This window comes from Orbicella franksi, chromosome 10, assembly GCF_964199315.1.
Source record: "Orbicella franksi chromosome 10, jaOrbFran1.1, whole genome shotgun sequence".
NCBI classification, from domain to species: Eukaryota; Metazoa; Cnidaria; class Anthozoa; order Scleractinia; family Merulinidae; genus Orbicella; species Orbicella franksi.
Window position 1 is genome coordinate 1416846 of NC_138154.1, and position 72089 is coordinate 1488934.

The 72089-nt window shown below is 37.9% G+C and overlaps 3 protein-coding genes, 1 non-coding gene and 2 pseudogenes across 4 annotated transcripts; all 6 read right to left on the minus strand.

Annotated features, from left to right (window-relative positions):
• Positions 1 to 18043: 18043 nt before the first annotated feature.
• Positions 18044 to 18116, minus strand: Trnat-ugu (transfer RNA threonine (anticodon UGU)). Its single transcript has one exon. It is a non-coding gene; the product is annotated as a tRNA-Thr (tRNA).
• Positions 18117 to 34349: 16233 nt separating this feature from the next.
• LOC145500268 (uncharacterized) lies at positions 34350 to 35363 on the minus strand. Its single transcript, XM_081479768.1, has one exon. It carries the CDS (start codon positions 35361 to 35363, stop codon positions 34350 to 34352), a length of 1014 nt encoding a protein of 337 aa, XP_081335894.1.
• LOC145501356 (uncharacterized) lies at positions 35049 to 38312 on the minus strand (annotated as a pseudogene).
• On the minus strand, positions 38251 to 40745 carry LOC145501354 (uncharacterized; annotated as a pseudogene).
• A 578-nt stretch (positions 40746 to 41323) lies between these two features.
• Positions 41324 to 42010, minus strand: LOC145500271 (uncharacterized). The gene has a single exon (XM_081479770.1). The coding sequence runs from the start codon at positions 42008 to 42010 to the stop codon at positions 41324 to 41326; it is 687 nt and encodes a 228-aa protein (XP_081335896.1).
• An 8850-nt stretch (positions 42011 to 50860) lies between these two features.
• On the minus strand, positions 50861 to 53822 carry LOC145501337 (uncharacterized). Its single transcript, XM_081480829.1, has 2 exons — positions 53263 to 53822; positions 50861 to 52599 (listed from the first exon to the last, which is right to left on the minus strand). The coding sequence occupies exons 1-2, from the start codon at positions 53675 to 53677 to the stop codon at positions 50918 to 50920; spliced, it is 2097 nt and encodes a 698-aa protein (XP_081336955.1). The 5' UTR covers positions 53678 to 53822; the 3' UTR covers positions 50861 to 50917.
• Positions 53823 to 72089: the final 18267 nt, after the last annotated feature.

A 72089-nucleotide genomic window follows, 5' to 3' on the forward strand; every position in this document is an offset into this window, starting at 1 on the left:
TCCCAGAAAATGCTATTTATTACAGAAACCGAAGCTAGAACTACCACTGCACCCTATCGGGAAGCAGGGGTAAAAGATGTTAACACCCGGTTGGAACAACGTGCGAAGCAGTGAATGACGCATAAACCGCCGACGAAATTGCTGTCGCCAAAAGCGTGTGTGAAGATCGGGCAATGGAATGTTAGGACAATGTTTGAGACTGGTAAGTGCGCACAGGTGATCAAGGAGATGCAGAGGTATGGTATTAGTATTCTAGGAGTAAGTGAAATGAGATGGAACTCTTGTGGGAAGTTGAGGGTAGCTACAGGCGAAACTGTGCTATACTCAGGAATGGATGAAGGTGAAAATCATGAGAGAGGAGTTGGCTTTATTGACACGTAGTCAAGAGGGCACTAGAGTGGAACCCACAGGGGAAGCGAAAGAGAGGGAGACCCCAAAACAGCTGGAGACGCACGAGAATGGCAGAGTTGGCGGCGAAACATGTTACGTGGAATGAGGCAAAAGGCACTGCACAAAATAGGGTTAGGTGGCGCGCGTTAGTTGAGGACCTATGTTCCACTTAGGAACGAAGAGGATTAAGTAAGTAAGTAAGTAAGAATACTCAAGTAGTCATTTCCAAGGAATTAAAGCCAAAATACGACCAAGTAAAAATTACAAAATAAATTTGTTCAAATTTCCAGCACTACACACTAGATGTTTTACAGAGTGGTGAAGTGTTGTAGGCTTGTGGGTCTACTCAGGTGACAGCGTCTTCCATAACAGTTACTTCATGGTTAGTTTAAAACTTTAGACGAGTGGCATTAATGGTTGATAAAATGTGATTTAACTATGACACCGAAATATCAAAAAGGGTAAAAACTGTTTGGCCATTTCGTGACAATGCAACTTGAAATCTGATCTTGAAGTCATTTGGGATAATACGAGAGTTCAATTGATTGGTCCACGCTGAATAAACATATCAAGTTCTGCACCTGTTGAAGAACTCGACTGATTCTTTGAAAGCGGAAAAATCTCATCGTGTCTTCTTTTTGTGCTGTGTTTGTGTCGGGAAAACATCAACTCATTCTTTGCTGGAGGAAGAAAATCTTCTTCCGTGTCTGTGATTTGGAATGGAATGTGTAATGGCGGTGTGTTTGTGCCGAAAGGGTTTCGATGTTCTTGAAGAGATAATTTTAAAATGAAGGGATTTCGTGTAATACGCAGCTAGTGTAATTTTACTACCACAAGAAATGGAAGTAGTTAAGGCTTGATCATTGAGGTGAGCTTGTAACTTTAGCTAGATGATTGTCAAAATTAAGTAGATCAACACACCGAAAGTTTGATTAATATACGAATTGTTGCATGTATGAATGACCTTATTATTCAATTTTTATCGCTCCTGTCAGCCTGATTATCGTCAGGTTCTGTCTCGCTCATTAGCGAGACATTTTTAGGGCCAGAATCTCGACCGTGTCTTGCTCAGAAGTTTTGTACGGGATCACTATTAGAAGCAAACGACCGATTATCAAAACCACCGAAGCTGAATAAAAACGCTCCGAATGGTTTAATGTACTGAGGTTTTATGAAAATTATAACTAAGATGGCTTTTATTAGCATACAAACCCTTAGGCAAACGATTTCAAACTCTTTGCAAACCCTTCGCAAAGCCCATGCACACGCTTTGCAAACCCTTTGCAAACTCTTTTCAAACCCTTTGCAAACTCTTTTCAAACGCTTTACAAACTCCTTTCAAAAGGTTTAGAAACTCCTTTCAAACGCTTTACAAACTCCCTTAAAGCGCTTTCAAACGCTTTACAAACTCCTTCCAAACTCTTTCAAACGCTTTACAAACCCTTTTAAAAGCGTTTCAAACTTTTTCCAAACCCTTTGCAAATGCTTTGCAAACCCTTTGCAAACGCCTTGCAAATGCTTTGCAAACCCTTTGCAAACGCCTTGCAAACGCCATTTGAGGGCGTTTGAAACACCGTTTGGCCCAAATTGAAATGTTTGATAAGACATGTTTTCCTATGGAAGGTCACACTTGTTTAAGACAATATGTTGCCTAAAGATCTTAACAAAAGCACACATTCTAAGCTCCTCTTTCTAACAGCTCACAACATCACCTTGTAGCATATGATGGAGACAACTGCCTCGTGTACGGAAATATAGTGCAATACTGTTTACTAACCTCTTCCACAACAGTTGTCTTCTGCTCCATCCTGAAAAGATATCTTTGTTTTAGTTCTTCAGTGCACTTAGTTAATTATTTAGTTACTCATCCCCTAATTGTAGATAACTGTTCTTGCCCGTTGCTGGTTGTAATATTGTGCTACACTTAGTACTTCTACAAAACAGTAATCCCTTGCCTTTACTCGAATTGCTATTAGAAGATCTTGCACACTATAGGGAATGTTTTTTATTTTAGTGAAACAGTATCGACAAAATGTTTCTCAATAAATTGAAATTAATAAAAGCACTTTTTATTTTCTGTTCTATTTTGCCATGTACAGAATCGCATATTTTTGGCCTTTTCTTAGGGTTAGTTTGGGCAGGTTCATCATTGTTAACCGGAATTACCACTTACTCCCTCTTCTCCTCCTCTTCTAATGTCAAACCCTCCATTCTGAAAAGAAATGTTTGTTTTAGTTCTTCATTGCACTTAGTTATTAATTTAGTTACTCATTGCCTAGAGTCAATTTTGGAGTCAATTTTGTAAATGGCTACTGGGACATTACTTTAAGAGCACACTATCGGGTTTAGTATTTCTTTGCTTGTAGCATAGGTAGAATTATCCCACAGAGCAAAGAGTTTTGTCTGAAGATCTTTTTTCTCTCTCTGCTGTATACACCAAAACTTCTCATGAACAAGATTCTTTCTTTGTAGGGCCAGCGCAAAAATTCCAACATTGCACATATTGAGGGGTTGTTCAGATAGTTATGTACAACACCTAAACTCAATTGACAATTTTGTAACATTAGCTTTTAAGTTAACAAACAACAATGACAAATAGAGTTACCGGTCACCAGGTTACTTCAAAGTTATCAGTTACGATTAATCGGGTTACCGAAAAAAAGTGATTGGTTGCTATAGTCTGCATTTCGTTGAACTTAAACCGGGATAAAAGGTTACCATGGCACAAACAAGTGTATAATCTTTTACTGGACATTGTGAATTGTACCTACAGTTCGATACAGTTGTATTACCAGAGCGTATTTCTACTTTTTCGTAACATGCTTCTGCTATACCACATCAGTGGAGTTTGCAAGGAAGTAATTGACGCCTCAACCATGGCCTTAACAGGAAGCGCCCGTTCAGCTTAGAAGGAAAAATTTTTATCAACCTCCGCAAAGCACAGAAGCATATGTCAAAGGGAAGTGGCAATTGATTAAAGTGACAAGAAATGCAGATCAATGAATGAATCTGTGAACACTGTTAATTACATTTTTCAAACCTAACAGCTGTACACCAAGAGTTTTTCCCAATCCCTTTATGCCATAATCCACGTTTCTCTTTCTATAAAGATGCCCTGAAGACCTTTTTTTGTGGTCATAAATCAAATAATAGGCAAACTTCTCAGTATTCCATCATATCACTCACAACACTGCGTGAATTCACTATTTCTTCACATTCTGCCAATGATTAAATAGAGCCCATATTTTCGGGAAGAAAAATAAGGGGGTCCAGATTGAGGGGTCCACATTTTTTACCAACCTCATCTGCATAGTCTGAAAGAAACAATACTAGGTTGGTGGAGCATCCACCAGGCACATGGGAAGTTTGTTGGTTTAGTTCCATCAATTGCTTTCACGTGTAGTGAAAAACACGGCCAAGTGTTGATTAGAGTCAAACTGTTGCGATGCTTGGGCTCGCTCTTGGCTTATCGGAGCACACTCGTGGAGTGGAACACACTCAACTGCTGTACAATCTACTGAATCTCCTTTATCGCTTGAATCAATGTATTTATATACATGATGGTAGATAACTAATATGTGATAGAAAATACAGAAGATACAAGGAGTTTCCTTTGGGATAAACAACTTAATTACGACATAACCACAATTTCACAGATATGAGTGATTACTTACGTAAATCCTGTGGAACTAAGCGTTTAAGCGAGCAGAATCCTACGCTGAAACTTGTTGCTAGAAGGAACTAGCCTTCCTACGTGTTTAAAGACGGAAAACACGAACTATATTCTGCGACACGTACTCAAATAGTTTCAAGCTTACTTAAACAAAGGATCATACAAAGATCATATTATCGGTTATTATTGTGTAATCAATGTTGTTCTAAAATTATATGTCACGCTTTGTCACGCTTTCGTAGACTTTACTACACACATTTTGAATAACAGCATTAACAATACAGCTCTCATACACCTTAACACTTACTGTCCGCATACTTGAAAGTTGTATTTTTCTAGGGGTCACGAAGGTCACGTGACCTGAATTTTCCCACCAATTCCTACACTTATGCAAGGAAATGATAAATGGCATAGAAAGACAGAACAAAGGTTGAGAAATTTATACTTTTGAGTTTTGTTTATTGCATTCCATCCCTTACCCCATACTTTCTTGGAAATTGCATGTTTCTGAAGATCCATAATTTCCTGGTGTAGCACATTCATGATGTCATATCACAATTTGCTTCTTTGATTCCAGAAAGTTAAGTGCTTTATTTCAGGCATGCAATACTGATTTTGCCTGACAAAGCCTACAAATTCTGTTACAAAATGCTCATAAGACCTGCTTGTAATGACAACATGTTTCCCATGAAGAAATCCCTGTTCAGTGCAGCTTTGATTTATTCAATTATCATCCTCAAACAATTTTGGCGTATCATCTCAACAAATCGAGCGCTCCTTCGCGTTATGTTTTGTCATTGCACAGTTTAGTGTATCGGAAGTGTTACCCTTTTTAAACTCGTAGATACGCAAAGCGAAGAAACGTTTTTCTTGCGGGGACTCCGATATGCAAATGTGTCACTCACCCACTTAGGTGTAGACACTGTTTGTAATTAGTTGGCCCAAACGAGAGCACCTGAGGCGGACACCATGTTGGAATAGTATCAGAGCCCAACGCCATATTGGAATAGTAACCGTGCAGTCAGCGTGAGCCTCGCTATCGTGTTTGCGCGGTTACTGCTCAAAGGATGCATTGTGCCAGCCGGAATTGATGATTTTGTAACTTTTACACGACCATTAATGTTAGGTGTTTTGCTAAGTTGAAGTGGAGTTGACTTTGAATGTTCGAATTAGTACTATGGCCAACTTGAGCGCTGAATTTCATGAGCATTTGACTTGTCCAGGCGTTCAAAATAACCAGGAGATGAGCATTTGTTTGCTGGAAAGTGACCTACTAATGTGGTAAGCTTTGATGAGAATGTGTCTTATTCGAGGACCTTAATAAACATATATGAGCAAAACGAACACTTCTCAGTCAACGAAACCAGGACAAACATTGGCACCATCATATAATATTGTAATTTCATTTTATAATTAGTAACATCTAAACCTGAGGCCAGCTGAAATATTGTTTTGAATATTCCTTGTGTCAGCCTTGCACTAGTCTTTGACTTATTATCGTTTTACTTTTCAAGTTTGGCTGATTAGATCTCCTGTGAGATCCAAATTTCAATCAATTGAGTAGTCCACGTTCAACCGACATCGAGTTAAGTTTAGATTAAAGTTGTGTTCTCTATACTTGTCTTGTTTATTGTAGTATATTGATCTGAACTCTGAGTGGGATGTGAAATGCACATAAACTTGGAAAAAAATTCCCAAATACTTGATTTTGATAAGCTTAAATGATTTTTACCTTGTCTTGTGTTTACACTTTTGCTTCCTGATTGAAAAGATAACAAAGGGAAAGAAAACCCTCTGTGAACTCGTAGGAGCACATATTTATGGGTGGACAGATTTTTTGGATCAACACTAAAAATGCTTGCAAATGAGGCTACTTATTTTGATGTACTTTACATGCAATATATATAGAGACAAGCGGTTCTACATTGGAGAAGAAGTGCTGTCTCATAAGAAACCTTACCTATACCCTTGAGTGAAATGCAATGAAAAAGGTCTGTAAGCTCATACAACTTGAATACTTTTAAATTTCCCCAGCAGGTAGACAAACATCAACATCAAGATCTGGGTGTGTGTGTGTAGAGGGGGGGAGGGGAGAGTACTCTATGATTTCTTTGGGACAAGTGTCCTCTGTGACCCAAGAACCCTTAGCCTTTACCACTCTCTGTTCAGCTGCAATTTTGCCTCCCTAGCTATTCTGTAATATGTGTGCAACAAAAGCCAATGAAAAAAGCCTACGCTCTGTGAGATAAGTGCGACCTTGCATGGTACGAACGCGGCTTGTTTTAACAGCCTTTAAAAATACACCAGTAATTGCAAGTTCACCAACATGTTTCATCTCTAGATTACTTAATCCACAAGTTTGACAATAGGTCTCCTTTGATTGTAAGTCCGCTCTACTTGTTTGATTTCATTGAAATCTAATTGAAACCGACTAAGAGCGGTTTACCGGTGAGCTCCTCGCAGTGTGATTATCGATCGACTTTCATCTCGATCTGAAATAATTGCTGACACTTTCCACACTACTTATACTAGCACATAACAATCAATTCAGCTATTTTCCTTCTTGCAATGACAATTTGTTCAGCCTATCAAAAACTACACAATATTTTATAAGGTGCAGATTAACTAGCCACTCACCTTTTGACAACAACATCCATGTTTAACACTCTGCACAGAGCTCAGCTATTTTACAATTATATTTTTGGATGTTGTTATTGACAGGGATCAATTTCATATCAGATTTTTTGGTTGATGCCTCATTAGAACTTGTCTCCAAAGTCAACTGCCTGCAGATATCTCTAGCCAGAGAAATGTTGTTCATTCTTTTAAAATTAAGTTGACAGTTAATGGAACGTTATAAAAGCTAGCTTGCGCAGGAATTGATCTTAAAAATAAGTTGAAAACAAGCCCACTAATTCAATTTGAGAAAGTATTAAAAAGCTTTTAGTTTTGGCAACAACCCCTTGAAGTTTAGATGTACTATTCGTTATGCAAATTATCCAAACAAGAAAATAACCTAAAGTCCCTATTTAATAGCAGCTGTTTAAAAGGATTAAGCCATAATTATCTGCACATAATGACCAAATGATACTGTGGCGAGCAGGTGTTCCTTTTGGTGATGATGGTTAGATTACGTAAAGAAACACAGAAGTACATAGTTTAAAGGCCCACCGCCGGAGTTTCCCCGCCTTTCAGTTAGTGTATTTTAACTTACACAGAAGGGGACAAACTTTAACAAAGAATCGTTAGAAATCCATATCTCAACTGTTTGGCCAAAGTTTCATTACAATTTGTTTTTAAGCCCTGTGAAATCTGTTTAACAATAACTCAGCTAATCAGTGAGGGCTATAACTCTTTGCACAGTTGATATTTCAAGTGTTCTCCGGATTGAATCCATTTTCAGTGGCAGCTTCTATGGTATAATAAAACCCTTTCAAAGACTCTGCAACTTAAGTTGAGGTTTAAAAGTAGATGAGTAACCAGGATAAGACATTTGGAAAAATAGAAAAACGATCTCTGGTTAAGAACTGGTAGGAATGTTCTTTGGATGGGCTGATTCTTCTGACTTACACTTTGGCTTCACAGTTTTACCTTACACCAAAGGCCTAACTAAACCTCTCCCAAGACTTCTAAGAAACAATGGAATACAAACTACAAGCAGACCCCTTAAGACATTACAACAAGAGTTTGTTTCTCCGAAATCAAGACCACCTGCGGAACTACAAACAAATGTCGTTTACAAGATCCCATGTGCCGATTGTCCGTGGAGTTATATCGGCAAGACTGGTAGATGTTTACAAACAAGGAAGAAAGAACATATTAGAAACACAAAAACCTTTAAAAAAGGTTCCAACATTGCTTCACATGCCTGGGTGAACGACCATTCCATTGACTTTCACAATGCACGTGTGATTGACAAGGAAAATTTCCATGTTAGAAAAACTTTGGAATCCTGGCACACAGTAATTACGAACCATGCTGACAATAATGCGAAACAATTACCAAGACAATATTCAATTTTATTTTGAACTTCACATTAGCATTTTTACTCGCATACAAGCATTTTTATTGTTTTTATTATAATTTTGTTTTTTCACACTTTTCTTAGTATATATTTTAACATTCGCACTTTCTATTACTCGTTAAAGACTACAGACTGGTAGTCGAAAGCTTGTTTTAAACAAATTTTTAACCAGAGATAGTTTTTCTATTTTTCCAAATTAAGTTGAGGTGTTGACCTTATCACTTGCGCTGCTCTCTGCAATTGAAAGGCCGTGTGCAAGAACGTCCCCTAGATTTTTTTGGCCATTTTGAAAGTGTTCAAAAATAGCTGAATTTTGGCATGTAGGCTTCGTTGTACCTGAGAAACATTGCTCTGAATTTTTTTTGGCTGGGGCGTTCTTCATTCTCGAGAAATAACGTATGCATAAAGCTCAGTTTTCCAAGCGGCATCTTTTGGAGATCTTTTGTTGAACAAAAAACAAAAGAAACCTTATTATTTTGTTGAACAGCAAACAGGCAGACTGTTTATAGTGTATTCCACTGAATCTTAGCTGTCTTAAAGTCAAAGGAAAATAGTATATAGAGCGGAAATCTGGGAACAGATTGTTTACATCGGTTATTGTGACGTAAACACAACACGTGAATCGATCGAGCGGCAAACGAAATACCATCGAACGAAAAAGAGATGTGCCGCATTAGAGCTCTGTCAACTAATATCTTAAGCATAGTGTTAAAGTACTTTGTGTGCCTGCCTGGTGGTTGAGAGGCATCATAAAGCCTCAATAAACCTGTAAGTCATCAGCACGTTTTAAAGAATCAAAATGTGTTCTGAAACTTCGAAGGTAGCTGATATACCGTAATCGTGTTATCGGCGTTCGAAGTCAGATCGAGCCAGGCAGCAAAGTCCAAGAGCAGTTCTTGCCCAGGAAAAATACCCTCTCGTGAGTTGTGGCCCATTTGCCAAGCGTTGCTAGTGTCAAAGTTTGGAAAGCGAGAACTGGTTTTTGACTTATAAAATTTGTCTTGTATCGACTGCCATGTTTTCCCACGCACGAGGTGTAAAGACCCTTCCCGGCATGCATTGCGATCACGTTCTGCTCGCGTTTCTCGAACTGGTAACTAGATTGTTTCGGCTTTTTTCATTTAAAGGTAATAATGGCCAACAAGTACCGATCGATTGTAACATAGATCTGTGATCCAGGTTGCGTTGATTTTATTTCATATCGGCATGATTTGTAGTGTTTTGAACTTCTGGGATCAGCGGACATGCAGATGTATGGAGACCCGTACGTTGCGCAGAAGGGTTAATTTGTTAATCTGTTAGGCGGTGCGTGACATAAAGCTACGATCGTGTTTGTCGAAAAATATGTATTTATCTTGTGATTTTTAGCCATTTAAGGTGTTGCTGTATTTGGAAAAGTGCTTATTTGATGTTTATTCGTTCAGTGCAGATAATCATTGTCCCAGATAACCAAAGTAAGTTCTAGATGTTAACACTATTTTCCGGCCGCCATATTTTACCTATTTAAACCTGAAATCAACATTTTTGAGCTTATACGTTGCGTGAAATCAACATTTTACTGTTTTCTAAGTGAAATCAACATCCCTTCCATCACGCGTTACGTGAAATCAACATTTTTACGTATTTAGACCTGAAATTAACAATTTTTAGCTTATAAGTTGCGTGAAGTTAACATTTTGCTGTTTTCTAAGTGAAATCAACATCCTTGCCATCACGCATTAACGTGAAATCAGCATTTTTACCTATTTAGACCTGAAATCAACATTTTTGAGCTTATATGCTGCGTGAAATTAACATTTTGCTGTTTTCTAAGTGAAATCAACATCCTTGCCGTCACGCGTTAATGTGAAATCAGCAGTTTTACCTATTTAGACCTGAAATCAACAAATTTGAGCTTATACGCTGCGTGAAATTAACATTTTGCTGTTTTCTAAGTGAAATCAACATCCTTGCCGTCACGCGTTAACATAAAATCAGCATTTTTACCTATTTAGACCTGAAATTAACATTTTTGAGCTTATACGTCGCGTGAAATTAACATTTTGCTGTTTTCTAAGAGAAATCAACATCCTTGCCGTCACGCGTTAACGTGAAATCAGCATTTTTACCTATTTAGACCTGAAATAAACATTTTTGAGTTTATACGCTGCGTAAAATTAACATTTTGCTGTTTTCTAAGTGAAATCAACATCCCTACTGTCACGGGTTAACGTGAAATCAACATTTAAACCTTTTGACCTAAAATCGGCATTTTTGAGCTTTTACGTTGCGTAAAATTGACATTTTGCTGCTTTCTAAGAGAAATCAACATCCTTGCCATTGCGCATTAACATGAGTCAACATTTTAAGCACTTTTGACCTGAAATCAACAAATTTGAGCTTATATAAGCTGCGTGCAATTGACATTTTGTTGGTTTCTAAGTGAAATCAAAGTTCTTGTGGTCGTGGCGGGCCGATCCTTTGTTAGAAGAAACCGAGGCGAGACTTCCACTTATAACAAAGGCGTGGCTTGGCTATTATAACAAAGGATCGGCTCTGTTTATCATAACAAAGGCCTGGCTTCGTTTATTTGAAGGACTCGGCAGGAAAAGGGCGTCAGGTATTTTAATCAAAGGTGAACTTTGTCGAAAACGCTCCAAATTTTGCATGCAGTTTCGTTCAGGTATGTTAAGCAATGTCCCGTAGTTTTCGCGCTAAAGTTTGCTTCGTTCTCGAGATATTATGTATGCAATAAACCACTTGCTTTTTCCAACCTGTGTGCCTTTTTTGCATACATTATTTCTCGAGAATGAAAAGCAACCCAGCAAAAAAACTTCAGAGCAATGTTTCTCAGGTGAAACGAAGCCCACATGCCAAAATTCAGCTAGTTTTAAGCACTTTAAAAAATGGCCGAAAAATCTAGGGGACGTTCTTGCACGCGGCCTTTCAATTATCTTAAATTTCAGTCGGAATTTGTTAAGTTCACACAGACAGTGCACTTGTCTTATCACCATCACGCTAATTAGAATACTCTGTAAGAAGTGTCTTAACTGCAATCTTTATCTACTATGCCGCTGTTTGCATTCCGTTGTAATCTGTGAACCTGTATTGCTATGGTCACAATTCAGTTGATGTTATTACACAGCCAGTCCTACTCGGTGTTGTCTCTTCACTGTAGAGGGTGTGGTTCAATGTCTCTATTATCTACACTTGGCTGTCTTTATGTGGAACATTGGGTTCGAAGGTTGTCCTAAAGGCAAAACTACACATTTACAAGCTTACCATGTCAATTGTGATGGTTGGAAATTTCATTCTACAAGTGCATGTTTGGCTGGTCTTAATGTTATGGTTTGTTCTATTTACATTTGCTGATAAATCGAATGTCATGGTATCTTTTGGTCCGCCTCAATTCAGAATTGTCTGAATTCCTTTTACCGCAGATTTCTCGTACCAGTACGCATATTGTCCACAAACACTACCGGTTAGAAGAGAAACTGAAGAGACTGACTTATAAAGGTAAGCTCCATGAAATAGGGTTTTCGGTCTTATTAGGAGATTGAGAATAGATGTTGTATCTTAAGCTGTTGTTCCTTACGTGTTTTTTTTTCACTTGCATCCACACAGATTGAAGTGTGCATAAGCTATGCTATCCAACATTGTTGAGGTGATTTGCCCTTTGCACTATTCTGGCTTGCTTCGATCTTTTATCCCCTTTTTAAAAATCTAATTGCGCAAAACAATTCATCAATTCGATAGTCGAGAGGCACTTCAAGCTCGATGCCATGTCCCAGAAAGCTTTGGTTTGATTTAAGGAATGTAAACAAGATCTTCAGTGCCGCCACCATTTTCTGCTTGCTAGACAACTTTGATGAAAACATCGTTTTTGCACCTTTTTACATTAACATAAATCTTGGCTGATTTCAAGGACATAACCAAAATGTTAACTTACGGTTTGTTTAGTTAGAAGATCCATTTTCTTGCGCCAAGCTAATTATTTCATTCAAAGTAATAGATTTTAGATCATCCACGTGCACTGAGACCTTAGAGTCTATACGTAACACTATGGGCAAAAGAAAACAATCATACACACTTGATAGGCATCTCCACTCGATTTTCTGGTAACGATGTTATAGTACGACTCTATAGTACAATGTGTAATATGGGAAATTAAAAGGCAATTAGGGAATGTTTACATAGAAATATCCGTGCTTACCTTGCTCTAGCCAGCTTCAAATGCGAGATTTTACAAGGATTATGGTCTTGGTAACTCAATTTTCCCATACGAAATATACTAAAAAAAGAATTTGCCTTGTCAGTCATAGTTTGTTTCAAAAAAATTTGCCCCTTCCAAAATTTTGGTTTCCAAAATGATCATCCTGTCCCATCCTGTTCCATCTCATTCTACGGGGTACAATAGAATTTAACTTCTGTTGTACATTGCAATTTGTAATTACTGGGATTACATAGTGGAAACATCCTTTTTTTATAAAAAGAAAATGGTTATGTTAAAAGTATTTACTAAAAAGTTTTTTTTTATATTTACCATTTGCCACAAGGGTTCCATAGATTCAAATATGTTACTTATATTGTTAACATGATTTTTGGCCCTGGTGTGGTCTGTCGCTGTGATGTTATCTAAAAAATAAATGTTGAGACCATTTAGCTGTTAGTGTCAGCAAACTATTATAGATTGTTGCATCTCCTTAGCATATGGTAAATGGTATATATTGAGAACTTTGCAGTTTTGGAAAATACATAGAAGCTAAAATATTTCATTAATGAAGTAAGTTAATTTTGCAGACCTCATTTTCACATCTAGTTCTTTTGATATTTTATAAGTATTGAAGTTGTGTTTGTGTGGTTGAGCTGAGAATAATTAATTTGTCTACTTATGCCAAGTGCACAGTAATGGATTCTGTCTATCACTGTTCTGACTGTTTAAAATGCGTGAAATGTAGCCAATAATTACTTTTGTCAAATATGACAGTTCAGATGTAGTGCTTAAGAGTGCCTGCCTGTTAAAATCAGACAAATTCTTAATTTTGCGGCAAGAGTCGAAAATTTGATATCACTCACATTCTTATGGTAGATAGGCTAGAGCATGACAAAAACCACTGGATAGTTTTTTTGGTAAAATATCCTTTTATTTCAAAGAAATATACAAATTACCAACTTCCCTTAAAATCGTCATTTGATGCACCATTTTATTAAGCAAGTTTGAGAGCCTCGCATGCAAAACCACATTCTTCCATCTTTGAAACACTCAAATATTTTTGTGCAATGTTTAAATGTGTACTGGGTTGGTTTTAGGGAATAATGCGTTGTCTTTTTGGATGCAAAATAATTAAATTTCGAAGACATGTATTTCATTCACTAAAAAGTACTTCGTGAGTATAATTGATTTTCACCATGTGCGAAACCCTCAAATGGATTAAGCTTCTGGTGGTTGAATCACAGAAGGATGATCTACAGATTCCTGTAAAAATTTCTTTGGGCAAATGATTGTGAGTGACGCAAGAGCTTTTCAAAGCATGTCAAAAATGCAAATATTTGACCATCCGTCGTCAAATTTCAATTTACGGGTTAGACGTATATTTTAGCATGCGCCACATGACTTGACCTATAATAAGTTGAAATAGACACAGCTGATAATTTCGAAATGTTCTAACCTTATTTGTTGCAAAAGGCAGGTCCAAAGCCGATTTGACGTGTTTCTAGTCAATCTCTCACCATTCGTCGCACATAAAGCAGAAGTTTGCTTTTGCTTACACAAGGTTAACGTCCGGTGTACATCGCTAACTGTCAACCTATTATTGGTCGAATACCAGGAATCTGTGACCATCTTACTGTGCATTTGAACGTAACTGCATCTAAGTCAAAAACAGCTGAGTCATTTGTAGATAGTTGCTTGCTTTGCAATGTGCCAGCACAATTTAAATGTACATGGAAGATTTTTACGAGAAGAACAAATTAAGGCGCAAAGTTGAAGCCAGATTTCTCTTTTACTTTCTAAACAATTGAAGCCAAAAAAACTTAAGAATATGAAAACAAATAAAACTAAGATTACAGGAATTAATTTGGTTGGAGAATAGTTTTAGTGGTTACATGTAACATGCGCTCAAATATAAAGCACAAAACAATTTCAAGAAATCTTATCTTTTCTCAATCAGGCAACAACCAGCTGATCTAATTATTCCTGTATAAGTTGTAAAAGTAACTTGAAAACAAAGCAAATAAATAATTGGGACTATCCGATGTAATTGGGTCTAAAAAGTTCATAGGGCGAAAATAACTTTGCAATTATAATTACAAGTGTTTATTCGTAATAGGGCAATCAAATTTTTATATCAAGAAAGCAGTTTAAAATAAAATAAAATGGAATACTTACGATCATCCAATGGTGCGAAAACTAAAAAAGATGTGAAAAGAAATAAAAGTAAGATTAAGGGAACTTGACATGCACCAAAATAAATGCAAAATGATATCTGGTTCTTATGTAACCTTGGTGCGAGAAAACTGATGTTATAAACTCCGTACAAATTTTTTCGAAATGCAACTTGAAAGCATGAAAAAAAAGCAAGTTTGTAAGAATATAAATAATATGTACTTACAAGTGCTTTCTTCCGCAATGGGAACTTCATGTGGCACTGAAAAGTTTCATAGAGATAAAGGTTTTAACTTTAAGATGATTGTTGAGCAATCAAATCTTCACATAAGTAAAGCAAAGAAGTTTTAAATAGAAAAATAAAGATAAAATACGTACACTCATCTGAATTAATCTTCATCTTGATTTGCTGTTGATCTAGAAGACAAATGTACATTTTAACACGTTTAGAAATTATCTTGGCTAACAGAGCAACATTGGTATTCTGACGATGATTGTCATATTTGGAGACAGTAATACAGTTTATGTCATTAAAGTGCCTTAATGCAAAGAAACTTTAAATTTGTGATGTATTCATTTTGTGAAATTTAAATTTCTCGACAAAGACAGCCTTAAACTTACCCATCTTAATGAAACGTTGAAGAACAACTAACTGAACCTGCAGCCCAATGTTACATTGCCACAAAACAAGCAGGGTGTTGGCGTTTTATACAGGAATCACTAAACGATGTCATTGTGTTGCATAGAAAGACCTAATTGGCTCTGAGATGTTTGAGTGACAAGAATGTAGATTGGCTATTGCGTTTGCTCTTTGGCTTGGTGCGGGGCTGGAAAAGCACCCTGGGACCGAGATTGGAGATAGGCCCTATGCAGAACACATGACTTTGTCAATCATGAAAATCAACCAATTGCGTTATTCACTATGGATCTACCGTACAACGATTTTCAAATTTTAGCTTGAGTTTCAATTCAAACACAAAGAAAAGTCACCTGTCTTATAATATATCAAAGTTACAAGAAAGAGGAAAACTTTACCTATAGAACCATTTAAGGAACAGGCAAGTAACACCAATAGAAACAGATGGTTGCTTAGGATTTCCATTTTGTATTATCGATGTAAACCAATTTCACTGGATGACTGAAAATTAAGAACTATAAAGGCATCTTTATATCCAATTTGGCAACAGTGAACAGCAACCTTATTGGCTTATGGTTTGATAAATATTGCAAAAATTTTCATTTATAGCAAAGTGAGTGCTGATTACCCTCCACTTATTTTTTTTACCTTTGTGTAGCTCTTTATCTTTTTGAGATCATTTCTCTATGTTTACAATGCATTCTTCTCTTCACTGCATTTGAATCTAAATTTATATTATCAGTTCCTAGAGTGGTTACTGATGTTTTTTAAAATTATTTTAACTTTGTTTTTGGCACTGCTTTCCAAGCATATATATATTATCTCTGATTGCATTAGTTAGGCTCTGTTGGAAAATTTTCACTATTTTCTTTTTCTGTCTACTTTTTCTTGATAACAACTACATGACCGGCAACATGTTTTGTCAAGGCAACAATTTTCGTATTGTTATCCCTATCTTTCTTGATCTTGTTGTTTACAACATCAGTATAGGTTTGTCGTGCGTTGCTCTATCAGCTGTGTATTATTTTTGTGTGCTAACACCTTCTTGGTTGTCTAGTGATCTCTTTTGTTTATCAGTAAAGGTATTAGCAGGTTTTTTTTTGTTTTTTCTAACTAGATTTGCACCCTATGATTGTCGTTATCAGGATGTGATAACAAATATGCCTTTTTTCCTTCTTTTTTATACTTTCTCTTAACCACATTTCTTACTTCTTAAGAATAACAATTTTAAGGAAATTTATCCTTTAGTCTAGCAGATCAAAATGATGCAAGTATTCCTTGTATCTTTTCAATTGTATGTACCATTGTCTGGTTTTGTATGTACATCAAATTTCCTTTTAAGGAGTTGTTTGTTGTCGTAGGAAAGCTTAAGAAATACTCTTATTGCTGAAATGAGTTCCCTCGGGTAGGTTTCCTTTTCTTCATCACTTCCGCCAGATTCTGACAAAGAATCTTGTACACAGCCTGCACTGACATTGACTTTGATTTTTAAGCTACTTGCTCCAAGGATATTCGAATGCTCTGGATCTTTAGCAGATGCCAAGATTGTTGAAGGTGTTTGGCCAAACCAAGAGCTTTTGTCGCTTTCGGCAAGGTTTTTTCCTTCCTTGACAGTATGGAGCTTTTTCTTCTTTGGGCTGGTTTTTTTTTGTTTTCTTTACCCAAGGACTTTTTTCTGCTTTTGATTTTGCCATAGTAGTTAGTGTAAAGAGCTTCCACGGGGAAATTTTTGTCAAGTGCATGATGTAAATAAAAATATGCAAATGACATGAAATACGAGCAATGATCGTTTGCCGTGAAAATTTCCCCAGGGTTCTCGCCCGTTGACAAGATTGTGACACCTTCCCTAGTTTACTAACTTTATTTGAAAATACGCTTTTTCTAAATAACTCAGCCGCTTTTTGACAATTTTAATGTTTTTCTTTTTGAAACACTAAATAAAATGACGAACTTAAATTTTGTCAAATAAAAGAAAAAACGATTTTTTTTGGCCTCTGAAGGTGGGAAGTAACCTTAAGTTTGTTTTGTTATAAGAAAATATGAGATGAAATATGGCTGATTTTATTGACTTGATTTTAATTTCACTTACCACTTAAATATTCAATTATGAGCACATTGCCTTCAATGAGACTGCATAGTGTCAGCAGGAAAAAACAATATTAACAAGGGCTCTGAGCTTCAAATAAGTGATTAGCCAGCCCTCATCTCCTCAAAAAAAATGATGAAGTGCACAAGAGGAGTATTGGGATTACGAATTATGGGATTAAAATTTACTAAGTAGTAACAAGAGTAAACGTTTTAGAATTTTAGACAAACTTTTAATGAACAGTTAGACTTTCTGTTTTAATATATCTTCATGGATACCATGTATTGTGAAAAATAAGTTTACTACATGTTGAAAAGGGTGACATTTTGATAAGCGCCTAGTTTTAAATAACGCAATGGAGGAGGTACTAACTGTGATCATGGAGGCAGTGTTTTTAAAATGAGGGCCTTTGATTTGCACTTTGATAAGGTTGACCATTGCAAATTTTGTTGTTGCCAACTTTCCCCATCGATTCCAAGTAGAAAGTATATTTCAATGTGTGTATGGAGACTATTGCAACTTTCATTTCTGTTTTTCTTGACTGGTATTTTTTTTGCCATCAACTCACTACTTGGATTACAGACGGTAGTATTCTGTATCTAACAGAACATATTGGTGTTAAGTTGCGATTCAAACTGCTTTTGTTTGCCTTTCTCTCTTCGCAAGAGTTTTTCAACCATATTGATTTCTTAATGAAAAAAGTGCTGACTAATCGCGCCAATCACAGTTCGGAAGCTGACATTTGCATAGTCTGTTTCTTAGGCCTAAATGAGATAGTAATAGATGTCCAACAGTAGCAATTAAATGAAAGAATGAAAGACGCAAATGCAGCCATGACACTACTGGAAAAATGACCTGAGAAAATTTCAGGCTCTGAACAGGATTCGAACCCACGACCTTTGCGTTACAGGTGCAATGCTCTACCAACTGAGCTATCAAAGCCACATGAGAGCAGTCGTGTGTGAGATACTTTACTGCATGAGATACTTTACTGAAAATCGATCTTACTGCAAAGGCCTGGGAGAAAGCCGTACAGGAACTTTAAATGTACAGGGAAGATTTTTACGAGAAGAACAAATTAAGGCGCAAAGTTGAAGCCAGATTTCTTTGTCACTTTCTAAACAATTAAAGCCAAAAACACTTAAGAATATGAGAACAAGTAAAACTAAGATTACGGTGATTAATTTGAGTGGAGAATAGTTTAAGTGGTTACATGTACCATGTGCTCAAATATAAACCACAAAACAATTTCAAGAAATCTTTTTTTTTCTCAATCAGTTGACAACCAGCTGATCTAATTATTCCTGTATTCCTGTATAAGTTGTAAAAGTAACTTGAAAACAAATGTAGCAAAGCAAATAAATAATTGGGACTATCCAATGCAATTGGGTCTAAAAAGTTCATAGGGCGAAAATAACTTTGCAATTATAATTACAATTGTTTATTTGTAATAGGGCAATCAAATTTTTATATCAAGAAAGCAGTTTAAAATAAAATAAAACGGAGTACTTACAATCATCCAGTAGCACAAAATCTAAAAAAAATGTGAAAAGAAATAAAAGTAAGATTAAGTGAACTTGACATGCACCAAATAAACGCAAAATGATATCTGGTTATGTAATCGTGGTGCGAGAAAACTGATGTTATAAACTCCGTACAAATTTTTTCGAAATGCAACTTGAAAGCATGAAAAAAAAGCAAGTTTGTAAGAATATAAATAATATGTACTTACAAGTGCTTTCTTCCGCAATGGGAACTTCATGTGGCACTGAAAAGTTTCATAGAGATAAAGGTTTTAACTTTAAGATGATTGTTGAGCAATCAAATCTTCACATAAGTAAAGCAACGAGGTTTAAAATAGAAAAATAAAGATAAAATACATACACTCATCTGAATTAATCTTCATCTTGATTTGCTGTTGATCTAGAAGACAAATATACATTTTGACACCTATAGATTATCTTGGCTAACGGAGCAGCATCGGTATTCTTGCGACGATTGTCATATTTGGAGACAAAATAATACAGTTTATGTCATTAAAGTGCCTTAATGTGAAGAAACTTTAAATTTGCACTGTATTCATTTTGTGAGGTTTAAATTTCTTGACAAAGACAGCTTTAAACTTACCCATCTTAATGAAACATCAAAGAACAGCTACCTGAACCTGCAGCGCAATGTTACATTGGCACAAAACAAGCAGGGTGTTGGCGTTTTATACAGGAATCGCTAAACGATGTCATTGTGTTGCATAGAAAGACCTTATTGGCTTGGAGATGTTTGAGTGACAAGAATGTATATTGGCTATTGCGTTTGCTCTTTGGCTTGGTGCGGGGCTGGAAAAGCACCCTGGGACCGAGATTGGAGGTAGGCCCTATGCAGAACACATGACTTTGTCAATCGTAAAAATCAAGTAATTGAATTATCCACTGCGGATCTACTGTACAACGATTTTCAAATTTTAGCTTGAGTTTCAATTCAAATGCAAAGAAAAGTCACCTGTCTTATAATATATCAAAGTTACAAAAAAGAGGAAACTTTACCTTAAGAACCATTTAAGGAAAAGGCATGTAACACCAATAGAAACAGATGGTTGCTTAGGGTTTCCATTTTGTGTTATTGATGTAAACCAATTTTACTTGATGACTGAAAATTAAGAACTATAAAGGCATCTTTATATCCAATTTGGCAACAGTGAACAGCAACCTTATTGGCTTATGGTTTGATAAATATTGCAAAAATTTTCATTGATAGCAAAGTGAGTGCTGATTATCCTCCACTTATTTTGCTTACCTTTTTGTAGCTCTTTATCTTTTTGAGATCATTTCTCTATGTTTACAATGCATTCTTCTCTTCACTGCATTTGAATCTAAATTTATATTATCAGTTCCTAGAGTGGTTACTGATGTTTTTTAAAATTATTTTAACTTTGTTTTTGGCGCTGTTTTCCAAGTATATATATTAGCCCTGATTGCATTAATTAGGCTCCATTGGAAAATTTTCACTATTTTCTTTTTCCGTCTACTTTTTCTTGATACAGTATTGTGCAAAAGTAATGAGCGCGTAATTCAACAAAATTCACGAATTTCTGGGCTTTTTGATGAAAAATGGTGAAGTTTTGTTCACCTCGCAAGTTCGAAGAAAATTCTTAGAATTTTCCACACTGCCCATTGTTTTAAGCGGACGTGAATTTTCGAGCCGTAATTCGTGTCTACCGATAATTTGGCAAGATTTTTTGAGCGAAAATTTGCTCTCAAATTTTCCTTCGAACTTTCTAGCAAAAATTCGCTCTGATCACTTAGTGTTTCCCATTGATTCCCAGTAGTAAGATGAATAAGGCCAGAACAAAACAAGAACGTACACGATAAAAACCTTAATATCATCATGAGTAATACAGATGTAGTGATATCTCAAAGCCTTTTCTCACAAAGTTACCTTGCTTATGTCAAGAGAAAGCTGATATCACTTTGTTTGTTGTAGTCTTAAACTTGCAAGCTCATAATGGTCTGTTTGCGAACCTGTTTTCATTGAACAAGAAATGCTACTTGCAGTAGTACTCGCGGTGCAGCCACGATGAACCCAGGCTCTGCACGGCCTTGTGATATTACCATCGAAGGTTCAAAGCTATTATCAAACTATTCAGGCCAGACTCTGACAGCTGAAGTACAGTATAAGCTTAAATAAGAGCATCTCATTTTGGCTCAATTCACATAAGAATCCTTTGGCTCGTGGCAGCCACGTCTCTCCCTTTTGCACTTGCCATCAGAAAGTCTCTGCACTTTTCCTTCCTTAATCCCATTTCTTTGCACTTCCAAGATGCTCAAGTGCGGTCGCATGACTCCATCTCTTATTTACAAGTGTGAAATAAAGAGGGATTGTCGCAAATAATATACTATCTGTAGTGACTAGAACTTTCTTTGCTTTTGGGTGTCACGTTTTTCCCTGACCCCTGGGAATTATGCAACCCACTCTGTAATGCTTAAGCGTTCTTCATTATGCATAGTTTTGTGTTTTTCATTTTTGGCCAGTGCTTGTTAGCACTGAAAGTTCGATCTGCTGGTTTCTACCACGTTTTTTTCCTTAGCTGCTTCACTGTTGTGTGAACCCTGAAGTACGGCTTGTGTCGTTATATTTTGTACTTAAATATTTTGTCTTGTTTATCTTTCAGTTGAATCACACACATACACATCACACACCTACAATCACTTTTGTTTTTCTCGTGTTTACGCCCAGTATGATTAAACTTGTGCATTCAAACTGTGACGTCTGTAGTGCTTACTTGAGCTACACTATCCATCATGGCAGGCAGACGAGAACGTGGTGAACGTGATAACAGCTGAGGGGACTGGGCTCGTGGAGACCTGGCACTAGAGAAACAACATGTCTGCTTGTCCATCGATCACTGAATTTGATGTCACTTTGGATGAATTTTGAGGTGAAGTAGGCCTTCAAAAAGACCATGTTAAGAATTTTACTTTCGTCCAAGTTTACCCGCACTAGTGGTCCAACTTTTGTACCTGCCTTCCTGGCACAGTGATGTGGCGAAGCTTAAGTTAGCGAGTTCGTGTCATTGGAAACGATCAAAGGATTCAAATTCTCTACGTTCTTCACCATGAAAGACAGATTAACACATTAACAATGGTGAATTTAATAGAGGAGTATAGCGTCAACATGACCACAATTGTTCTCGAGAGAATGATACATTGATGGCTCGATACTTGTCAGCGCACTGCACTGCGATATTTCGCATACTGCGAGTGGAATTATCCCTCTGGTAAGGAATTTTTGTTCTGGTCTTGAGAATGCCACTAATTTTTGATCCTTTGTTTTAAAAAATAACGCTCAAGATATTGCGAAAAGACGCTCAAATTTTTGGGCGAATTTTCTTTGAAAGTTTGCAGAGGCAAAGAACGAAATTCGCGCATGTCGCTCTCATTACTCTTGCACAATACTGTAACATAACTACATGACCGGCGACACGTTTTGTCAAGGCAACAATTTTTGTATCGTTATCCCTATCTTTCTTGATCTTGTTGTTTACAACATCAGTATAGTTTGTCGTGCATTGCTCTATCTGCTGTGTATTATTTTTGTGTGCTAACACCTCTTCTCGGTTGTCTAGCGATCTCTTTTGTTTTCCAGTAAAGGTATTAGCACGTTTTTTTTTGTTTTTTCTAACTAGATTTGCACCTTATGATTGTCGTTATCAGGATGTGATAAAAAATATGCCTTTTTTCCTTCTTTTTTATACTTTCTCTTAACCACATTTCTTACTTCTTAAGAATAACAATTTTAAGGAAATTTATCCTTTAGTCTAGCAGATCGAAATGATGCAAGTATTCCTTGTATCTTTTCAATTGTATGCGCCATTGTCTGGTTTTGTATGTACATCAAATTTCCTTTTAAGGAGTTGTTTATGCCCTTGTTCAAACATGCAGCCTATATGTTGTTTCTCCATTGCCTCTTCGCATGTCTCCATTTCTATCTGTAAAAATTTTGCTATGTTCTTATGTGCAATCAAGGACTTACAACAGAACTATTTTTTTATACTCAAGCTTTATTTCATTATTCCGAGGCAGATGTACTTCGCTACGAAATAACGGGATTTACAAAACCTCCCCTGTTGATACCGTCTCATTTCAAATGGGAGAGGTTGCTATCAGGCGAACTGACTACTTTGACGTAGCTATAATCATTCATTTTTGAAATAAGTGGACTTTTCAGCAACTCTGAAAGTCCAATTATGTGTAGAAAAGTCTGTTTTTCTGTGGGGAATATAACCAAGGCTGTCCGCATGTTTCTATGATGTTGATTTGTGAGTCATTTTTATTTCTTTGTTCTCTGGGAAAATGACTTTATGCACACTCTTTTAAAGAACGCATTTGGAAAAAACTATTTTGTGACATACCTCTTTCAGTTATCGTTGCAATTGTTCAAATAATTATTTCTTATCTCTATGTCACTGAACTGTGGCTAGAATTGCTTATCCATCAATATCCCCAATTGATCACACAGGAACTTTTTGTTCTTACTGGGATCCCTTTATTTTCTACAGTATAATAGGGACGTTTGCAGAAAAACAAATCAGTTGAGAGCAAGGAAGATAACATAAAAGTTAAATAAAGCATTACATATCTTATTTGTCGGGCAGGCTTCATTTATTGAATGGCAAAGATTCTCGGTTATCTTTGGATTTCATTTCCGGCATGTAGCAACTCGAGACTATGTTACGTGAACTGTGCAGGATGTTAATCTTACTTTGAGTGTAGTTGTCTATAACTAGTCATTTTGCTTCGCTTCTTTTACTTCCCACTTAAGCCATTTGTTTAGTGTTAAATGTCAAACCATACTACTAAAGCTTTATTTCATTGGTTTGAAGCATATGTACTTTGCTACCTTACTGGCTTATGGTTTGATAAATATCGCAAAAATTTTCATTTATAGCTGCCACTTGAGTGCTGATTGTCCTCCACTTATTTTGTTAGCCTTCTTGTAGTTCTTTTTCTTTTTGAGATCATTTCTTTATGTTTACAATGCATTCCTCTCTTCACTGCATTTCAATCTAAATTTATATTATCAATTCCTATAGTGGTTACTGAATGAGGTTAGCCTTGTTTTTGGCACTTTTTTCCAAGTAGACATATTATCTTCGATTGCATTAGTCAGACTCCTTTGGAAAATGCTTATTATTTTCTTTTTCCGTCTACTCTCTCTTGATAACATAACAGCATGAGAGGCTACACAATTTATGAAGGCAACAGGCTTCAAATTATTATCCCTATCGTTTTTGATCTTGCTACAGTACAGCCCAAAAGTAATGCACACACAAGAACTTCTTTTTGCGTCCGCAAGCCGGCAACTTCTTGCGGCTTCTTGCAGGTCACTTGCGCTTGGATCCTGCAAGACGCAAGAACTTCTTTGCGGTTAGAAGTTAAACAGCAAGAACTTCTTTGCGGTAGGATTTTAACCCGCAAGAACTTCTTTGCGCTAACATCTTAGCAGACGAAAATCTGTATCAAGACAGTACTGTCTTGGCGACGAGTTGTAAAAAACACAACTAACAAACATAACTAAAAAACAGAACTAGTGCCGGCACTTACCGTAAGAAGTATTAAAGAGACAAATTCTTAACTCTTGACAGTTTAAACTCCAAAGTTCAGTTCAGACAATGAACTTTTCATGAGCCTAACTTAGTTCGAATTTGGACTGATCCCCGCTGAACGGCCAAAGAAAAAGTAATGAACAGATGCGCGTTTGATAAAACTTTGAATTCGTTGATCAGCGTGAGCTGCTGTTTACATGTTCTACAAAGCTGTCACTCAATCCATCAAAACGGAAACAAATATCACAGAAGTTGATTCTCAGCTGTACCGCCTAACAAACAAGTCATCAACCTTACTACATATATGGCTACCGTTACACAAGAGATCTTGGGAAGTTTCTTAATGACGTGACTAACACTATAAGTTCTAACATGTGAGCCATATAAAGTCTACACGCTGTTGAAGTCTTCCTTGGAGAGAGTTTTCGTTTGCGAATAAATCAGTCGGTAGATTTTATCACTGACAGTGGGAAGATTTTGGTTACGTGCTAGGCAACCTGTGAATCGAGAGTGTCTCAAAATAACATTAGAGATTGTCATAGATAAGGCCTTTGGCTTTTTGTTGGATTATAATTATTTTCACCAGTTTAGTAACAGTACATTTTTTATCGGTTGGTTCTGAATTAGATACTGGGGTCACTTTATTTTGTTCTTCAGCGACAGGGAGGAAATTTGACTGTTTACAATAATTATTACAATGTGTTCTGGAGTCCCCAACCCGTGGTGTGCTACCGGTGCGAAATGAGCTTATTTGAAATGGCTTTTTTTGTCCGGAACAAAGGTAAAAAAAACACTTATTTACTGGGAAGTAGCTTCCAAGTGTAACCCAAATTTTGAAACAAGCATGCTTCTCAGCTGGCAAAAACAAGCACAGGACTACATGTATGCATGATAAAAGCGTGACTTTTCACGCATCAGCAATGTTTGAAGACTTAATGCAAATTCAAGGCTTAACAACATGATTGTTATCAGTGCATACTGTCTTAAAAGATTTCCTTCAGTGGTATTCTCTTCAAAATAAGAGGAATGCATAAGGCAAACTCATGTGATTTTGCTGTTCAGAAGATCATTTAGGTGCTTATCACAACCATAGTTATACCGGTAATGTTTTACCACATTGCAAACAGGGTAGAATTTATGAAGTTCGCTTCCATAGGCAACTTTCAAGTTTCCTTGTGTAATATTATGAAGGACACAAACGGAGTAAAATGAGATACACTTTACTCGAACTCCAAATGATTACAACTGAACTTCAAGCTATAACAGAATACTAAATAGACTAAAGCACCGCGGGAACAGGTCCCTAGCACGTGCTAATGCACATTATAACACCCTCCCTTTTATGGATAAGGAAAAGAAAACAAGCTGATAAATACACAATACGAATAAGCATGAATTGATAAAGAAAGTAACTGAGCTCTGTGATAATGCGCTAAAGGTCTTAGTGTTCATGGTTTCATGGTTTCATGTCAAAACAAAGTCATTTAAGTGTTTTGGTGGACAACGCTGACGCACTGATCATCTAAGCACCGGCTTGGGTGGTGACGTCACTGCAGCTGAAGGAACTTCCGAGCCACTCAGAGACGAACTTTCTTGACTCGACATGGGTAGACTAACTTCTCCAGACGAACTTGTCAGCGACTCATACGACTGTGCAAAAGAGGGAGCGGGCACCTCTGCTACCTCAGCAGATATCTCATTAGGTATCTCGTCTGTCAGTGGCGGTGATGGCTCATTTGTCAAACGTAGGTGAACACGGTTGCGACGCACAACATTGTAAGGCATCTCGACCTCGTACGATCTCTCCTCCAGTCGCTTTCGTACAATTCCTTTCTGCCATTCGCGCTTGCCCAACTGGAATGGTTTCAGTCTCACAGTAACTCCTCTCTTTAATGGATCCAGATCACTAGTACCTCTGTTGTAATACTGAGCTTGTTGCTGTTTGCAGTGTTCAAGCTTGGCTTGACACCGCTCACTGTCTGGAACTGCCTGTGGTGCAAGCAGGTTAGCTGTCATCGGTAGTAGACTTCTAGCCCTTCTGTTGAAGAGGCGCGGTGCTGGATTAATTTGGATACCGGCAGATCGGGTGTTATGGTGATCGAGTAAGGGTAGAAAAGCATCCGATCCACTGGACTTGCACTTTCTGAGGATTTTCTTAGCTTCTTCACTGCACTCTCTGCTTTACCATTTCCTTGGCTGTGGTGTGGACTGCTGGTCAGATGTTCAAAGTCCCAGTCTTTTGTGAATTTCAGGAAATCGCGTGACGTAAATTGTGAACCGTTATCTGTCACCAGCTGCTCGGGAATACCGTGGCGTGCAAAGTGGGCCTTTAACTTCCTGATGACATACCGACGAAGGAGATCTTAAATGGTCCAGTTCAAAGAAATCGCTGTAATAATCTGAGGTGACTAAGTAGGTTTTTCCTTCAAGCTCAAACAAATCTGCAGCCACTCGTTGCCAGGGTCGATTTGGTGTCTCAGGGACATCATTGTTTCCTTGACTTGACCCCACTCAAACTCTTGACATGTCTCACATGTTGACACAGCTCTTAATGTCAGCTGTCATCCCGGGCCAATAGAGACACTCACGGGCTCTGTTTAGATAGCCATTAACCCCAAGAGGGGGGTTTGAACAGCTCGCTCCTCGATGCTCGTGGAACCACAAGGCATTCTCCCTTAAAGATGAGACCATCCTGGATCAACATCTCATCACGCATGTTGAAGTAAGGAGAAATGACACTAGGCACGTTGCTCTTATGCTCTGGCCAGCCCTTCTGAATCACGGCTTTCAGCACTTGAAGAGAGTCATCTGCTTCGGTATCTTGCTGAATCTGCGGAAGCCTTTCTTCCAATACGGGCAGATACTTCATCATGTTGATTGTCTCGAACTCATTCTCGTCTTGCAGGAAACGACTGAGGTAATTTACTGTACCATTCAAACGTGACACATCCTCTGGCTTTTCTGGTCGCGGCATTTCTGTAATTGCCTTGACTTTCTGTGGATCAGAACATGTCCATGGAAAGGGACTTCCTTACACTTGTATTCCAATTTTGCACGGTTGAGCTTTATGCCCTTCTGCTGACACCTCTTCATGAAACCCTCCAGGGAACTATCGTGGTCAGCATCATCTCTTCCATAGATTAGTACGTCATCGGCAATACACTTCACACCGGGCAGGCCTAACAACTCTTGATTCAAATGCTTTTGAAATATCTCGCTCGAGACACACAGACTTTGTGCCAAAAATAAAAAAGTGGCTTTTACAGCAGAACATACAAAGTTCTTTTGACACTTGGCATGGTAAGAAATTAACTACCTGATAATTCAATTCATATTGCAACATTAAGAACATGATTGTACTTATTATTACTGGCACTAGTAACATATTTTGAGTGGATTTGAAAACAAGACAATACATGGTGTTTCATGGCATTTCAATTTCTTTAGAATGAAAATCATAAGCCTTGTCTTCCAGTGAATCAGTAATCTTACTTCATTTCACCTAATTTCTTGTTGCTCTTTAGGAACGAAGGGAGTGGCAAAGGCCATGAAAGAAATAAGTAGTGGTGCACAGAAATGAAAGGGTGAAAATTGGTATTCAGAGCTATCAGACAAGTGTACGTACTGCAATCTTTATTTTCCTAGTTAACAAAATAGTATATTTAGGTACAACCCCACAGGGGTAGTCAGGTATATTGAGATGCATCACTGTTATTGAATTTGCCAATATTTTTAGAGGCCAGTGTTAAACGGCACTTCTACTACTCCAGGAAGAATTGCACAAGTCCAGATGATCTGAGGACACTGATCACAGTAGTTGATCACTATCAGGTAAGGCACTCTGTACTACATGATCAGGTATGAAAAGGTCAAGAAAACTGATTGACATCAATTATTGACATGTAAGCAAGGATTTCTTAGAGTAACAACTAATCCTAGTGGTTAATTGAATTTTTAAAAAATCTGAATTGTAACCACTCATTATTGTAGGGCAACCATGGCAGATGTGATGCCGAGTCAAAGTGCAAGAAACCTGGATACCAGTGCAGCAAGACTAAAATTACAAACGCAAGAGCAGTGGCTGCTCTGCACAAATCTATTTTAGTATCAAAGGTGTACAAGCTTGCTGAGGACTACTATCTGGTATATTCGCAGCCATTGGTATTCCTACTTTGTTTGGGAGTAAGCCTTTAGTTCATTATGCCAAAGAACATGAACAATGAGCAAATAATTTCCAAGAAAGGTTTTGACAAATCACCACAAAGCTACTTTAACACTGAACCATTTCTATAATTGCAGTGCTGTGACACTTACTGGGTGGAGTCTTTCAACAATTGCATTCTCATCTACTGCCCAAAGAGAATTCACTTTGCGGACGGCACTTTCAACATGCACATTTCTCTGGCAGTAATGGATTGGGTAAGTCACAGACAGGTGGATTGGGAAGGTGCTTGCCTTTAATAATCTACATATGTACCAGGGTGATCCACCCACCTGCCCCCTCCCCACCAGTATACTCTATATACTCAATTTGCAGATTGGCTTACTGATTTTGTATACTAATTGTAAATATCCAATGTTTCAGTTCATCAAATTTAACAGGTATGGCTGATATTATGTACACTGTTACTGCTGTTGTATCATTGCAGAATGAAAATGTTAACCGAGAAGCAACCTCAGTCAGTTTGTTGCAGGATGTGCGCCGACCGAATCACAGAACAGATCACAAAAATCTTCGCCCCAAAACATTTCTATTCAGGGAGGCTGTCTGGAGTAGATTTTTTCAGTCTAACTACTGAGTATTGTGGAGCAAGATGGATGACTAACATGCAAGACCTGTTCCAAAAAGGCTCTTTTTCGAAAGAGCCACATACCTGCATTGCACTCTACAGGGAAAAGTCCTGTAGGGTCATACTTGCCTGGTATGACATGGCACCCTCCAGTTGACAATACCAATATGCAAGGTACCTGCATTGCACTCCGTAGGGAAAATCCTTTAGGGTTGTGTTTACTTGGCACAACATTGTACTCTATGGATCAAAAGCCAAAGGCTCCTCTAGGAGCCACCAAGTTAAATAACAGTCATGATCAACAGACTGCCATAAAGAGTTACTCTGCTTGTTTATTACATTTTCAAACTTTGTCATATGAGCCATATGACTGGCTCTATCCCTATAGAGAATCTCTATTTCAAGGATACAGCAAATGAACTTTGCTTTACATTACTGTATAACAATTTTCATCTAACCTGGATTGCATTTATCTGTTTCCCAAAACAATGTCATTAAGTCACATTTTAAAGTTAATTAGCAGATAGACCCAGCACCACACAGCTTGAATATATCCTTCTGTACAATTCTGTTTAGTGCAGGTCTATAAACCATTCAAAGCTCCACAAAGTGTCACTAGACATATAACAATAATACAAGGCAGGGCAGCAGAGCATTTTGAAACATGCGGGGGAAGGGCCCTCATAGTTAAGCTAAGCGCATACCACTAACTCATATTTTAAAAACATGTCCTTTGCACTGTTCCTCCGCACAAACAAAGTTCTTTGCAATGTCTGTGGTGTCCCATGTGTCCCTAATAGACTTACGACGATGCAGGAGGCATTTGTTTAGCCAATCCTGCTTCATGGTGCTTGTCAGTTGGCTTTTTGGTCTTCATAGGGCAGAAAATGTGCACTTGGAAGTCGGTGATGCCACAGATAATGTCAAATGCAATCTTAAACTGTGGATCTCTTCTAGTAGAGTTTTGTTGAGAGCTTTGCAAATGGTTATAGTTGATGAAAATATTTTTGAAAAGATCACAAAACGAAATATTTTTTGAAACCATTTTTATGCTGCACTATCAATATTTTCGGTACCTTAATGTGGGGAGAGTGGTGTCTACAACACCCTCCTCCCCCTGGCTCCAGCCCTTTTCCAGGGATCAATGTAACATCACAAATCATGCTGATTTTCCATGATAAAACACAGTTACTTGGAAAAGGTTTCCCTCCCTCCCCATCCCTCTCTATTCCACTTGTACTTTTAGTTTGTCCCTCGCTTCACGCTCTTTTATGGCCTATGTATGGCACACCGGATAGGTTGGGATAGCGATTCCTTGTGTCATCAAGGACACATTGAGGCATAAGTTCCTGAAGTTCAACTTCGCTCAGGCCAGCTGAGGTCTTTCTATGAAGATAAAGTTCATGCTGCCACAAACCCCTGTCCTTTAGACTTTTCCAGAACTTACGATAATTTTGGTGGCATTCTGAATGGTTAGTAATATCTGGAGCACATGATCCCTGTATCCTGGTCGCCTCACTGAGAGTGATACAGGGACCCATCAGACAGTGTTGACAAGGTGGATGGTCTTCCAAACCACCTAGTACACTGTCAGCCCATGTATCGGCAACATTTCTATTAGGTTGCTCCTGATGTGGTGCAGCTCTGACCACAGCAGGATCTGCTGGTGTTGGGTGTGCTTGTGCACCCGTGTTAACTGGTTGTCTTGGTTCAGTTCCTAAAAACAAGGCAATTAATTTCAATGACAATCATGCTCAAAAAGAATGAAGTCATACATAATTCACAAAAGAAACGACTGGTTTCTACAATTTGCAACATCCGTCTAATAAAACATTAGGGAAACTGCTCAAAATACTATGTCAAAAAAAGTGCCTAACCATAGATTCAACGCTAAATGGTAATAGTTTAGCTTGACAAATTTTGGGAGGCACCAAATATAATTACGCTGCAACAAAGTTTAGAATGTTGCTCTATGAAATACAGCTGGATTATTGTTAAAATTCTATGACATCACATGCCATCTAACAATGCAAAGTTGCCTGGTAAATGTTGAATGAATCGGTGGGAACTCAGTCTATTGTTCAATGGAAGTGAAATGTAACTTGCTGTGTACGTATAGTACAAGTAACTTTGTTTAGCCAATAATTCGGAAACAAAGAACAAAATATCAGGACATTTGCATTATAATAATACTAAGGGCGTACTGCACAGCAAATAAGAGTTGCTATAAATTTACATTTATGAGAATCATTTTATGAAATAAAACTCACCTGAATGTGAAGGCCGGGAAACACGTCTATGGCTCACATATCGCCATTCCTGGGGCAACCGCGTGGACATCACAGGTTCAACCCTCGCCACTTTGCTCTCGGGCACAATTAAAGCCTGGCATTGCCACCATTTAACTTTATACAGCAGCCAACAGGTTTATAAAATGAAACGCAGAAAATATACTTACTTGGACACGAATCATTTTCAGTCAAAGAAGATATTCAAACAAGGTTTAACATTGCAGTTTTAGGTACAGTTCATTAATCAAACAATTGAAGCTAACTGCACAATGTCCACATCCACTCTTTCGTGATTGTTACTCATTACTTTCATCAAGGACCAATAGGAACAGTTTTTCTATCTATTCTTTATTTTGGCCAATAATAAAGTACAATATATCATGCTATGTCAATCTGTTCTCGCGCCGCATGGGATAATTCAAAATCCACTCCGTCATGTTTCTCGGTTAATTGTCAAGTAATAAAAATCTTCTTTAGGAAGGATTCCTTATATAGTGACCCCCTGCATTTAAAACACAACTTATTGAGAGCAGCTCAATCGGATAAAATCATTCATGAGATATCTTTTCTTGAAGGCTGAAAACATAATTTATGAGAAAAATGACTTAAAAGTTCTAATTAAAGTAAAACATTGATTTTCACATCAGCTATGCCTTAATTGTGGCCCTTTCGTTCACATTTTGCCATAGTAAGTTCCCACAATCATTTTAGGAGCCTCCTGCTTTTAAGTCACTCCTTCAGCTTCTCTGAGAGCTTCTTGACGAGTACGCAGAAGCTGTTCTCCCTGACAGCGTTTCTTTTCTTTCGCAGTTGCTTGGAAATCCGACTTTCTCTTCCTTGGCTCCAGCCTCCACTATGCTACCATCGGCAAAATCTATTTGTCTACGTGTCTCATATCACGAGGTCTTCTGGGAGGAATTGAGTAGGCTTATATGACATGATCATTCGATACGGCAGCCATTGCTGTGTACATGTAACATTTCAAATATTTTGCGACAGCCTACTGTCGCGAGTTAAGGTTAGTTATTTTCCATTTCTAAATTGCTTTGCTTCGTTTTTAAACTCGTGGATACCTGAAGGGTAGAAACGTGTTTCTTGCGGGGACTCCGATATGCAAATGTGTGACTCTCTCACTCCCTCACTCCTCAGGTGTCGACACTGTTCATAATTAGTTGGCCCGAACGATAGCACCCAAGGCCAACGCCATATTGGAATAGTAACCGTGCAGTCAGCGCAAGCCTCGCTATCGTGTTTGCGCGGTTACTACTCAAGGGATGCATCGTGCCAGCCTGAATTAATGATTTTGTAGCTTTTACACGACCATTAATGTTGGGTGTTTCGCTAAATTGAAGTGGAGTTGACCTTGAATGTTCAAATTAGTACTATGGCCAACTTGAGCACTGAATTTCATGAGCATTTGACTCGTCCAGGCATTCAAAATAACCAGGAGATGAGCATTTGTTTGCTGGATAGTGACCTACTAATGTGGTAAGCTTTGATGAGGATGTCTTATTCGAGGACCTTAATGAACATATATGAGCAAAATGAACACTTCACAGTGAACGAAACAAGGACAAACGTTGGCACCATCATATAATATTGTAATTTCATTTTATAATTAGTAACATCTAAACTTGAGGCCAGCTGAAATATTGTTTTGAATATACCTTGTGTCAGCCTTGCAGTAGTCTTTGACTTATTATCGTTTTTACTTTTCAAGTTTGGCTGATTAGATCTGCTGTGAGATCCAAAGTTCAATCAATTGAGTAGTCCACGTTCAACCGACATTGAGCTAAGTTTAGATTTAAGTTGTGACCCAAGAACCCTTAGCCTTTACCACTCTCTGTTCAGCTGCAATTTTGCCACCCTAGCTATTCTGTAATATGTGTGCAAAAAAAGCCAACGAAAAAAGCCTATGCTTTGTGAGATAAGTGCGACCTTGCGTGGTATGAATGCGGCTTGTTTTAACAGCCTTTAAAAATACACCAGTAATTGCAAGTTTACCAACATGTTTCACCTCTAGATTACTTAATCCATGAATTTGATGATAGGTCTCCTTTGATTGTTATATATTCTTCCCGCACTGCCGTCGAGAACTGTGTTCTCTTTGATGTGAAGTTTATATGAAATAATTCATATATGAACTGCGGTTGTAGATGAAAGTGAAGAATGATCATCGCAGTTAATTTTCCAATTTAAGCAATTGGAAAGAAGAAGCCTGAAAAAATCAGGGATTCAACGGTATTCGAACCTGTGACCTCCACGATACCGGTGCGATGCTCTACCAATTGAGCTATGAAGCCACACATTGGGAGCAAGGTCAATTAGTAGGAATTAGCAAGGAGTGACAGGCCTGCACAACTTCTAACAATGGAAACTTTTGTACCATGTAATATATGACCCGTTTATAGTTTCGCTCTTATGAGTATGTCTTTTAGGGATTGACCTCTTTTATACGATATTAGTGGTGGCTCTTTGAAAATTTGCCGTAGAGAAGGCTGATTTTGTATCAAGTGCCATTTTTCCATTAAAACATTTTTGAGGTTGGGCACTGATGGTTGATATTGTGTTACAAAAGGCAAGAGTTCTTTCCGGCTTTCATGTTTTTGTCTTAGCGCCGATTCCCTTTCTGTGAATTTAATATCTGAAAGGAGTGTTTCGATCAGATTTTTTGGATAACCTCTAGCAAGGAGACGTGATTTGAATTTGTAAATGTTCTCTTCAAATGTTGCTCTTGAAGAGTTAGTTTGTAAGAGTCTTAGAGCTTCGCCCTTCATGAATCCCTTTTTGACACCCGGTGGGTGGCTAGAGGAGAAATGAGTGTATTGAAAGGTTTCAGTTGGCTTAAAGTGTGTTTTTATATCCAGGATGGATTGATCTCTAAATCGTTTGCCTTTGTATACAACTGTATCCAGAAATGTAGTTTCAGTATTTGAAATTTCAGCTGTAAATTTGATTGTAGGGTGATGTGAGTTTGCTTGTTTGATGAACTTGTCTATATCAGGTTGGCTGACACCCACAAAGAAAAAATATCGTCAATATATCGTTTCCAGATTGTGGGTTTTGCGACACTATTGCTAAGAATCTCTGTTTCGATATTGGCCATAAAAATATTTGCAAAAGCAACGGCCATTTTAGTACCCATGGCGGTACCGTGGATTTGTAGATAATTCTTACCGTTGAATTGGAAAGAATTTTCTTTCAGTATCAGGCTTAGCATTTCTTTGAGATATTGTGTGGGGATAGGAGGGTTATTTCTGTGAAAGTTTTCGTATGCTCTGCATACTGTAGTTATACCCTCTTCTTGTGGTATATTAGTATATAGACTTGTTACGTCCATTGATACAAGGAATGTTTGTTTATTCACTTTCGTCTTTTCAATGAAATTAATAAAATCTGTAGTGTCTTTTAGATAAGACGCTTGTGATATGGAAATAGGCTGAAGTAATGTGTCAACAAATGCTGATATTCGTTCTGTAGGCCCACTGCAGCCTGAGATAATTGGTCTTCCTACTAGAGTAGGTTTGTGGATCTTTGTAAGGGTATAGAATTCCGGAATCCGCGGTGGATTTGGTGTTTGAGATAACCACTTTCTAGTCATGTCATCAATGTAGTTGCCACGGTGTAGTTCTGAGATCAAGCGTGACACCTTCGTATGTGTTTCCTTAACTATAGGCTTGTCAAGAAGCTTGTAATTATCTAGGTCATTGATTTGGACTTGGCCCTCTTGTATTTTATCATTTTTATCCATGACTACAAGTGTGCTTCCCTTGTCCGCTTTTTTGAAATTAAGATCTTTGCTTTGCTGTAAAACATTTAGCGCTTTACGTTCTTTGCGTGACAAGTTTGGTTTTTGTCTGGTTATTTTTATCTCCGCGATTTGTTGTTTAACCTCTTCCAGGTAGGTTTCTAATGTGACTGATGGTTGGACTGGCGGTTCCCAGTTTGATTTGACATAGAAGGGATGTATTGATTTGTTTTGCCCGTGAAAAATGTATTTTAAGCGCATTCGTCTTGCGAAATCCTTGTAATCTCGCAAGAGTTGGCGCCATATTTTAGTTTTCGTTACTGTGGCGGTTGGTATAAATTTTAATCCCTTTGATAGCAATTTAATTTGGTTGTCAGTCAAATTCGCTTTCGATAGATTTTTAATAAATCTATCGTTATTTTTTGTAAGAGAAGAGGTTGATAGTTTTCTGTGTTCATTACGCTTTTTGGTTTTTATTTGTGTTTTTGTGATTTTTGATTTTCCCTTCCTTTTATTTTTTCTGTCTGTGTTAGCAGTGTTAGAACATTCAGTGAACAGACGTGTACTTTTCAACATCTTTATTGTTTACAACTTCCTTTAATGTTGACAGTAGTGTAGGCACATTTTCAGCATCGATTCCTAGTATAGCTGCTAGGTTTTTTACACTGATGTCCGCCGATAGCGGTTTAGGTTTGGATTTGTTATTTAGGCCTCTCTCTGGAGTTCCTTTACGGAGAGTTTTACCTTTTTCTTTGCGAAACTTAATTTTTTGTTTCTCGAGGCGGCGGTAATTAAACCTAGTGAGTGCTGATAGAAAGCCATGCTCTGCTTTTTGTTTGACCGCCTGAATGTCTTTTTTGAACTGTTCGTCCGGCGGGATATTTGCCCGCACTCTGTATCGTAACGACTTTGGACAGGTCTTATTGTCCAAGTGTGTCTGTAGCTTCTTTATGGACTCCTCAGTTCGTTTGATTTTATCCTCCAGCGAGTAAAGGTTTTCTGGTTCCGCTTTTCTTTTTCTGTTTTCTCCGTTTCTTTGGTTTTTTGCTGTTGTCTCTGATGGTGTTTTGATGGGTTGATAACTCGTTATTTCATCCTCGGGCTCTGAGGCACTATCAACTACCGCCAGTCCAGTCTTACAATAAATGCCAATAATCAGTGAACATCTTCACTGAATATTTAAGAATATCTCTTTCAGGGAAGAAACATTAAGAGACTCAAAAAGATCCAAAACAAACTCCTTACAAAAGATATAGCGACTTTAATACAGAGATCTCAATTTTACAAGATGGGTGCTGGCACATTCAGACACTAAATTCATTGCTGTAAAGAAAAAGAAAAGACAAAAAAATCCATGCATTATTCTCATAATACTCAGCTTATTGCAAGTTCCATTCAGAAACAAGTATAAAGAAAAATAAATTGAAAGGTAGAAAATACAGCTATGCAAACATAAATGCTACAAGCCATAAGAGTTCATGTTGACTTGTCAAATTAGTTTCACTCCATATATTACTTCAGTCTGTCCTCAGTCTTCTTGGGAGAACACACACTTAAAAAAAAATGAAGGCTTCGTTTGATGGCTAACAGAATAAACTCTGAAGTAAAATATCTAACCTTCGCTTTTGTATTTTTGTTCTTGTTCAGTTACGAGAGGATTCGCTGATACTAGCAGTTCCTCGTCTTTTCAGGAACGGACGATGTGTTTCCCAAATACTTATTGCGCACAGCTTAAACTAGACTAAATAAGATTATCATGGGGCATGCTGGTTCGCTTTCTTCTTTTTTTCCCCTTAGGCTGAAAATAAAGTGTTTCTAAAATAATTTTCACCCCAAGGGGGGTCAATACTAGTACTGTTCCAGCTTAGACAGCTGCGCATGCATGCAACACAGTTTAACAGTAACATTGGTCTCTTGATACCAAAGAATAACTTTCACGTCACTGTGCCTTTCAATAATCTTTAGACTCTGTCTGCCTAAGGTTACGTTTTATGCTGTAGTCAATCATCTTGAAGCGACTGAAACACCAACTGGTTCAAATGATCACTGTGATTGGATTTTGTACTATTAATTATATTGATGACAGCAAAAAAATGCATTTAAAAATGGATATTGAATTTCATGGAAAAAGAAAAAATGCAATTTGCCGTAAGTCATTAGTAAAAGGCAAAAAGAATAAAATTGTTAGTGGCATACCAATTCCTTAGGATCATGACTGTGACTGGCGATTGTTTAGCCGTCTTTCATATTTTAGTCGATTAACAAGTTGCTCGATGGTAAATTTGCGAAGAAGCTCCTTACCCTTGTTTTCTTTTTGAAGAAGTTTCTTGATGTGTGGCTTTGATATGATTCCTCCCCTTACCATTACACCACACACTCGGAGAAGGAATTTCCTTTCTTCATCGCTGAAAATGCTTCTGCTTAAGTAGCCGGTGTTTGAAGGCAGAACAACATCCAATGAGCTGCTGGTACTTTCGTCAGCTGATCTTTCAAAAAAGCAACTCATTTTATCACTAAGGTTTTCTATCTGTTCAGGGGGTTTACAAGAAGGATCGCTGCTCTTGTCTTCCTCCTCGTTGTGCTTGGGATCTTTGAACCGCCATTTGCTCCGAACCTTGTCACACACTCTCTTTGTATCTAAATGCCGCGGAGTGGGATGCTCACTTATTTTATCCCTGACAGCCACCAGTGTAATTGACTTCTTTTTCATCTCATCAGCAAAGAGCTCCTTGAGAGCAGCCACCTCCTCTTTCCACAACAGACGTTCCTTTCTCAAGCTTTCAGGATGCGAGTCCTTGTCGTTGGCTATTGCTGATATTTTATGTTCTGGTACAGGCACTTTCTCCGGTATTCTCATTATGGAGGTCACGTTATTTGCTGCTTCAACACACGCCTCTTCCTTTTGACGTAGATGATAGAACCTTTCTGCAGTGGTTCTCGTGACCCATAAGTTCAGCTAGATCATATTTCATTGCTTTGTGCTCTTTATGTACCTTTGTTACAGTTGACTTCCGAAATATTGTTGAAGAAACATGTTCTTCTAACCCTGCCTTTTTCCAAGCAGCATTGATGGCAGTAGAGATTTGTCCAGATTCAAGTTTTGCTCTGCCCCAGGACAAAAACGCAGGCATTGACTTGTCATCGTTGCTCTTGCTCTCTGAATTTAAAACTTGATGCCGCACTTCACTGATGTAAACTTTACTCTGATATCAGAATATCAGAATAAAGTTGGAGATAACACAACACTGGCAGGACCATGGGTGTCTGCAGTTTTGTGCTTGCTGACCTTTATTACCATGCTTTCTTGCTCGGTCTTCTTGGCTTTTTCGAACTCTCCAATTGTCATATTGGCCAAAACTCCAGATCGGTGGGCATTTGCAATTGTAATTTCTGTTAAAATAAAATCTCTTATAAGTGTGTAAATTGACTGACTCTTTTCTAGGGAGTGTGCTCCACTAAGCTGGCCAATGTAAGTAACTGCTTTCTGAGTTGATTCACTATTTTGAAACATGGACACCATTGATGGCATAACTAACTTCTCAAGATCTTCATTCTGCTTTTCTAAGTGACGGCGGTTACTGTCCTTTCGGTAGGACGATGACCACAGACGTGCTTTCTCATCAAGTTTCTGCGCAATGACTAGATCAACTTGAATGCATTGTGGGTTCTCTGTGAGAACAAAAGAGCAAAAGTTCCTCAGACTTAGCAAGTGAGCTTTTACTGTGTCTGGCTTGTACTTTTTCTCTGCATGATCTCTCAGAAATTTGTCACGAATCAGAGATTTGTTGAACAAAGATGACAAACATCCCTCTGGATCAATTATGGAAAGGATCTTGCGTAACTGCGAGCAGTGCTGTTTTGCCATTATTTTTATTCCTCTTTCCACCATCCACTATTTGCAGCCACTGGCAAAATGACTTTAAAATCTCTACTTCTTCCTTGCCTTCTTGCAATTCTTCAGTTTCTTCATTTTCAACTTCATGCTCTTCATCATCTTCGTCTTCGTATGGGCCTCGATGTTGTAGATCTTGAACAGAACCATCCTCCGTACTCTCCTCCTCTGTTAAGTTGCTGAATGAGCTTTCACCTTTAACACTGGGGTTGTCTTGTGCAGTGGGCGATGATTGCCATGTCTTGAGGGAGCGGGCTTCTCTTAATAGCTGTTTGTAAACAGGAGAGCTTTTTTTTCTCTTTGTGAACTTGCTGTATATGATTTGACAGGCACTTAACAACTGAATTGCATCCATATACAGGACACCTCCGATGTCAGCGATAATCTTTTCTTTTTTCTCCTGTGAAGTTTTTCCAGGCAATTGCTGTACTTTCTGTTGACTGACTTTGGGAAGGAAGCTTTTCCTTAGTCGGAATCTGGAGGTTGCCTTCTTTGCCTGTTCCTTGGTCCATTTGTGTACATCTCTTAAATGGCATGGGAGGTCAATCACTTGTGATTTGCAGCCTTTTAATGGACAGCTGTGCAAAGCTCTTTGAACTCACTTTGACTCCTTTATCTTTGCACCATGTACACCATCCTTATCTTCACTGTTGCTTTCCCAGCCAGTGCTAGAGGGACATTTGTCACTGTCCACTGAACTACTTTTTTCTACGCTAGCTGAATCGGATTCCATTGAATGGAGGCCATATTTTTATACAATTTGGCTATCAGTACGAACCACTTAGATGTATGAGCCACTTGGCTTTAAGGTGGATTACTACAGTTTTTTCTGAGACTCAGTAACGCACGCTACGATTGCTTGCCAGACATCACTATTAGTTGCGTGTTCAAAAATAACACAAGTAAACCTAAGAAGAAACGAAAATCACTTCAGCACTTGAAAGGCGTTAAATCACTTCCGTATACGTAGCAATAGTTTCAAACTCCGTTCAAACGTGTTTAAGCCTGGGGCCAAAAAAATATGACAAAAAAGCTCTATAAATAATCAGTAGAAGAGCTCTAATTACTCTTGCTTTCACGCACGCGATACATGGCTTCACATGAGCATGCGCTTAAATAACGGGCATGCGCAATTCAATTCTCGTCCAAGGTTGTAAAAGCTAGTCTTTGATCGAGGATTGCATGAGAACCTACCGTACAACCCATGATGAGATTTTCACAGTTGATTTGTAGCGGTGAATCACGTTTAGAGCCAAAATTTTAAAAAAATCTGATTTTGACAGATTTTGAGATATTTTTCGTCTCACATTTTAGTTTGCAAAAAATCTGTCTTACAGATTTTTATTTTGCTTTGCAGGAATGTTAAATCAGAGCCAATTTTTTATTCCTGAAATTTTGAGGTGGGGTCATATGGGTAGATTTTGAGGAAAATGTGATTAAACCTACCAGTGCCCAGTCTCTCCTTAGGTAATCTGTCGTTCATTTTGGCCATTTTTTGACGTTTAATTGTTCAAGTTTCACATAGAATGGCAAAAGACTTAAGCAAACAGTAAATAGAGAAAGGAAAAACATCTTGGAACATTTTTGAAAGGAGTTGGAAGTTGGGCTGTTATAATCCGTCAAAACTGTAGTAAGCCACCTTAATATCGGAAAGTTTTTCAAGAGGCAAGTATTGTACCTCCGGGTGGCCTGTTCCAGGCTCTTGATTAGTTGGGAGCGAACAAGGCAGGGAGGTGAGGCCCCTTCCCCCCCCCCCCTCGCCTGCCTCTTAGTTCACCCCAGACTCTTCGAGAGTCTGGAACGTGCTAACCTCCCAGAGAAAACAGGGTAGTCAGGGTAAAAGTCCAAACCCCTCAGATCTCAATTTCATTTTAATTACACAATGCTGGATCAAAAAGCTTCTTTGTGGAAGCAATTGTAATACTTCCCAGCATGTTACACCTGACAGTTAGTATGTTACATGTAACCGTTCCAGAATTATATGCCTTCATGCCAACAACAAATTGTTTATTTTTCTGCTGGGTAACCTCTATTCTTAAGGCGTACGGCAAAATTTTTAATGTTTTCCTCAAAGTAAGTTGTGAGGAATTTGTTCTTAGAAGCCTTAACGCTTCTCCTTAAATAAAGCCTTTCGTGACGCTTGGTGGGTGACACAAATAAAAACTCGTGTATTGAAAGGTCTCTAGGTTTGAAATGTGTTCGCACATCAAGTATAGATTCCTTGAGGAATCTGTCACCTTTACACTACAGCGTCCAAGAAAGTCGTCTCTATTTCTGATATTTCAGCTTTGAATTTGATAGTAGGGTGAAAGCTGTTTGCCTTCAAGAGTTATTCTTCTATTTTGTCTCTGTTTGTGTCCCACATTGATATGATGTCATCAATAAATCTCTTCCAAAAGATGGGTGTTGTGTTACTTTGTGTCAGTATTTCGCGTTCTATGTTGGCCATGAAGATATTAGCAAATGCTACAGCCATTTTTGTGCCCATCACCATTCCATGAGATTGGAGAAAATCTTTTCTGTTAAATTGGAGTGAGTTTTCTTGTAGGATCAGACGGAGCATTTCTCCTAGATATCTGGTGGGTATGGGGGGATTCCCCTGATGAAATTCTTCATATGCTTCGCATACAATGTTAACACCCTCCTCTTGTGGTATGTTAGTATAGAGATTAGTGACGTCCATTGAGACTAGGATGGTATTGAGAGGCAATTTTGTCTTCTCTACAAAATTGATGAAGTCTGTTGCATCTTTCAGATACGAAGGTTGTATTTGTGTTATAGGCTGAAGAAGGTGATTGACAAAAGCTGAGATACGTTCTGTAGGGCCATCACACCCTGATATACTAGGTCTACCGACAGGGTTCGGTTTGTGAATCTTGGTGAGTGTGTAAAACACTGGTATTCTTGGAGGGTTTGTCGTAAGGGAGAGCCATTTCGCCGTCATGTCATCAGTGTGTTCTTCTTGAAGCAGTGACTTAATCACTCGCTGTACTTTTTTGGCTGTGGTATCAACCATAGGTTTTTCTAGGGGTCAATAGTTGTTTATGTCATTGAGTAGGGCTTGACCCTCATGTATTTTGTCTTCTCTATTCATTACAACGGTTGCAGTTCCCTTATCAGCTTTCCTGAGTATAATGTTTTTGTCACGCAAAAGTTCTTTGAACGCACATCGCTCTCCATGTGCTAGATTGTCTTGGTTTCTCAATGTTGATTGTAGCAAGTTCAAATTTGACTTCTAAGAATGTTTCTAATGCTACAGAAAGTTGAACTGGTGAATTCCAGTCTGACTTAACATGGAAAGGGTGAGGCTCTCTCTCCTCCCTGTGGAAGAGATATTGGAGGCGCATCCGCCTAGCAAATTGATTAAAATCTGCAAGTAACTGGCCCCTGATGAGATTTTCTCCTGTGATAGGCACTGGAATGAATTTTAAACCACGTGATAGTAAAGTGATTTGTTCGTCTGTCAGTTGTGTGTTTGACAGGTTTTTGATATGTTTTTTGTGTGACTCAATGGCATTGTGAAAACGCTTTTTACTCTGGTCTTTTCTCCTTTCTTTTCTTTTGTGGTTTTTCGCCGCTTTGTTGTTGTGTTGTTTTTTATCCCCTCTTCCCTTATTATTAAAGAGACAGATAGGACAACAGGATGAGCTTCACTCTGTTTATTCATTGTTTCAGACCTGATCTTTTCCAGCAGTGTGTGGCTAATCTTGGCTAAAATGACTGTGGCTAGTTCATCAACATTCTCGTTTTTATACAATTTTCTCACTAGCGGGCGGTTGTTTTCTGTTTGAAGACTGCTTGTTTACAAAGTTGCTCCTTCGAGACTTTGCTTGCTCAAGCTTTCTTAACTTAATTGTGAGTCTTTCAATGCACCTATGATGAAATTTCACCAGTGCTCCTATGAGAGCCTGTTCTGCTTTTTTCCTGATCGAACCTATTTCTTTTTTGAAATCCTCATCGAGCGTAATGTTTGCCCGCACGTTATATCTTAAGGTCTTAGGACAAGTCCCTTTCTCCAAGTGGTTTTTAAGAAAACCGATGGAGTTGTTTGAGCTAGTAATCCTCTCTTGTATTGAACTCAGCTCTTCTTCTTGGCGGGATCTCTTCACACCAGTGCTGTCGTTAGTTTTGGTGGACTTGTCTTCCTGATGGTGTTTCCTGCCCAAACCGTTGTATTGGTGGCTCGAGTTGCTGTGTCTTTCTTTAGGCTGTTTAAATCTGTGCTCATTACTGATTTTAGGTCTCTGCCTCTGTACTTGAGTGCTGGGGATTTCGTCTTCAGATCTGTTCGTTTCTTCAGACAGAAGGCTGTTTTCGTCTTCCATTAAATCGCTAAATTCGGTCTGCATTTCTTCAGTTAGTTCTTGCTCTGTGGTTTCGGTGAAAAAACCATTTTTGGTGAGTGTTTCTGCCATATTACTGCTAAGGTAAGACTGCAATTCCGATTCTAAATGAATCTCGTCAGTTGCCAGTTGCTACTTGCAAACTGACACTACTGGGATTTTGTGAGTTAAAAAATGTTAATGTAAATGACTGCTCTCCACCGTACTTTTGCGTAAAAAGCGTCCTCAGTCTTACAGACTCTGCCAAATATAGATCGCGACAAAGCCAAATGCTCTAATAAATGATTGGAATGGAGAAAGATGAACGAGGTCTTAGACGAACTCACTAGTTGCATAAATCACGTGTGCTAATTATTGCGTTAAAAGTAGATATGGAAATGTTTTTAATTATTTACCATAAACAAGCTATATTAGAAATTCCTGCTGAAAGTTGTAGCCTAACAGACTTGCCGGAAAGTGGCGTGCTGAACCAGAAGCTCTTAAATTAAAATAATGTAAACACATAAAGGTGTCCTCTACCGCTGAAAGAGAATATTATTACCTAGAGTTACCTTGACCAAAAATGGGCTGTGAGCGAAACTGTTCACAAAATCGTTTGCCATTTTAGTCAGCTCAAAATCAATTCAAGTCAGCTCTTTAACAAGTCATCTCAACAACAAGTTTCTGTTATCTTAAGAATTTGAATATCACCAGTGTTGATAACATGTGATTATCCAAATATGGGTGGCATCTTTCATATCACGTGATGAAAAACACATGAGCTCAATTCGCGCAATATGGCGAAATGTTGAAGATGATGGGCGAAAAGCTTTTCACTCTTTGCCGGTGTGAAGTGCGGCACGGAAGCTGGTTAGTATTTCAGTCTCCTTAAGATGCAAAACAAATGTCCACTTTTTTCTATCAAAGTGAAATGGCTTGAGTCCCAGTGAAGTGGGTTGATAAGCCAGGAGTGGCTTTGTGGAATCTCGCAATGAGGAAGGTATTTAATAGCCTATTTATTACTATGTTAGTTGCATTTTTTAATTCACATCTGACTTTTTACATGGTCATGCTATCGTCACACGAATACAAATTGAATGTAAAACAAGCAAAGTTGTTAGGTGTACGCTTGGAGTTTCTATACGTGTTTCTTACTAATGACAGATTTAAAGATTAGGTGTAACACTTCAGTGGAAATTATTGAGAAGCATTTTTTTAGAATGAATCACAAGCAGGATTTGTGTCCTCATTAGTTATGCATAGGGCATATTCAAGAGGGTCTCCAAGGAATCTGAGTCCTAGAGGACCTCGATTTCTGTGTTGTGTTGTAATAAAATTGTCAAATTATAGACTAAATCTTTGTTTTAATTTTATAAACAGCGATTTTTAGTCATAGTGATATTGAAATTTTGGGGTGAAAAGTCAAATTTTTGTGGCTACTGTTGCTAGGCAACACTAGCCACTATGTTATCATGTGCGTAAGTAAGTAGCGTGTCCAATTTTCGGACTGTGGTTGGAACTGTTCGGTTTTCGGTAACTGGAAATTGAACCAAAGTCAGTCGGATGTTCATAGTCACAATATAGTGGAATGTACAACATCCACTTTCTCTCAATTTTTCATGAACGCTTTAATTGAACGTGTGCTGGTTTCATTTTGGACTTGTAGAATACCGAATGACCAGTGAAGCTAAATTGTGCTTTCTCCAATTATCAAGTTTTTATTGATTACTCGTGCACAACGTATTGAAAATGTTCTGGTTGTGAGCACGAGTTTTCAGGTAAGAGTACTCTGTATTTAAGCTTATGTGTTTATCCTATTTTGAACCAGTAATCAGACACAGCATTTAAGCAATGTGCACAGTGTTCTTTTTGTAAAAAGATTTTAGGCTTCTGAAGACGTGGATAGAATTTTCTTCAGGAAAACTTTCCCAGAATCGCTGATATGTGTAAGACGGCCATGATAGCCGATTGATTTGTCCAGCATGTGCAGTTACCCAATAAACTTGCTCCTGTCTAGATTAGGTAACAAACTCAATAAATTTTTTAAATTCGATGTCATTTCTAAATCCTTGGAGAAGAGCTTCATCTGTATTTTTGTGTAGTACATTTTGATCTCAACACACTAACTGACATCCTGTGGTAACACACCACTTCTATAGTTACTATATTTACCTCTCTACTGTGTAAAAGAACTTCTGTATACAGCCAAATCACCTGTTGCATATCGAGTACAAATGTCTCTCCAAAAAAAACTTGAGATCTATTCTGAGAAACTTTTCCTTTTTCACCAGGTGATTGAGGTAAAAAACCAGGCATTCTTTAAATTGGCCCTGAGGGTTATCACAGCAGATAGCTAGCGGATCAAATTTGCCATGTTTTGTTCCAATTTTGTCAAGTAGATTGTTCAACAGAGATATTACCTCATTCAATCCTGCTTTAAAAACAATCCTTTAAAAATATTGAGGTACATTGGGCAATTTAAACATGATCAAGGACTATAATTCCTGGCTTAGGAGGCAGGATATAGCCAGGAGTGAGGATCTAGATAAGGAGAAATTTGAAGCCTAGGTTAGGGTGGCTAAATTTTGGTTATGGAGAAGTCATGGGAGTGAACTTCAAACTCATATCATCCTGAGAAAGTATATATACGGTTTAATATTGACGTTAATGAGAAGCCAATAACGGTTCTGTTTTACAAAAAAAAGCAAATGCCAGAATTGAATTCTGAAGTACTCCTACCTGCAAGAAATGAACAGAGACCTGTAGCTAATCAAGTTAAAAAATACTGTTTAAAGTTAGCATGAAAATATATATCTGAATATTCACAAGCATGTTATTCTTCATCAGCTTGTGAAGAAGACTCTGTTGATCAAGAGGGTTAATAACTTTAATTACACTTTTTCTGGTGGGGATGTTCATTTTATCTACAAACCTGAACAAATACACAGTTCCTGTTTTACCAACAAGCCATTTATTTGTACCATATAGTACCACTACAACTGAAGTTACTAGGGAAGGGTCTGGCTATGGGAATACAACCCCCACTCTTTATCATTGTAATCCCATAGTAACTTTGCCGACTCTGTTATGTTGTGGAGGGAGACAAGAAAAACCCTTGGATTTCTTGGTTTTTTGGGAGAGTTATAAAGAGCCTTACATTTGCATTTTTCCTCAAATGATTTAATGTTCCACCCCAAGGTAATCCGCCTTTGATATTTCCTCTATATGGATCAATCCTAAATATAAATACAAAAAAGTGTTACACAGTGTTTCATACTACTCTTTTTGTCCATGAGGAACATAAAAATATTTCATAGTTTGAGGCAGGTGTCCACAACTTAGCACTGAAGCACATGTACATACGTCTATCCGTACATAACAAGCCTCCAAACATATATGCATATAATTCAGGCAGCCCTTTTTAGTGTGTAGTATTGCTGTATAAATTTATTTTACGAGACTTTAGCTCTATTGAGGAACCCTTAACACGAAGGGGAAGGAAAAAAGCAAATGACAGGTTAAAACGTACTATGATACTACGTACTTTGATACATTTCCTCTATATGGATCAATGTCTTGTAAAAGATTTATCTAATGTTTTCTTTCCTTAAATGAGGACTTTGACAGCATTTTATGTGCACAGTCAACGGCTACAAAAATCCGTTTCATTGTTCTGCACAACTGCTTCTATTGAGTAGAGTTGGACAACACTAAGAACAGTTAAACAGGAGAGCCTGATTCAGTAAGCAAAAACAGGAACAACAACTCCTTATTAGCTTGCATCTCAAGTTTACATTTGTACTTCACTGTGTGTCATGTAATTGCTGCATGTAAATTTAGAAATTGCCATTATATCTTAAGCTTTTTCGCCAAGAGGTGAAGGCACATTTTTCCCCCTTTCTTACTGCGTCACTCAGCACCTCGTGAAGCTTGACAAATAAACAAACTTCAGCATTCCCAACAGGTTACAATTCCAGAGATAACAGGAGATATAATTTGCATAGCTGCTTACCTCAATTGGTGGCGCAGGTTTGGCGTTGAGGGACATGTAATGTTGAATTCTTTCAGCCATTATATGCCCCCCCCCCAAATTCAACAGCTGGCTCTCTCCTTGGCTACTGCAGGGCTATCCCTGTATACCCTTGAATGTTCCCAACTTGGGTCGTTGATGCCATTGGCCATGGCCTCTGCTTGCCATAAACAAGAACTGCTTTGTTAAATTGTTGATAAACATGAGGTAAAAAAGATACAATGTTAAATTGCTGATAATGGGTTTGCTTAATTTACATACAATTTTTCTTGATCACTTTCATTCTAAACAACTTAAGAAATTGATTTTGAACCGAGCCTATGATTATTATACGCAGTGGACATATGTGTTAAGTCGTTGAACTACTTGTACAAAGTATGAAGCAGGTAATCTGTAATGATCAGCTACAACGTTCGTAAATTTGGGAGGCGTCTTTGAAGTGCTCCCATAGGTGCTTGTGAGCCACCTTTCAAAGAGTTTCATTTATAGGTGCTGAGATTTACCCGTCGTAGGAGACAACTGGTGCTGGCTGATCAGTCAATTATAAATGCAAATCAGTGAAGAAACATTGCTAAATCAGCTCCTAAACAATGAATTTTCACTAGTGTTACTAGTGAGGTCTAGTAATCATGCAAGGAATGCACAAAGTTGCACAGATGCCATTGGTCTATTTAAAGAGTGTTTTTTTAGCCCAGAAAACAACAATTAGTTTTTACAAAACTAGACAACAGATCAAATTGCTAGAAAGCTGCCCGAGGAAAACGAATTAAGAAGGAATCACACTTGAGGGTTTACCTGTGATTGCACAATTTATTTGAACTTTGAAATTTATTTTCTCAAGTTCCCACAGGAAATTGCTTTTGGTGTCATTTCAGGAAACTATTTTTGTCTCGAGCTTTAAGAAAATGTTAAAATGACTATAAAATACCTAAAATTATTCTGGTACCAGATTTTTGTCCAGTAAAAGCTAATATTCCTCTATCTCCTAGCAGATTTCATCTTAATGCTTTGAGGATAGTTGAAGGTTTTTATGTGGGTGACAGGGGTGGGTTTGGGGATGGGGGTGCAACCTGGGCCACAGTCTCAAAGTGGACTAAGCAATCAAAATGTACTTATTGATTGTTTGAGGCATTTATTTAGGATAGTGGCAACTTTATGGATGTATGAAACACTGGAAAAATTTACCTGCCAGCTTCCTTTTTTCCTGTTTGGTTGTACCATACAAAGTAACATTTCAACTTGTGCGAAAAGAATTCAAAGGCAATGTGTCAGCAGACATATCTGGCAAAGACCATGAGAATGCTCTCTGCTATTGTTACCTTCTAACAGCAACTCAATCAGGTAATTTATAATTTCAAATTTCTTAATGCTATTGTTCAGCTTTGATCGAATCACGAACGTTTTCAAGTCGTTTTTTGTTTACTTTGTAATCTTGGCATGAGAGCTGAGAAATCCAAGTACAGATAAAATAAATGTGTAACAGTGGGAATTGCAGCTGTTTTTGCACAGAAAGTCTCTTTCAACATAAAGAGGTGAGCATTTATTGAAATTTTAGTTACAATATTCTAAACTGATTTCTGTAAACTTTCCTTAGATGCTTCACAGAAGAACAATTAAGACAAGAAGTGGAAGTACATTTTATAACAAGGTGTAAATGCTACCGCATTGAGTTGAACAGCGGTATTGCGCACTAGGCGCAAGTTTTCTCTCGATGTAGAGTCACATGACAAAAAAGGCGCATGAGTTTTGCTGTTCCGAACAAGGTCGAACCTTGAACCTTTGTAAATGTACTATTTTCGCCTTGGTTCTTTCGTCAAAGATTATGATAATTCTGAACTACATGCCGGAAGTCTCAAGGCAAGGAAGGTACGGAAGACTTGTGTATCAGATGTAGTGAAATTAAAGATATGGCAGTTCATTTACAAGCCGTGAGTATGATCTTTTGGAACTTACCGACAGTCACACAAGGTATATGTTGTCTTCGCTTTGTGTTTCATTGATGGCCCGTCAGGATTTTTCAACTAAATTAATATTCTCAGACTTTATCATAATTCGGGCTTTCTCAGCAGATAAACATAATTGTTTACATTCAAACACAGACGACCAGAGTTTGGGAATAAATTCGGAGCTTTATTGTTACACTGAGATCAAGAGACGAAATAAAACTCCGACACCTTAAGGGTGGGAGGGAATTAGGGTGAACCAAAAAACGGTTCGAACAGATCGACAAGAGATTACAACTGACATACGATTCTAAATAACTTGCTTAACAACGCGCTGTTACATCAATCAACAATTAACTATCATCACTTAGGTAATGATTAACACAATTGTTTACATTCAAACACAGACGACCAGAGTTTGGGAATAAATTCGGAGCTTTATTGTTACACTGAGATCAAGAGACGAAATAAAACTCCGACACCCAAACCCAAACTAGATTGTCTGTGTCTATGAAATTGAAGGAAGTTAAAGAATAAAAGAAAAAATATATATATAGAAAAAACTAGCTAGAGACCAAAGCCCTGTAAGTTCTGGGCCATTGCATCTACGGCGGCTCGTTTCTGGTTATCGGTCATTTTGAGATAAACTAAATAAGCGTCGCTATGCCAGTCCCCTTGTAATTTAATAAATTCTGCGGGGAGTCCGCAATCGAAGGCAAAAGTAGCACCCCCACGCCGAAAACTATGAGGAGAAAATGCACTAGGATCTGCCCCGATTGCCTGGATAGACCTAGCAAGAAAACGCGAAAACTGTGAATAAGTGATAGGCTGACAGGACGCCGAAGAACTGTCGCGCACTGAAAAAAGTGGAGCACTAGCGGGCACCTGGTTCAACTCGAGATGCGTTTCTAAAGCAGTGACTGGACAAAGCTTTGAACCAGGAATAACTGGCAAGGGAATGCTTAGAGAACGCTGAGCGAACTGAATTGTTTTTGTTTCAAAAATGCGCAAATATGCCGTGTGCTCTTTAACAATAAGTTGACCGTGACGGACAACCTTAGGGGACGAAATACTGCGTAGGCTGTCAACGACTAGATTAGATTTACGTAAAAACGAAAAGAAAGCAACAAGAAAAAGCACCCACATGGCGGCATGTAATGGGATACGTAAATCAAAGAAAAGCGCCATGCGATGCAACATAAACGGAATAATGGCGTGTTTCCTGTTTAGTTGCATACCGAGAAAACGCTTAGCCCCCCTGATGATAAGCTTAAAAACATAATTCTGTTCCCAGCCCAGAGCGAAACCGTACAATTGATGAAAATGTTTCAGACTAGAAATATGGTGCTGGATAGTGCCGAACTGGCGACCAACATAAGCAAGATAAGCTACATAACGAGACACGATATTAGCGTCCAAAGGAAATGAACGAAAATGAAAATTATCGCAAAAACGAAGATAAGAAGCAAGATGCGATTTCATATTCTTCTGAGTGGTTTCGGCATAGGCCTGAGATTTAAGCTCATCTCTTAGCTGGTCGATTACCAGGATCCTGGGATAATGGCCTATAATAGATAGAAAGAAAGTGAAAATAAGTACTTATGAAGCTACTAAAAGGTAGAAGAAAACTACGATACTTGAAAGCGGAAAAGGTGTTCTGGCACCTCAATAAAAGAATACTGAATTCCTAGCTTACTACAATAAAAATAAAAGTCACGCTGAGACTTGGAGTTAAGTTGCCATCTGCTTAGAGCGTCCGCCAAGGTGTTGTGGTCGCCTGGAATAAAGGATGCACGAATCTCGAAATCGTGTAAAGAAGCTGTAAACCAAAGCTGACGCAAACAATGTTGCATAAAACAGTCGCGTGTGACGCCAGAGTTAATGACGGTGACCGCGGCTTCATTATCACAGGAGATGAGAAAACGCCGGCGAGCGAGAGTAGACGCCCACACTCGAACGGCGAGCACCAAAACAAATAACTCTAAGGCAGTGATATGCTCCGCTTCCTGAACGATGTTCGTAGGAAGAGTGACGAAGAAACATTGGTCGAGACATGTAGCCCCACCGCCATGAAGACAAGAGTCCGTGGAGAAATGTAAATCCTCAAAAGACCAAGAATCTGACTTGATGAAGGAAACACCATTGTACAGAGGAAGAAACGTAAGCCACCAGGCAATGTCCAATTTCATGTCATTTGAAACTACCGCCGTGCGTCGTGAAGATGGAAATGTACGTAAATTGTTTAACAACCGTGACATGAAAATACGACCTGAATTGACACATGCTGTCACAAAAGACAATTTTCCGAGAAGAGATTGCAAGTCTTTGCGACAATAAGAGTCTCGAGTTTGCCAATGTGTCAGTTCGAGTGACAAATCATCAAGACACTCGCGCGGCACGCGAAGACAAAAAGTGGTCGTGTCGACTTCAATGCCCAGGCAGATCATGTTCGTAGCTGGAGGGCAGTCTTTCTCAGGCGAAGCTTGCAAGCCTAGGCTATCGAATAATGACTGAAGCTCGTGAAAGGCGTTGAATGCTCTATCGGGATGTTCCGCGCCGTAAAAATCATCTAAATAAACGTCTGCTGTGTAACCGCGTTGAGTAAAGATATAAATAACAGCCGATGTGGTTCTCTGACATATCATAGCACTAGTCCGTAAGCCGAACGGACAACGAGTATCGAAATACAGTCTGCCATTAAACTGAAAGCCCAGTAGATTGTAATCTTTTGGATCGATCGGGAGTTGCCTGTAAGCTCGCTGCAAATATTTTTTGTAGAGAAGACAACCGCGGCCGTGTTGAAGAATAAACTGGCATAAACGATCAATGCCGGGCAGTCTCAGTTTGTATGGCTCGTTAAGGTAACTTGAAGCTGAAATGCCGCTATTTACAGAGGAATTTGGCGGATAACTCAAATCCATTACAACGCGCCATTTGTTAGAGCCCCGCTTAGGAACAGTTTGTAAAGGTGAGCAAACCAAAGGCTGATGTAAGGGGTTGGTTTGAAAGGGACCAGCGATAGCATGATAACCAAGTTCAGTGTGAATATAATGTTCCACATGGTCGGCAAATTCAACCGCGGAGGGATGATTACGTGAAGAAGAAGAAGGGAGAATCTCAGCTGTATAACTCACCGGCCAGCCAAAGCGCAGAAAGTCAACAACGTGAGTATCGTGGTAGTCCCGTAAATAAAACTCCCAGGCGGGAATGTTGAGCTGAGATGTAACGGGTAGACGAGCTCCAAAGGCATTGGGAAACTCTGATTTAGAAGCCAGAATATGCTGAATTACTGCGGTCGCAGCAAAGTCATCTGAAAAGGAATTAAATCTAGTGTTAGGGATGTCCGTGGGCGATAAGTCCAAAGGAAAAGCTGGAGTCGGTTGGGGCGGAAAAGGGTCCGTACTCGGGTTTGAGCTCGCGAGTCACGCCGGCTCTGAAGAATTGAAGTTCACTTCAGGAATAGGAGCACGTCGCTTTGGGCAGTGAAGCATAGGATGATCTTTAGCGCAGACTCGACATTTGTGATGCCCTGCGTACGACGCGCTAGTTGAATCACAGGGGCAAGAACCGAGATAATTCCATTGACGACAAGCCTTGGCCTGTGAAGAATCTGGCTTTGACGATTTATTGTTGATGATATCGCTACCAGAAGAAGATCCGCCCCCAGCCGAATTATTCGAGCGTGGCTGGGGAGTGGAAGACCGTAAATCTGAATGCTTGAAGAAAATGGTTGCTGAATCGCGGATTTGAGACTCATCATCAAATTCCAGGCGACACAACTCCACTTGCTTGGCAATATGAGCATAAAATCCCCTAACACTCCTCCAAGTATAGCTAGAGGCTTTGCGCATTAACAACTCGAGGAGCTGGAGCATAACCTCTTTGCGCTTGGCCTCATATGGCTTAACCATGGCGAGAAAACCAGCAACAAAGTCGGCCATCTCCAACTTCTTGAATTCTAAAGTGGGCGCACCTGAGCAGAACTCGTGAGGCCAGTCGATAGTTCTCTTCTTTCTTGTTGTGCTTGGCTTCGACTCCACTCCCTCAACCTTGGTTTCTGCCGCTGCGGCGCGAAGCTTTAAAACTTCCAGCTCGAGAGCCAACTTGTCTCGCTGCAGTTGAGCCAGTTCGATCTCCGCTGTTAGTGCAGATGTGGATGGAACAGCGACTGGAGGATCAGAGAGCTGCCTCGAAGAAGGAGAATCATGAGAACCGTGAGCATGAGATGTTATTAACGGAGCACGAGGCGATAGCCCCGATGCGACTAATTCGCGATCGAGTTGATCAATACGCATTTGCACGTATTCATAGTCGGGATCCCTGTTCGGCTTGACTTTTCTGCCTGAGCGTCGGGGAAGAACGGGAGAGGTAGAATCCTGATGAGTCATGATGGTCGGAGATGGAACCAAAAAACGGTTCGAACAGATCGACAAGAGATTACAACTGACATACGATTCTAAATAACTTGCTTAACAACGCGCTGTTACATCAATCAACAATTAACTATCATCACTTAGGTAATGATTAACACGTATACACACTAAGCTGAGTAAGTGTATAACAGTGAAGGTACTTGTACAACAGCAAAGTACAGGCATAGAGATAATTTTGTCCGCGTGAATATTCCACAAGGTTGAAGATATCACAACCCAACAAAGGTACCGACTTAGTAATGTTAGTCAAATGAGGGTCCTTGTCAGTTTCTCAACTTCAGAAAGATTGTATCTATATTTAAAACATTTTGGAGTTTGAGTTTGAAGTTGAATGCATCAGCCACTCATCCAAGTCCATTTCAATGCAATTTTTATCTATGAAATGGTCTGTTGTAACAGCTAACCCTGTTGAACTTTTGCAGCAAGAATAGTTAAATACACGAGGAAGTGACTCTAGCCTCTCTTTCTTGTAAGTTAGACTGGTGTTCATTTCTCAGTTAACAAATTTCATCTTCGGACCTTTGCCATCCAGTTTGCTTCATTTGTTCATTCAATTTATTGGAATTATTGTCCCACATTTCACATGTCTCGCTTTTCTAAAACTAAGCATTTCCTTCAATTTGCTGTTAAAAATGTTTCTAAATGACCTAAAACCTAAAAGTGGACCCTTGTTGTTTTGTCTTTAATTGGTTGTCTTTAAGTCTGGGTTTTCCTCAAGGAACTTAGACCACATTTGACACGTGGACACTTTTGAGTCAAAATACTTCTTTGGATAAGTGCATGATTTCTGGTAATGTGATTTGCTTGCCTCATATGAGCAAATGAAATTTATCTCCCTGTTTTTCACAAAGCGCAAAAATTTTCTGGACATTTTCTGGCTCCTTCGGGTTGTACAAAATGCTGGTGTTTTTATCCTGTTTTTATCCTGACGGGGCCGAATGAATTTACCAGTATCCTCCAGGTTGTTTACACACCACATCTGAGTACATCTTCGCTGACTGTCAAAAAGTGCAAAATAGACCAGTTTGGAATCAGCCATCAGATAGCACGCCCATGTATTTAACTCACGCAAACCCATTCCTTATTTTCATCCCAAATATTCTAGAAAATATTACTTCTTTAACAAAACGAAATCATGTTCTTTGCAAGACAAGCTTTGGCCACCCATATTCCTGCAAGGTGGGTGTGCCAGTGTATTTTCGTGGAAAAGTGTCAGGGTGGTTGTTTTGAAATCAGCACGGTTTTCATATGTGTATGTTTCTATTCATCTGAGGAGATCTATTAAAGACAAGATCAATTGTTTGTCTTCTTACCCATTGCACAAGCCTGTAAATGGGAAGAGGGGCACTGTATGGAGCAACACAGTTCCAACTCTTATGTTTTGAGAATGTATCTGGATCAAAATCATCTTCTGAATCTGCATCAAATTCTGAATTTCTATATTCTTATACAAAGACGGATCATCCATCTATACGGATTATCACAAGAGTATGTGGTTCAAGATGAACTATCACGATAATTTCTCTTGATGGATGATCTGTCTGTTTGCCCGTATTTATACACAGACGAATTTTTGGACAAACTATTGTTCTTTGCCCAAGTTCATCCCAGGCAGATGATCCGTCTCTAGTATAAATCCGGCTGTTTATGACAAATGTCCATAAAAATCAATGAAAAGCTACTCTACTCTACTCTACACCACGCTACTTTAATATACTCTACTTTACTTTGTTACTACTTCTCTACCGCTATACGGCTCTACTCAGCAAAAGCTATGTAAAATAAAATTCAAGAAAACAATTTGAATTAAAAAAAAAAACTTAAGGGAAAACAATGGCCCAGTATCTAGCGAGAGAGAGAGAGAAGCATTTTTTGGTTTAAAGCATGTAATGTTTTTGTACTTGCTTCAATATTTCATAATAATTATTTTAACATACCTTTGATTTGCTATTACAGGACAGACGAACCACATCCTGTTGGTCTAGTGCAAGTTAGTTTCAAGCACTCTAGTGGACATTGAATGGAGGCTGTACAAGCATTTCAAAACGCTGCTGACAGCTACATGTCAATTCCACAATTACATACACTTTAAAAGGAGGTGTTTTCCCGATCAGAATGTTAGAGGCAACTTGCCCTGGGATCATCTATCTGATAAACTCAAAAACATCAGTTTAATGCCACATGATGTTGGTGGCAGTGGTGATTGGTTTTTCAAATCAGTTTCCCATCAGCTTTATGGAACTGCTGATTTACTCTTTCGTTTGTCAGGAATAGGCCATTTAAATAATCACCCAGAGTTGTATGTTAAAAGTATTGTTGATGACACTTGGGGAAAATTATGTAAAACAAATGTCAAAATCAGGCACGTGGTGTGACAATGTAATTATTCAGGCAGTAGCAAACTCACACAACTGTCATTCATATTACTGAGTCTGATTTTAATAAACCTGATGGTACAATTATATATCCTGCATCAATTACATATCATGACAAAAAACAAACAGTGATATTCATTGGACACTTCTATATCACAAAAGGTTTCTCTGCTACCTTTTAAACTAAACCTGACTTGTCAACAAGTCAATTTCCACCATACAAAATGAACATAATACATATGGTTTTGTTGAAGTTGTTGAGTTTAAACTATACAAATACTTTTGGAATTCACCCTCTGTGATAACTACTCTACTGTTCGTTATTTTGTTCAAGTTGTTCAGTTCAAGTTCAAATTCAGAATTAAAAATACTCGTTAACTGCACTTTTAGACTGTGATAATTGTCTTAACTGCTCTTCTACAATTACCTTTAATAACCAATTCTGTCCTTATAACAGTCTTTCGGTATCTACAACAATTTACCATATACCCTGACAAACTTACCACAAAACAAACTACACGTGCTACCTTACGAATGACGAACCAGAGCTAAACCAATCTAACAGTACCCTTTTCTAAAGTAAACATATGCAAATGTGCTACACAACGTATTTGTTCCTATGGCCTACCCAAATTCATTAGCTTTGCATGTACCTGTACACCTTTCCAATGGACCAGAATGTCAGCCTTGCCTAAACACCTTTACATGAACGCACTCATAATCTATGATTACTTCTAGTACTTTAACTTTTAACTTACTTCCTAAACTACAGTTAAAATTAAATTTAGTTTTTTTTAAATTTTATTAATGCAATAACTTACATTTCATTACATACAAAAATTACCTACTACTTACAATGTTAACGTAACTTACAATTTAACGATACTAACAAAACTTACAATATTAACATTATTTACAATTTACAGTTGTTTCTAACATTATTTACAATACTAACATTATTTACAATTCGCAGTTTACAATTTACAATTTATCTTCAGTGCGGTAGCTCATGCCTGCACATTGGACAAGTGGCATGCTACAAAGAAAAGAAAGCATCTTTAATCTTAAATACAACTCTCCCCCTTATAGATATTGAATTTGCAGCCATCAGAAATTTTACCCTGTCTAGTCCTTCAACTTTTTTTCTGCTACATTCCACGAAAAAAAGGCCTCTATCAGGAGTTTTGACAAAAGATGCTCCCGCTATACCAGTGAGACAACACTTACTGTATCGACCACAAAAGTCCAAAAAGTTTAATCAACTTTTATTTGCCACAAAGTTCAGACTCGCTGCTTTAGTGTGCCTTATCAACACTACTTTCTTCTCATGATGTTATTTTAGTAATGAATTTGTATAAACCTCGCACAGTGCCAAAGAACCTCAAACTACATTCAAATAGTCTGTTGATTATCTCGAAAGGGTTGTATTTTGCCTCACTTGTTTACACGAGAATGCACAAAATTGACTGTAGCTTTATTGCAAGAAAAAAAATTTAAGGCTACAAATAAAACTAGCTTAGTGGCTCTTGGTCAGTCAGTCAGTCAGGAAATGTTACAATTAAAAACTTGACTGTAACAAGTCTTCCGAGTAATAATTATCTTTATTTTTTAAATTCTTTGCAATTGAAGAGATGCCGTGTTGAAATAAATTGGCTGTCTGTTTGTCTGTTTGTCAATGTGCCTGTCTGTCTGTTAATTATGCAAATATTATTGCATTTACCATTTTTAGCCATGTTGTAATGCATTTGGGGGTGAAATCCATGGCTGCATGGCAGTTGGGTTGATTGCTCACCCTCTTCAAAGTCGTTCAGGCACACCGCACAGCATAACTTAAAAGCTGTAGGTAATTTAAACAGAAAATTTCAGTGAAAACATGAAATAAAAACATCCTTCTACAACCTTACTTTTAAAGTACACAAATTTACCATCAAACAACACAGTAAAAGGTTGCGAGTTTCACAAACCGTTAGAAGTGACCACCAAAATATTGTTAACGCAAACATACGGATCAATCAAGATGGATGGAAAACAGAAACTGACAGGCCTGTATCTACAACTCTTAAACTTTGGAGCAAATTATCAATTAAAAGAGATGAAAAGAGAGGAAAGAATTCCTTCATCATCTCAGCAGACAAAGCCAAGACTCACCCACTTTTTCCGGAGTCATTTTAACTGTTACTAGAGAAGCAATGACCTCCAGAAGAGCTGGAGGGGAACCTCCTCCCTACGAAGTGTACTCCCTATCCAGCCTGGAGATTGTCAAAATCTTTAAGTTATTTATAATTTTCCTAAGGGATATGGAGACCATACGCTGTAAATTCCCCAGTCTACATTTCTTTCTCTAGCCTCTTAAAATCCACAATTTACACCCATACAAATTGGTCAGTGTCCATAAACTCTTACACTCCTAGCAAGGTTATCAACTGTCCCTAACAGAATGGCTACAATTTCATACAGCACCTCTTTAATCCCCAACATATCTCTATAGGCAAACCTTGGTGCAATCAGGGAGAAAGTGTAGATAAAACATAAAGATTAAAAATTAAATACTACCCGCACTCCCCCTCCCTCGCTTCCAAAAGAAGCAACGCCCCGAAGTTAGAGGAAAATTTCACTATTTGTTTAAGACAATATGTTGCCTAAAGATCTTAACAAAAGCGCTCAATTCAAGCTCCTCTTTCTAACAGCTCACAACATTACCTCGTAGCATATGATGGAGACAACTGCCTGGTGTACGGAAATATGGTGCAATACTGTTTACTAACCTCTTCCACAACAGTTGTCTTCCACTAAATTGAAATGAATAAAAGCACTTTTTATTTTCTGTTCTATTTCGCCATGTAGAGAATTACATGTTTTTGGCCTTTTGTTAGGGTTAGTTTGGGCAGGTTCATCATTGTTAACCGGAATTACCACTTACTCCTCCTCCTCTTCTTCTAAAGTCACACCCTCCATCCTAAAAAGAAATGGTTGTTCTAGTTCTTCATTGCACTTAGTTATTAACTTAGTTACTCGTCCCCTAATTGTAAATAACTGTTCTTGCCCAGCAACTCGAAGGCACAGCAAAATAGAATAAACCAGATGACAAAGCAAGACTTTCCTGGGGAAGCATTGTCAAAACAAAACATCAAAGACTGACTAGCCTTTCAAACTACTTACTTTGTCCATGAAGACCATAAAACATAATTTGAGATGACACTTCATAGTCACCTGGGTCATGATATGGAATTAGGATGAGATAAAATGTGGTCTCAATAATGACCATTTGTCTTTTTGAACATGAACAGAGATATAGCCTTTGATACACATATAGAGGTTGAAGACAAAGTAATGACTTACAGTAACCTTCGTTTACTAGATAAACAACATCAGAGCAAAATACTGATGCTAAATAGCCAAAATACTTACTTTGTCCATGAAGACCATGGAAAATAATTTGAGACGATATTTCATCGTCACCTGCGTCATCTGAAATTAAGATGAGATAAAAGATAGTCTCAGTTTACCTAGATGACACTTTGCTGTAGAAATAGGTAGCAAATTAAATATAACCAGAAAGATGAAAATGCAACATCTTGTAAATATAGATTTTTTACACATGTACAGAAGTTTAACAAAAAGTAATAACTTACAGTACACTTTCCTTATTGCCTGAGAAGAAGAGTCTGCAGATGAGATAAGAGCAAAATTGTTGAGTGGTGTGACAGAATGGCTTGATTTGACATAGTGACAGTAAGACAGATTTCATTCAGAGAGTAATGAAGCATTTACAGAAAATTCAAGACAGTTGCAAATCAGACTACAGAAACCTTTAAATAAACTAACTAAAGAAATAGTTAGGTTCTCTGTTATTTGGAAGGAAGATGAGATGAAACTTGTTCTTGATAATTACTCTTTGTGTTTGAAAATATGAACAGAAATATAATCCTTCACAGCCATTAAAAGAAAGTGATGACTTACAGTAAACTTTGTTTACTAGATAAGTGGTAGTACCTGGAAACAAGATAACAGCAAAATACCGGTACTAACAACCCAAAATACATACATTGTCCTTCAGTACTCTTGAACCAGCTTATTTTTGCTCTCACTGTTTTCTGGTATTGTCAGTAAGCACCATTTGGCTTTTGATTAGCCGTGGCTACCACACAACATTTGTATGCAGCTATCTTTAATCAACAGTTTATATGTCTATGTAGTAGACATGAATAAATTGTTGATTAAATAGATTTAGGCAAGCATTCCCTCCTTCATCCCACCTGACTACCTGCTTTGTTGATTTTTTGTTTTCATCTCAATATACTATACCTGACAGGAGAAAGTTTTGAAAATTAGGAGAGTTTTTCAGCCCCTCGTATGAGAATGCTTGCTACAAAGGCTAGAAGATTTTCAGAGTAACCAAATTGATAATTTTTTAGTCCAAGTTATTTACAACAATTGCAACATATAATTTGCTAAGTTTTTACTTTGCAAATAAACAATTATTTAAAGTGGTACTATGATCAAATTTTTACCCCTTGATTTTTTAGCTGTATCACATAGAATTCCATGAAAGAATAAAAAGACCGTTTACTGTTTGCAAATATCTGCATGCGTTCTGGAAATATTTAAGCTTGAAAAATGTGTAAAATGTGCAAATGAGATGACTGATGATGTCATACACTCAACCCAATATTATATTCAGTATATAAGTAGAGCTCTCTCGGTCAATTTGCAGCAGAATCCATTGAAACTTGCTAAGCTGATCGTTCTACAGGAAACACACCTACTGCTATAAAAATTCTGTTTCCATGGCTACTCACTCTTTTCCAGTCCCCACCCACTTGATTTGAATATGTTAGTGATTTTCAGCTCAAAAAACGTTAAATAAGACCACAAACTCAAGCTAACATATTTATGTTTGCTGGATCATGCATATGAGGCACCATTAGCAAATATCAAAATGGAACGCCAAAGGCGGCCAGAAAAGCCTTTAATAATGGGGAGGTCTGGAACCCAGTTTGTTGCCATTGTAACAAAACTGTTAATCCCGTATTGTGGAGCACATTTAGTAGAATCGTACTGCAAAGAATGAAACATTTCTGATACAAATTGGCTGAGATATCTTTCATCATATTTGATCAAAATTTGGTTGAGTGTATGACGTCATCACTTGGCTAATTTACATATTTTAAAACCTTGAAAATCTCTGGAACGAAAAGAGATATTTGAAAATAGTAAAAGCAGTTTTCTCATACAGGCTTCTTGCTTATGTTTTAAAATGGCTTGGATAGGAAAGGTGCCATTTTTGTCATAGTACCACTTTAAGTTAACGGTTTAAATTTGATCAGACAACTTAACCAAAAGTAGGACGAAAGTTATTCTTTAGCCTGGCAAGTTTCGTAGGTAGGCATAAGTGGTGTATGTCGATGACTAAAGGATCACTGTCAGTAAACCTACCTTGCCATGGGATTAATTTACAGTCACTGTGGAAGTTGTTAGTCAGTTTGTAGAAGAGCCCTATTAGCACCATAGATGCACATGTACAACATCATATTGGCGCTGTATCCATTTGGCAAACACTTCCTTACCTTTGGCGCAACTTTTTCTTGCTGGCACAATTTTTTTTTTGTGCAATTTTTTTCCAGGCATGACTTTTTTTGCTGGTGCGACTTTTCTCTGGCGCTCATTTGTAGACCACTCCGACATTAATTGCACGCTTGAAGTATAAACACACGTGGTTGAGCAAGGTTGCTGACTCAACTGATAAGGTAATTACTATTTAATTTATTTCTGGATACTGCCATATTCATAAATGGATTGGGAGAATGAATAGAAGGAAGGTAACTAGTGTTATTTTTTGGCATTTTTTGGCATTTTTGTGCATTGACAGTGCAAACTATCTGTAGAAAAACACAAAGCAATGCTATGAATAGTGACACGTCGAAAACCGCAACAGGCACAAGGTTGATTCTTACTCTATTTTACGCCAACAAGAAATTTCTAGAATCGCAATATTCTTTATAAATATCTAGTCCTGTATTAAGGTCAAAAATTCTGCAAAAGATCGTTTACATTCACTAAGCCAGTCTCTCTGCAAGCTAATGGAAGCGTTGTTTTAATGTACAATTATTTGAAATAGGCCATGTCAAGGCAAAAATGAAAGAAAAAATCCATTAGCTTCATCGTAATACATAGCTTAAATCATTCACAAGGAATCCATACTTAATGTGCAAGTCCAAAACCTGTTACTGCATTGTACTACTAAATGAAACCACAGAGAATACTTATTACATACATACATACATACATACATACATATATTTTTGATGAGGCAGGTCTGCGTCTGGCAACCCAGGGGGCTGGTGTGGACCTGCCATAAAATATATACCTAAAAACTAAAATCTAAAATTATTAAAATACATCCTTAGGATTCAAAAGCTACTAAAGATAATTTAAAATGACTTAAAATTTACATTTCTATTGAAATTAAGTATAAACCACAACATCCTACAACTCAAATTATCAGCTGCAGGAATATCAGGTGGTTTCCACAAGTGGATCGTAAGTTACCTCTCAAATAGATGCCAATTTGCCACTGTAAATGGAGTAAGATCTGGACTGCGACCAGTCAATATTGGGGTCCCTCAAGGTTCCCTCCTAGGTCCTAGACTTTTTGCAATTTATGCAAATGATTTACCCAACTCGTCCACAACCGGATTTATTCATATGTTTGCCGACGACACCACCGTGTATTACATTGGGAAGGAGGTTGAAGAAATAGTGGATGCGTTAAACCGAATATTAATTGATTTTAAAAGCTGGTGCAACCAAAATCGCTTGACTGTTCACACTGGCAAGACGGAAGCAATGTTAATCTGCAAACACGCATTTGTCGGCCCTATGAGACCACTGATATTTGGCAACTCATACATATATTTCACCTCCAAATCTACCTGCTTGGGTGTTGTAATTGACCACAACTTGACCTGGAAACCTCAAATTAAAATGCTCCACTCCAAATTTGGAGGAAAACTAAAATTCCTAAAGTCTATGACAGGACTGCCTACCTATGTTCTTGAAGAAATCTATTACAAAGGCATTGTTCCAAGCATAACCTACTGCATTGCCGTATGGGGATCCTGTTCATTGTCTTCATTTAACGACCTAGAACATTTACACATAAAAGCTGCAAAACTAATCCATAAACTCCCTAGTGGAACTCCTGATTGTGATGCCCTTAAAAGGGCTAAATGGAAGCCATTGAGTTACATCTACAAGCGGAGGCTTGCATCGATAATGTATCAGGTGCATAATGATATTCTACCGGAGCAGCTTACTTATTTCTATTAATTTATTTTCTATGAAACTGCAACAGTGTCTTTACTTTCATTCACGTTTTTCTTCAAGCTGAGTTTTGCAGCCAAACAGGGCAGATAACAGACATGGCTGGTAAGGTTGAAAAATAGTTTATTTAAACTGTACATCCGCTACAGCTTATACAAGAACACAAGACCATGTGAAGTTTTGTCGCGTTACAGAAAAGCCAAGAAATAATGACTAAATGCATAATTTCAAAAAACAGCAACTGTTTAACTTTAGAGTGAAAACAGAAAAGTGAGATTATCCAAACAATTTGATTTTGCAAACAACCTTCCTTCTGAGATTTGGCGTTTACTTTTTTCAAGCTGCAGTCTCCAACCAAATATAGGACAGATAACAGAGGTTGCTACAATGATTAAAAACCCTCAGCTTGCCAAAAGCAGTCAATGCAGTTTTCAAAGGACAAAATAATTACCACCCATCTGTATAGTTTTCTCATTCCGGAAAATAGTGCCAGTAAAACGCTGCATGCACCCTAGAGAATTTGACCCACCCTGAGGAATAGGTTTAGGCTCGCGCAAAGTTTCTATACCGATGGAAGCTGCGAAGTTTGCATTTTATGTTGCGATAACTCAGACACATTTTTAACAGGCTATAAAAACATGGATGGTCAACACCTTGTGAAAAGTGCTCACTGGTTGCGAGAAACCCATTCCAGTAGAGTTTGTAGGCAAAGACCAAAACGCCTTTGCAAGTTTGAACTTTGTCCAAAGACAGCAAGTGAATTCCAGCGAATAGCACAGCAAAATGTTTGGAAGAATTCATGGAACAATCTGGAGACGCAAGAGAGATCATGTTTAAATTATTTTTGTAAGTACTACAAAACAATCAAATATCGGAAACTGAAATCTTATGCCACTTGGTCTGGTCTTGGTCAATTGGCATGCATAGAATGGATGTCAAAGATTTTTGTTTTAAGAATGAAAACATTTGGCGAACAAAGAAACATGAAATGCCGCCTCCCTCCCCCAATAGAGGTTGTCACTAAGAGAAACATGGTATCAGTTACAATTGTAAACTGACCTCAAAGGCAATAAATGTACTCAATCAGTCCGGTGAATAGCACAGCAAAAGCTTTCAAAGTAATCATGGAACACTCTGGAGATGCAAGAAGAGAGGTCATATTTAGATAATGCCACCTGATCAGGACAACTGGCATGCATGAAATAAACGTCGAAGATGTTTAAAATGTATGGAAAATGTTGAACGTCCCTCTGTTCCCTCCTTCTCCCCTTTGCCTTGTCCGATAATGGTCGTCACCAAGCTAAGAAAAACATGGTATTGCGTTTATTTCAGTACAATTAAACTGACCTTAAAGACACTTGGTGTAGTCAATTATTCCGGTGAATAGAGCAAAACAGCAAAATGTTTTAAAGAAATCATGAAACAATCTGGAGACGCAGGAAGAGAGATGGTGTTTCTAAATAATGCCACTTGCCCCGAACAAAATAGTATTTATAGCCTTGACACATTTCATCTGAGAGAAAAGGGCGGTGCGATATATATGACTGCTGGAAAATGGTGGGAATATCTGGAGCTTAGTTTTTTCATCCAGGCCAGCGAATATCTGTACTGCAAAAACTTGCATTTAGATAAACACTTTTGCGACTACATGTTGCTAAAAATCACGAGATAGGTGTATATTTTTCAACAACAGAGATCGTTAACTCATGTCACGCCCGCCATAGATCTGAGACTCAAAATGCGCTGGTCAACATATCTACATTTTGTACCTCTTATGCCTGACAAGGGTTGAAATGCTGACAGCTCTTAAAGTTTTCAATTTTAGAACATGAAAACCATCATGTGAAAACCATCTATAGGAATCCTTTGCTTACAGAAATTCACTTCAAACAGCCTCGATTTACAAAATCACGATTCCCCTTCTCTGGGAATTGCACCAATACAATCTGGCCCACAAAGGGAACTAAAACATCTTAAATAAGTTAATTATCACTTGAAGAGAAACATGGGATGTGATATAATCTAGGCTTCTGCAACTTGCCATCAAGATGAAGGTCTGAGTACCACAATCGGCCACTTAACAAACAATTCTGGAGAGAAAAAAAAGCAAGTAAGCAGACGGTACATGGGAACAACCCTTTTGTAACACCCAGTAAAACGCCTTTTTAAAGACCCACAGTGGTTTTATCATGTGCCCTTTTCATCAAGGTTCCCCGTTTGACATACGCAGGCAGTTAAAAACAAAACAAAGCAGACAAGGAGCTGAAGTGAAGACAAATCAAAACGTAAAATGGCTGAAATCTCAGATACAGAAATAACTTTCCTGCATACATGCGTGTATAAGGGCAAAAGATTTTAGAAAGAATCCATTTGCAACATGCACACACACTTTAAACTGACACAAACTTTCAAATACACACACTTCACCTCCTGCCACCCTTCAGGCATAAGGAAAGGCTTTATCAAAGGCAAAGCCTTAAGACTTTTGAGAACCAACTCTTCAGAATGTCGCCCATTTGTGCCTAATCTTAAAAACATTTGTTATGAGTAAATGGCATTTACTAGAAAATGAACCTCTATTTAGAGAGATCTGTAAAGACCCACCCCTGCTTTCATACAGAAAAGGGAGATCTTTGAAAAACGTACTTGTTAGAGCAAGGCGTTGAACGTCAAAGTTTTCCTATCTTGACCAATAGGACTCGTTGTTGGCGTGCAACCATTTGTATCAACATTTTAATGTTTACTTTTATAGTGAAATCCATTTCCAAAAAATTGTTGATCTATTTTTTTCACATGTGTAACAGTGGGCATAGATGGAAATTTCAGCCCAAAAGGTTCTTGAATTTTAGGACCATTCCTAGCAACACATCCTTCTCCATTCTTCAAAGTCGTTTCTGGCAAGCTCAATTCCGATCCGGACAATTTTTTTTGTGCCACTTTTAAGAGGCCCTGCGCCTAAGAAACGACTGATGACGTCATTTGTACAAATAGCGGCGGAATCCAAATGAATGCACAAATAGGGAAACAATTTTTCCTGGCCAGAAAATGTTTAGTGGAACAATGTTATGTTATTTTTCACAAATGATGGTCACTCAAAAAGAAAAACTTCCCCAAGCGCCACACCGTTTTGGCCGCAGCGTGATCTGAGTTATGGGGTCACGACTGGAACCCTAGCCGCTGACCGCCCGAAGGACATTGCAGACTCGTTTTCCCACGCTCTTCCGACTTGACGTGACAAGTGACGTCAATGGCCGCTGTCACACGACAACATTTTCCAGATTCAACTTTCGTTAGCAGGTGGTAATTTCGAGTTATTCTCTTTTTCTGTGTATTTTTTATCTTCCTTTCTCTTTCAATTCTACATCCTTCTACTCAGGATGGTCTTTGAATGCCTAGCAAGGTTTAAAGTGGCATTTAACACGCTATCCACGGCCGTATTGGCAAAAGAAAAGTGTTTCGACGAAGTAGCAGGATAACGGTAAACACGGTAACTTTGAACGCTTTGTACAAGGTCAATATACTTTGGCCAAAAAATGTTTTTCCAGAAACGTGATGTGCATCCCTCCAATGTCTAATTCATCACTGTGATTGCTTTCAACAGCATTGGACTTTTGAGAAATAATTATTTTAAAATCAGCTCCAATGCTCCATCTAATTTAGTATGCAACATTTGAAACTTTATTTTTTAATCGCTTCGGCAGTTTTTTGATGTTTATCGAATGATATTGCATTAAAAGGCCTTTTTCTTCAACACTGTGTAGTTTTCTCATTATTTTGCGTTGCGATAGTAATTTCTGAACAGTCTTTTGCGGGGGCTTATTTTCGGCCTGATTTTGCTGCTATCAGATGGAAAAAGTTTGCGGCTTGATATTTGTGGTTTAAAGCGAAACTGAAACAAAAGAAATTCATTTTTAAATAGTATTCGGTGACCTCTATTTGGGAGATAAAAATCGGCCGATTTTATTTTTTAGCCGGAAATCATCGGTCGTTTCTTAGGCGCAGGGCCTCTTAAAGTCCTCCAGATATGAGGTCCTTAACCCATAATCAGATCCCTAAACCCCTCTGGAACTTTGTATGTACTATCAGGAGCCCGTAAGATGGAGGTTGACTCTTTCATATTAACCCTGTGAGTCAACCCTTTTCCATTTAGAGTTATTTTTAGAAGCACTTTTCGCCAAAGAAATTTAATCGCGTAATCAGAATTATTAAACTGACCAATCAGATAAAAGCAACTGTCATGCATGAATTATCATGTTCATTTGTCAACAATGGTGGAAAGTGTGGAATATTCTGAATTGTTGCATTTTTTTCCCCCGGAAAACTCTGTTCTTAAATAGTTCTAAACAGGAAAGGGTTGACTCAACACTATAATGCATACAGAAGGCCTCCTGGTACTATGGATTGTCTTTTATTCAATAGAAGCATTTGAAACCGGTCAGAAGAAATGGTTGTGTTAAGGGAAATCTGCAACAGGGAAATGGGTTTCATAATACAAAGTGTTCAGTGGTTTCTGGTGTTCCCTCTAATAAGAAACTAACTGAACAACGCAGACATACATTCCAGCAAACATAACATTTGATAACAACAAAAGGGCATTAATGAGTTAAAAACGCTACAATAAGATATTTCCACCATCAACAACTATTTCCTTCAAGTTTCAATTCCAAGATTATAACATTCACTAAGCTAGTCTCTGCAAGCTAATCAAAGTGTTGTTTTAATGTACAACTATTTGAAACAGGCCATGTCAAGGCAAAAATGAAAGAAAAAATCTATTAGCTTCATCGTAATAAATAGCTTAAATCATTCACAAGGAATCCATACTTAATGTGCTAGTCCAGAACCTGTTTCTGCATTGCACTGCTAAATGAAACCACAGTAAATACTTATTACATCTAGCTTATTTCTATTTTCTATGAAACTGCAACAGTGTCTTTACTTTGATTCATGTTTTTCTTCAAGTGGAGTTTTCCAGCCAAACAGAACAGATAACAGATAACAGACATGGCTGTTAAGGTTGAAAAATAGTTTATCTAAACTGTACATCTAATACAGCTTATACAAGTACACAAAAGTATGTGAAGTTTTGTCGCGTTACAGAAAAGCCACGAAATAATGACTTAGTGCATAATTTTAAAAAACAACAGAGTGTACACAGAAAAGTGAGATTTTCCAAACAATTTGATTTTGCAAACAACCTTCAGAGATTTGGCGTTTACTTTTTTCAGGCTGCGGTCTCCAACCAAATATAGGACAGATAACAGAGGTCACTACGATGATTAGAAACCGTCAGCTTGCCAAAAGCAATCAATATTTACCATTTGCCACAAGGGTTCCATAGATTCAAATATGTTATATTGTTAACATGATTTTTGGCCCAGGTGTAGTCTGTCGCAATGATGTTATCTAAAACGAAAACTAAAAAAATGTGAAAAGAAATAAAAGTAAGATTAAGGGAACTTGATATGTACCAAAATAAGCACAAAGTGATATCTGGTTCTTATGTAATCTGGGCGTGAGAAAAATGATGTTATAAACTCCTTACAAATTTTTTTAAAATGCAACTTGAAAACAAGAGAAAAAAAAGCAAGTTTGTAAGAATGTAAATAATATGTACTTACAAGTGCTTTCTTCCACACTGGGAACTTCATGTGGCACTGAAAAGTTTCATAGAGATAAAGGTTTTTCATTTAAGATGATTGTTGAGCAATCAAATCTTCACATAATTAAAGCAAAGAAGTTTTAAATAGAAAAATAAAGATAAAATACGTACACTCGTCTGAATTAATCTTCATCTTGATTTGCTCTTGGTCTAGAAGACAAATGTACATTTTAACACCTTTAGAAATAGTCTTGGCTAACGGAACAACATCGGTATTCTGACGATGATTGTCATATTTGGAGACAAAGTAATACAGTTTATGTCATTAAAGTGCCTTAATGTGAAGAAACTAAATTTGTGCTGTATTCATTTTGTGAGGTTTAAATTTCTTGACAAAGACAGCTTTAAACTTACCCATCTTAATGAAACGTCGAAGAACAACTAACTGAACCTGCAGTGCAATGTTACATTGGCACAAAACAAGCAGGGTGTTGTCGTTTTATACAGGAATCACCAAACGATGTCATTGTGTTGCATAAAAAGACCTTATTGGCTCTGAGATGTTTGAGTGACAAGAACAATGATTGGCTATTGCGTTTGCTCTTTGGCTTGGGACGGGGCTGGAAAAGCACCCTGGGACCAAGATTGGCCCTTTGCAGAACACATGACTTTGTCGATCATAAAAATCAACCAATTGAATTATCCACTACAGATCTACCGTACAACAATTTTAAAATTTTAGCTTGAGTGTCAATTCAAATGTAAAGAAAAGTCACCTGTCTTATAATATATCAAAGTTACAAGAAAGAGGAAAACTTTACCTTTAGAACCATTTAAGCAACAGGCAAGTAATGCCAATAGAAACAGATGGTTGCTTAGGGTTTCGATTTTGTATTATCGATGTAAACCAATTTCACTGGATGACTTTATATCCAATTTGGCAACGGTGAACAGCAACCTTATTGGCTTATGGTTTGATAAATATTGCAAAAATTTTCATTATTAGCAAAGTGAGTGCTGATTATCCTCCACTTACTTTGTTTACCTTTTTGTAGCTCTTTATCTTTTTGAGATCATTTCTCTATGTTTACAATGCATTCTTCTCTTCACTGCATTTGAATCTAAATTTATATTATCAGTTCCTAGAGTGGTTACTGATGTTTTTTAAAATTATTTTAACTTTGTTTTTGGCGCTGTTTTCCAAGTATATATATTATCTCTGATTGCATTAGTTAGGCTCCATTGGAAAATTTTTACTATTTTCTTTTTCCATCTACTTTTTCTTGATAACATAACTACATGACCGGCAACTTGTTTTGTCAAGGCAACAATTTTCATATTGTTATCCCTATCTTTCTTGATCTTGTTGTTTACAGCATCAGTATAGGTTTGTCGTGCATTGCTCTATCGGCTGTGTATTATTTTTGTGTGCTAACACCTCTTCTTGGTTGTCTAGTGATCTCTTTTGTTTCCCATTAAAGGTATGAGCACGCTTTTTTTGTTTTTTTTTCTAACTAGGTTTGCACCCTATGATTGTTGCTATCAGGATGTGATAAAAAATATGCCTTTTTTCCTTTTTTTATACTTTCTCTTAATGACATTTCTTACTTCTTAAGAATAACAATTTTAAGGAAACTCTATCCTTTAGTCTAGGAGATCTAAAATGATGCAACTATTCCTTGTATCTTTTCTATTGTATGTGCCATTGTCTGGGTTTGTATGTACATCATATTTCTTTTTAAGGAGTTGTTTATGCACTTGTTCAAACACGCAGCCTACATGTTCTGTTTTTCTATTGCCTCTTTGCATGTCTCCATTTCTATCTGTAAAAATTTTGCTATGTTCTTATGTGCAATCAAGGACTGTTACAACAGAACTATATTTTTTTATACTCAAGCTTTATTTCATTATTTTGAGACAGATGTACTTTGCTATGAAATAGGAGGATTTACAAAACCTCCTGTTGATACCATCTTGTTTCAAATGGGACGGGTTGTTATCAGGCAAACTGACCACTTTGACACAGCTATAATTATTCATTTTTTAAATAAGTGGACTTTTCGGCAACTTTGAAAGTCCAATTATATGTATAAAAGTCTGTTTTTCTGTGAGGACTATAACCAAGGCTGTCTGCATGTTTTTATGGTGTTGATTTATAAGTCTTTTTACCCAGGCAGTGAGGCCTGGGTTTAAATTTCGGCTCCATTTTTTTTCTTTTCCACATTCAGTCACAAATTGCCGCCTGGTCTCTAAGGGGCATGTCTCACCTGTGCATGTGTATAGCACATGGAATTTACAGAAGTTGTCGACATGAAAAGTTAGCACGGAGGCCATGATTTCTAGGGCAATGAAATCACATAGAAACGAACATACCGTTCGAGGTAGACCAACACTAAAGGATGTTAAGCGTTTTCGGAACAGGTCAGTCTGCAACCCTTATATGAGATCAATTTATGAGCAAACATTTTGAGTGAATTTATCAAGAATCATGGAGCTATCAATCGGGGCTATCAACTCTTCAACTTGATAAAAAGCATCTTAGAAGCGTCATCGTGTTTTTAGATGTGGTCGTGAACGAAGTAGAATCCCAGCACGGACTCAAGAACGTCTGAGCAACAAGAGCAGAAAGGTTAGAGAATTTGTTTGCGAATGTATCTGTTCAATTACACCCGGGTAAAACGTTCTGAGAAACTTCGTAAAGTATAATAATGTTAAAATCTCGAACTAAGCAATATTTGAAGAAACAGGACTCCTCGATGATGATCAGTTCGTTTAATCTCAACGATGAACGAGTCCTATTACAATAAGATAGTATACAATACAGTAAGTTCCTGATTCTAGTACACACAAATGATAATGGATGAATCAGCTTGCATAAAATAACGAGCAACGATGCAAGAGCACTTAAGTGTTCCTAGAAAAAACAACATGGCCGACTCAACAATATAGTCAGCGGTAAAACCTACAAGTCCTGGGACCCGGTGGTCCGCGGTAAACTCTTCAATATTCTCTCATTATTTTCTTGTAACAGAGTTATGTCTTTACAAGAATGAAACCCATGCAACGA

Excerpts from the sequence above, each read along its gene's own strand:
- LOC145500268 (XM_081479768.1), bottom strand. The coding sequence starts at position 35,363 with ATGCGCTTAAAATACATTTTTCACGGGCAAAACAAATCAATACATCCC.
- LOC145500271 (XM_081479770.1), bottom strand. The coding sequence starts at position 42,010 with ATGGTTGATACCACAGCCAAAAAAGTACAGCGAGTGATTAAGTCACTG.
- LOC145501337 (XM_081480829.1), bottom strand. The coding sequence starts at position 53,677 with ATGACTCATCAGGATTCTACCTCTCCCGTTCTTCCCCGACGCTCAGGC. Across the intron at positions 52,600-53,262 it reads GCCTCACGAGTTCTGCTCAG|ATGACTTTGCTGCGACCGCA; the intron begins GTGCGCCCACTT and ends ATTCCTTTTCAG.